Raw genomic sequence first — 72089 nt, forward strand, 5'->3', positions numbered from 1 at the left:
AAAAAAAATATGGATCTAAACTAATCAACCCCTCCACCATTCCGAAACTAAACTACCAGCTTAATTTAATTCGGATCAAATTTAGAAAAGCATAAGACTGCAACTGTAAATAAATTACAATGAGTTATTAGCATGTTCTGTTGCCATAATTTCTAGCTACAGTATTATGTAACCAGTATCTGGAATACTTTACAATTGACAGCTACTACATACCTTTCGATATTACTATGTATGAGAATAGTCATGTCTTCCTTTTTAATTAGTCTGAATACCAACAAAGGACAAGAGAAGAATTGTTTAGAAATGCTAGAGAGAGAGAGAGAGAGAGAGAGAGAGAGAGAGAGAGAAATCACACACCAAAATTAATAAATGAGAAAAAACAGAGCATTTAAGAAAAAGAAGAACAATCTGCCAAGGAAAAAAATAAAATAAAGGCAATGAACCAAATACATAAAATCAATTTTGTAGTGGTGTGGGTTGTTTATGTGTTGTTTATGGTTGAAGTTAGGCTTTAACCATATGTGCACTTTATTATAGTTCAAATTTTCGTGACCTCAGTGACAAAATCGTAGCCTTACGTATGAACACTTTATTATTAAGCGCTAAAGGGGAACATTGTTATCATCGGTGTGCACATTTCACTGTAAGACACACAACAAATTCAACACATGCAACTTCTACATACTTCTTTTGGATATAACAATGAAAATGAAACATTGAACAATTAAATCGTTAAATGATTGCGAATACAACGAAAGAAATTAGTTATACAATAAACATTGGTGTTTTCTCAAGTCGACTGTAAAATGTCTTAACTCTTAATATCCAAAAATATAACTAGCAAACCTCAGTTTATTAACAAAGCACTTCACTTTCCACACATATTTTTACAGCTTGTTTTCTGTGTACATAACTTAATAATAAGTTAACAACAGTACCTGTTTATTTTGAGCGAATACAAGACTGATCACATAACATAGATCTGGAAGGTAGAAGCCTGAACTGAAGGCAAATTAAATATAGTGCTAGTTTTAACATCTACTCTCGTGTAATGGAAATCATCTTTGTCGTTGATCACTGAGGTGTAAGACCATGGGAAGAGAGCTTTTTTCAAATGATTGTATTGTAGCGTGCACGGGGGAAGGCAGTAGCAGGGTTGGAAGGTGACGTAATCACACACGAAGACATAAGCCCGATATGCGCTCCTTACAATGGAGCCGGCTCTTTTGTACAGCGGTATCAGTGCTATGTTTTAGTGCGAGAGGTCCCGGTTTCTCGCCTGCCTGTGTGTGGATTGCCTCGCCTGTGTGATATGCCTGCCTGCATTAACCGAGATCGCTACAGTATGTTTGAAAACAATGGAAAGAGACAGAGAGAACAGAATGAAAAGCGAATGAAAAAAGTTATTAACCGATAAATTAAATCTTGAAATCGTTTTCGTGCCAGAACGTAATAAATAATTTTGTTTTGTTTTTTGTTTCTGTTCCATGAAAAATGTCTTTTTTTTTCTGTTTATTGTTCCGATTCCCATTCCATTCCGAATCTCTGCTTGTTACGCATACAAATGTTGACTAATAATCCATGTGAATTCACACTTATATCTAAATTTGCCAACACAAGGCATGACTTTGCTGGTGTTGCTACTTGTCATCGGTTTTACACTGTAGATTTCCCCATAGATTTAGGAATTAGTTTCTTTCCTCTCTTGTGCCTGTAAATTCAGTATCTGAAACCACTGCACTGGCTGGCCATTTTATCCGACATATTCTACAAATCTGATGTTAATTATTGTTTTCTAAAACAACAAATCACAGAAGATTAGATAACAGATCTTTAATTTAGATATTCAGTTACACAAGAGAATGATCCCTGTATGTTTCTTAAAGCGGCAACAAAAAAGTCAACACTCTAGAGATCCTGAATTGATACCTGACCAGACCATTAATCGTATAATAGTTCTGACAGGCACAGCTAGGTCTCGTAAAAACAATTTCTTCCACAAATGCCTTAAGCATTTCAGAGCCCATTGGAGGCTGTACTTAAACACTCATATCTACATGTCATACAACCTATTTAAAGAAAAAAAAAACACGATTACCTTTACCAGACCTCTTCAAAAGAATATGTTTGCAATTAATTTCTTTAAAACATATTTTAAAGAACATGCCTGGGAGGGACAGTGAACTGCAGGAGCAAGTTTTAATGTTTTGATTTACAATTTCCCTCAGTCCTGTCCATCAACTGATGGCTAAGACAGTTCAAACAAATACGACTGCACCTAATTTTGGAACAAAACACTATTACTGGGGAAAGCAATTAATTTCCTTTTGGCAGTTGTCTTTGGTGGGTATTTGGTTTAACCAGGATTGCCATTCTCATAACAGTAAAAGTGATACCACTCCTCAGATTAATACCAGGGCAATTTCAGCTGTGAACCTGCACAGGCATGCAGTGATTGAAATTATAATTATATATATATAGAGAGAGAGAGAGAGAGAGAGAGAGAGAGAGAGAGAGAGAGAGAGAGAGAGAGAGAGAGAGAGAGAGAAAAAGTAATTGTTTTCTCAAACAAATAATTATAGGACACATCTTTTGTTGCAAAAGTTTTGCTTTTGTGGATGAGGAAAAAAAAAGTTACAAGAAATAGATGTCTACAATTATTTATTTCAGCAATTTTATTGCAAAACTCAAAAAATGCTAAAAGTATTCATACCCTGATAAGGAAAATGAAGTTAATACCTAGTTGAGGCACCTTTAGCAATAATAACCTCTTTTAAATTATTAGGATATTTGTCAATGAGCTTTTGGCATGATTCTTTAGTGATTTTTGACCATTCTTCAATGCAAAAGTGTTCCAGTTCATTCAAATTCTAAGGACTTCTCTTGTGCACAGCCTTCAACTCATACCAAAGATTCTTAATTTGATTTAGATCGGGACTTTGACTAGTCTATTCCAGAAACTTGATTTTATTCTTTTTTAATGATTCTGAAGTAGATTTTGATGTGTGCTTTGGATTGTTGTCATGTTGGAACGTCCAGTTGCGCTTTAAACAAAGTTTTGTAGCGGATGGTTTCAAATGATTGGCCAATATCTTTTGGTATGCTATGGAATCCATTTTACCATGTATTGGAACTACATTTCCTGTGCCATTGGAGGATAAACAGCCCCATAAAAGGATATTACCACTTCCATGCTTGACAGTAGGTATGGTGTTCTTTTCTTTGTACGCCTCACCAGACTTTCTCCAAACGTAACGACTATCAGCGTGACCAAATAATCTTGATTTTTGTTTCATCACTCCATAAAACCTTTGACCAGAACTCATATCCATCATTCAAATGCTATTTTGCAAACTTTAAGCGATTGTGATGTTTTCCTAAGAGTGGCTTTTATCTTGGCCTGCGACCATTGAGACCTTCACCATGCAATACTCGACCTATGGTTGAAATGGAAACCGCAGTCCCACTTGCAGCCAATTCACTATGAATATCTTTGGCAGTCAATCACGGATTGTTATTAACCTTCCTCACAATTCTTCTACTTGTTCTTGGTGAAAGAACCTTCTTTCTTCCAGACCGAGGGAGTGTTGTGACAGTACCATCAGTCTTGTACTTCTTGACAATAGAAACAATAGTTGAAATTGGGATACTCAAATGCTTGGAAATCTTCTTGTATCCTTCTCCAGCTTTATGGCAATAAATAACATTTTGCCTAAGGTCTTCAGATAGCTCTTTACTTTTTCCCATATTGACTTATTGGTAATGACAGCAATCGTCCTAACCCTTTTATACTCTGTAAAAAAGCCAGCATTTTCTAGACTTTTCTAGAATTAGGTTCTGCATTATCATATTGAAATGTGTAGCACCTGGTAGACAATACTATCATAGCATCAAAGGGAATACTTTTGAATTAGCATTTTTGGAGTTTTGCAAATGAATTGCTGAAATAAATAATTGTAGAGATCTTTTTCTTGTAACTTTTCTTCCTCATCCACAAAAAGCAAAACTTTTGCTACAAAAATGCAGAAAATCAGACAGGGGGCAAATACTTTTTCACTGCACTGTGTATATATATATATATATATATATATATATATATATATATATATATACACACACACTTAAGAAAAGAGATGAATCATCTACTTTCTTGGATAGATCACAGGATAGGTCAGAACAACAAAACATACCTATATTTCAATGAATACACAAGCATCCAAAATAAAAACATGAACACACACATGCAGAACAACTTTGCTTTATTTAGCAAGCTGCAGTTTTTCCATTGTTTCCTCTTCTGAGATCTAAAGTGAATCATCAAAGCCATGTCATTTTAATACAATCTGGTATAACACTGTTGTTTTTGGACACAAAATGGTTGGTAAAGGGCAATAACTACATCTAAAAGATAGAAAGGTGTTCATATTCCATACAAAACAAATATATCTATATACCAATACCCTGCATGTAATAGAAGCAAGAATGGTCCTTTATCATCTTTAGTTCCACCTCTCAAAAAAACAGACAAGCATTTTTGAGTAGCTACTGCTGGAATTACTGTAGCACCCTAACAAATTCCACATTGAATTCCTTCAGCTAAAAAGACTTGCTTAGTGGACTGACAAAGCTGAAAAATGTTTCTGATACAGATTTGAATACTTCTGTCTTACGACAGAAATTAAATCCTGATACAGTGCCATTTTAAAACACAGCATTAAAAGTATGTTGCATATTAGCAGCTAAACTTTTCAGATGTGTTCAGCTACTGTATACCAGTAATTGAAGGTAACTGACAGAACTATTGATTATGGCTACTCAAAGTCACAGGACCTGTAAGGTCGAGGTCAAATTAACACGCAGGGTTTCTGTAACACTGCAAACTGAAAGTCACTACCTTAAATGGCTTCTGAGATACAAGGCTTTTACACTTTGCTGACACTGGCTTGTAAAATGGCAGAACAGGGATCATTTTCATGTACAACATTTATGATATAGTTTTGTATTGGTAAATTGGAAGCATTCAGAATGATCCATAATCATTAGTAACCAAGTTGATTAAGACCATCTGCTCTGCAATGAATCAAACATCACAGCTACCCAAATAAGACCTTGTAAAATAAACAATCATTATTAAGATGCCTTGACATGTATAGTTTATCTAAATGTTTATTTAGCCTTGTAAAATATACAGAAAAATAGGTCTTATTTAAATAGCTGTAAATTAGTTATCTTTTTCTTATTCACTCAGTACTATAAGATAACTGAACATACAGGGTGTGGAATACAATAACTCTTTTCTAATATGTGCGTGTAATTCATTAAGAATAATTTAACAATACAGTTGATGCTTCTAAATGTTGACCTTATACCCATTGTTTCTTCATGTCTGCCACAGATTAAAATCTTAAATCAAAAGCAAAGAACGCAATATTACATTTGTATCTTTGTTCTTACTTATTATTTAAAGTTTATATAATGTACTGTACAGGATCTTTCATAATTCAGGAATCATAGGCAATATTATGTTATGCAGATGAGGATGTTCCCTGTTAAATGGGGCATGGGGCTGCAACACCCCATTGACTATCTGCACCACACATCAAAGTGAACTATATTCATTAAATACACAAACATAAAATATAAGCCCTGAAATTAGGATCTCTTCAAGAACTATCCATCTGCAATCTTCAATTCTGCCTGCAGCGATACAAGTAATTCTCTATAACAAATCCATTTAATGAAATATCAGGTCTACCTTCCAGCATTAACATTAAACTGTTTGGTTGTTTCATGAATAATTTCAAGCATCTAATTATTGTAGGGGTTTGACAGAACAGAATTTTATTACATGACATAAAGCTAATGATAATCTTCATGCAAGTAAATCGTGCACTGGACAAGAAAGACAAAACTAACAGTATAGGGGGGGGGGGGGGCAACAGTGGTTTTGAGGGCTAAATTAGACTTGATTTAATGGTGTCAAATGTTAACTTTGTCCTTTAGAGGTCAACTTTATGAAGTGCTGGTGATTTAACCAACAGTGTCACCTACCCCCTTGTATCATAGTTTTATATTTGTAAAATAGGTCACTTTTTTAAATGTTTTTTTTAAATGCAGCATTTTTTCCATACTCCTTTACTCCCTCATTGTATATCTGCCTTAACTGCAGTGAAATGTTGCCTACAGGGAGATACTGATTTTAGCAGCTGCAAGATTCCTGAAGATAGTGTTCCTCCTGGTTCAGCAGCCAGCCTGGCCCGGACAGCTGAAAATTACTTTATATAAAAAGTTTACCCTTTTGGCAATGCTGATGTGCGACAAATCAGAGCAATTCTATATGCACTTCGTTTTGATTCCATGAAGACAACCATGATGGTAATATTCCCATGTGTACTCTTTACTGCATGCATTCAATGTGTCACCTTGACTTAAAAAAAAAAAAAGATATACAACTTTAGAAGAACTTAGATGTGATTCAATATGCATTTTTTGCTTTATGCAAACATGCAATTCATTTTTAATACAACTTGAAAAATGTAATATAATTTAAATGTTAAATTATGTAATAATAATAATAATAATAATAATAATAATAATAATAATAATAATAATAACAATAATAATAATGGCTACTAGTGAAGAGACATTTAGAAACTAGCTGGGCTCAAATAAGTGCTTTTTTTATAATTATTAAGGAAATCAGGTATGGCATTCATTACCATGGTATTTATTATGTTACATAAAAACACATTTCCTGTAAACAACAATGTTTGAATATGTTCAGCGCAAAGCCTCTGAAAATCTCACTTCATGCTACCGCAGTAGAAATTGCATTCATTACAGTGGAGCACAGTGGCCTCTAGTGGGCTTATAGTTAACTGCATTTTGTTTTGAATTGCATTACATTTCTAGGTGGAAATAAAAAGGTTTTAAAAGGTATACGATTGTGAAATGTTGATGTATTGTTTCCAGGAAAAACATCAATTCATGCTTTTCTACTGTATACTGGCAACATAAAAATGGCACGTCCAAACGATTTATCAGAGTTTCTACTGGTTTAGATCATTTTGTTTTCCCACATAAATCATAGGGTATAGGGTTACGTGACAGCATTTAAAAAAAAAAAAAAACTAAAATACTCTGCATTTCCTACATAACATTTTAGTATACAGGGGCGGTGCTTGAGATGTTTGGTTTTACCCCTTGCGCTCAGTTCTCCATGTGTTTCAAAAATTGGTGCGTTGTCTTCACAGTAATATATCGCCTTCACATTAGATGTCTGCACTCATCAAAAAAAGCAAATTAAAGCAATTACTTTTATATATTTGTATTATTTTTTTGAGGTTAAAGAAGCATAAAAATATCAAACGAACATGTTTCGACCATCCTCAGTGTTTCTCATATTACACTGCCAGCTGTATTCTATTTAATCAATTCATCAATTTTTTCATTGTCAACAATAGGCTAATACTAGTAAATTATTTCATCATATAATCAGCACACATACCTTAACAAGAATAAATTACTGATTATATTATTTTTAAATAACTAATTACAACTGCAATATAAAGTTAAAAATAGGAAACTAGTTACAAATTTCACAAGAACATTAAGTATTTCAATCACCATAGGTTACAAAAGATAAACATATATACAAAATCTGTCTGTTGTTGTAAATATACATTAATTAATTTTCAAATCAAGACAGAAGCAGTATTCAATTTCATAATTCCTCAATAATTTATACATTAAAAATAATATATATTCAATTGTACAACTATTTTAAGAGTGTCTGAATTAGTCAAATATACATTATAACAACAATTGACAGAAAGTGATACATATCCATGTGGAAAGGGTAAGACTTCAAGACAACTCAAAATTCAACTAGGTGAACACAAAAGTTCCATCACCAGTAGCTAGACACTTTCAAGAGTTTAAACATAATGTACAAGCATTGAAATGCATTAATATGGAGAAGGTCAAAATGGGAAGAGTGATGATATTAATGAAAATATATTGAGACGTGAGGCTTTCTGTACTTACACACTTAATAGCATTGCACCTTTTGATATGAATGAGGAATTGGATTGAATCCCTTTTTTGACACAGTATGATAATGATGTGAGATCCTTAGTGCATTCCATTAAAGAATAATGTGATTTCTGGTAACCATTCCTTTCCACATGGATATGGATCACTTTCTGTCAATTGTTAATTTGCTTTTCTTGATGAGTGCGGACATCTAATGAGAAGGTGATGCTTGAAACCCAAAATGATACAACGTGAATGTAAACAACAAGAGGAATACATTCATAAAGATACTTCTGATATTTAATGGATACTAAGTTGATCTTTCAAATTTTAAAGCTAGTAAAAAGACTACTGCCTGTGGAAATCGACTGTAGTTTCTGTACCAGTAATATTTGTAAACATTGGTTAAGGTAAAAGTTAGAGCAATGCAATACAATATAACATTTTTGTTTTATAACAATGATTACTAGAAAGCGTGACCCTTTTTAAAGATTTCCTACCAACGGAATTTGAGACTTATTTTTAAACCTTTTAAATTTTCAATTCCCAAAATGCGGTTTGTGGTTTTTTTTTTTTATTGACTGAAGCACTGCCTTCCTGTCTTTCCTTCTCACACACAGTATTTGAAAGACTGAATGTGGCAGTAAACCACACTGATTCCCCAAGGTAAGGTTTTGTTGTATTTGAAATGTTTTCTTTTTGTTTGGCAATCAAAACCTGGTTGTTTGCATAAGGAGATTGAGAGTGTTGGTACACACAGGAAACTTGGTAGAGAGCTCAAAAGCTAGGAATTAAAAGTTTCTTTTTTCATAATCTATTTAATAAAGGACGTGGATGAATCATATATAAAATAACTGGAGAGGCAAACAGGACAAAAATGTCAAATGTATGACTAAAGTATCAAACTTTACTTGTTTTAGACCATAAATAAAAAAAATAAAAAAAATGAAGTTGCCTTTCATCAAAATGATGTTTTTTATAAAGACCAATCACAGACCTGTCCCAGCTTACATTTCTGGTTCTTATATTTTGTAGAACTGCAGTGAACACATAGATCTGGGATTCAAACTGCCTCAAACAAGCCCTTTGGAGCGCAAGTTTGAGATTTTGACACGGTTTATATTCAGAAAGTTTCAGATGCTTTTAAACTTGTTGCCATGGTAACCAGCTTGCAGCATTCTTTTTCATTAAGGAGTAGTACCGTTAGAAAATGTTCAACATCCCACGGGGATGCCATTTAGTGTTGACTTATCCAAGGTATCGCGTTAACCACGGGTGCAATGAGCCATGGCATTAATATGCGTTTAAGTAACAGAACTCACACGTTTACAGTATTACAGTATTTACAAGTTCATTTTTAGTTCAATGTCCTAATGAAAATAGTTGAAAGAACTGCAGTGAATGAATAAATTACAGTACACAGTACTGTACAAACTCGGTACAACTTGTGTAGTTCAATTGAAATAAGAATTAATAAAATAACTACAGTGTTATTTTTACAATCTAACCACAAACTGTTGACTATACTTTTAGGTATTGGCTTGTACTGTCTAATTTAACAGCCTAAATAGCAAAATCAATAATAAACTGCTTACAGTTTCACACAGAAATCAAGCATTGTCGATTGTTTTGCATGCAAAAACACACGCTTTCAAAATTCTGCTGACAAGCTTGTTATCCCGAATAACCTGAGTTTTAAAGTCAATTGAAAGAGAACTAATTTTTCGCTTCTCTCTCATTGTGAACTGAAACTGTAACCAGCTGCACTTGGTAATTGCAAATGAATGGATGAATGATTAGTTTCCAGTCAGAGGTCAGTCACGTGAAACAAGAGTGTCATGTAGAGTTCAGTCACGTGAAACGACAGTGTCAAGTTATCCACTAGTGTTTTTAATAGTTTTTATTCCTTTGGTACCAGTAATAAGTGTAGAGTTACAAGTAAAGCGTGGTGTCAAATTAAAAAAAGAGGCAGGATGCATATATTTTATATGGCGAAAATCCGGGACCAATTAAGAGAAGGTGTCGAATTAAGAGAAGGTGTCGAGTTATCCACCAGTCGAGTTAACTGAAGCAAATGTATTTCACAAAATTCTCCACTAATTAATAGTGTATTGTGTATTGTGTGGTGTTGTATACAGCATTGTTGTAAATAAATCTGTCAAATGATTCTGCATTCTTGTTATCAACTGCAGAAGTTCTTCTATGGCAGTCATATAGAGCGATGTTGCTTTGCCTAATGTTAAAAGGCAGTCTTGACTTTTTTCTTTCATCAGTCTCCTGTCGATGAGTTTAGATAAGACATTTCCAAATACAGAATTTGGCTCATAACCGGCAGCACTGAGACAATGAGGTATATCCCTCCAAAGAAGAAAAGTTTGAATGATTTGTTGTGGAACAAACTGTATACCTTTGTACAATGACTTCAGTGTGCCATTGTTATTTTCGAAATTGAAAGAAAGATGTTGCCCTTGGGAGCTTTATTTGCAATAATGTTTGGCATCTAATTGCCTGATCTGCCTTTTGACGTACCATGTCTGCATGCAATTTTGTGGGTCTAACAACAAACTGACAAACTGCCTGGTGACACCTAATAGAACTGAATGCATATAATCTGTGACAAATCCAGATATTATATTAAACATTAGCATTAAAAAAGTGTGCTTACTCCTTTCATACCTGATTGGAGAGCCTCAACAGCGTTGTTCTTGAACTGTTCCGCTGTTCTTGGAACTTGTAATTCCTCTTTGTAAGGGTATGTGCGTACATAACCTCTTCCCTTTTCTATTACTTCACCTGGATGCAAGCACCAATCACATGCATATTCTCCATTCAATTGTTTTGCGTTACGCAGTCATGGCCTGGCAACAGCATCAGGGGAACACACAAGACAAAAAACCTTGGACTGATGAGAGTTACCAAAATTATCTTGCCATTGTATGGGAGTGCTAGCAAGATCACAGCACTCCTCAACAAACGGCTTCAAAAACGTGTCCATACGTGGCTTTTGCAAACCAAACCACAAAGCTGCAATCGTTATATTTTCTTTTTTTTTGGTTTGGTGTCAATTTGTTCACTGTGAACTGAAGAGGCCATATGGAGTAATTAGAGGACTTAGAAATATGCACACCATCACAGTTCCACATTAAGGTTAAATCTTCCTTACCCAAATTGTGTTTTTTCACAAATGTGTTATACGTTTTACCATCTCCAATATCGTGAACATAACCACCCAGCCGTCTTGCACTTCATATTCACTGCTATGCTCTGCATCACAGAAATCGTTGTCACCATCACACATCTTCATCAGAATTGCAGTTTTCTGTCTCCTGATTGCAAGTACAGTAATCAGAAGTAAAAAGAGCATGACAACATTAAAATGATACGTACCATATCGTAGTTAGCATTCCCTTCCAACTCCAATTATATAACATCGTTGTTGTCAGTTCTGTCCTGCCTTTTGACAGTGTTTGCGTTGGCACTGTGTGACCTTCATGAATCCGTTTCTTATACGGTCTGCATAGCTGTTGAACAGGTTGCATAATTTAGAAAATGTAATCAAATTATTATCCAGGGGAGGGGAAAAAACAACAACAACTATTTTATCAAAATACCAGTAAGTAGTTCAGACGTTAACGATAATGTTTAAAATATTTCTCAAAGCAACAGTTACCTAGATACCGCACGAGACCACCATGCACGAGAAACTTTGGTGGTCTTTCGCGTTCTCTTCTCTGACAGTTGTTAGACTTTTTCAGTTGCCATACAAATAAGTCCTGTTTGTGCTGTGTGATTTTTTCGAAGACAACGCCATTGAAGTTTGTCCTGTTGAATGGGTGGAAGATCTGGACATTGATCAATTTGATCCTGATACAGAAGTCTTGGTTAACTGGAAGAACGGGGGAAAAAAAAAAAAAGTCCACTATCCGGCTCAGATTCTTGCAATTATGGTAAGTTTGTTTAAACTAATAAAACTCAAACTTTCCTCTAACGGATGTATTCATTTCTATAATAATAATAATAATAATAATAATAATAATAATAATAATAATAATAATAATAATAATAATAATAATAACAACAACAACAATATTGTTAGGCAAGACATTTAGTTTAATACAATTACAGTAAATTACAATGTGTTTCTAATCCTCTGTACTCATCCATGACATATCCCTTTTTTTAACACACTTGTTTTGAGTCTTCAGACACTTATCTATAACCATAAATACGAAACATGTTTCAGTGAAAACATAAAACATGTCAGTGAAAGTGGTTTACAGATTGCGTTCCAAAGCTGTTCTTCAAAAAATCAGTTTTGGGAAAACTACTGCTAAAATAGACTGTGAAATTCATTTTAGATGGTTGTATCTAAATAAAACACATGTCTCTGTCAGCAAGTACTGTATTACTTTGTAATCGGATTACAAGAGCTTAACTAGTTGGAATGCCTAGAAAACAGACAATGTGCCTTTGGCCTCTATAAATCAAAGTTTTTGAATGTTTTACAATTACATGTTTCAGTTACAATTACACTTTTAAGTAAACATCTACATGCTTTCTGTTAAACTATTTCAGTAACCTAGTTTTGTAGCATTATGGTACATGATCTCTGTTTTTTTCCATTTGTAAATATAACGCATATTAATCTAAAATGTAAACAGTAAAACCTAGCTTACTTGAGCCACATTTTATATTCGTAACTATAAATTATATGTAACAACAATTGGCCTGAATTAAATTTACTATTCAAAAATTGTGACTATATAGACTAATAAAATATTGATGTTGTAAAAATCTGGTGTCGGGGTTTATATGTAAGAGGACAACTGGCTAATGGCCTTTTCCCATACAGCAAAATTCCTAATTAGCACTTATTTTCTAATTTAATAACCCTTCTGAATGAACAGGGTATCATTGCTCACAGTAACCTCTGGTACTCTAACAGAGCCATTAGGTATAACTAAATGTGAAAGAGCTATATTGGTGGGCTACCGGCTAATAATAGCAGCAAGAATGACCCATTGGTTAATTGCAGAAAAACAGGAGGTACATCCTACTATTGTGTAAATATGTTGCATTTCCTACGTTGAGATGACTGGTCAGAAAAGGATGCCCTTTTTTGTCGATGTATTATAAGTGCTATATATAAATTAATTCAGGTAACCTTTTATTTAGGCTATAACTACCATTGCATAAGGGATAAAATGACTGTATACCATTGTGAGGTCTGTAAATACTGGCCACATGGAAGGCTGTGTGTTTGTTTTTTACATTGGGGGAATATAAATAAAAACATGGCAAATGTACTGAGATTGTCTGTAATCATACTGGGACCCACATGGATTGGTTTTAGTGCGAATCAGGTTGGATGTTTCACTTGTCTGCTAACAAACTAAACCATATATCAATTTGACAGTACATGAAAGGGCTCTAGCTCTTCTTTTTCACAAAAAAGAAGAAAAAATCCATCACAAGGGAGGCTTACTGGCATCAGAACAATGAAGTAAAATCAGATATTCTTACTACCAGAGTTCTAGTGCTTGGAGACTCAAGTCTGTTAAAACTTGAAGTAACTGCCAGCTCATTTGTTTGTTAACTTTAATCAACGTGCTTTATCACTTCTGTATCGCCATTGTTCATGGAAACTTCTGGTCCTGACCTGTAACACAATGTTGGAACAATCACACCTATCAGATACAATTAATTGCAACAAATACATTCAAATTAAACACTTGTATTTCCTTCACTGGCAAAATACCAAACAACATGAAAGCAATGTTAAAAATGTTATCTGCATGCATTATTTATAGGAGTCTTGTAACAGTAAACGCTTTGAAACATGGAAAAACTAGATACTTTGTTCACTAATACTTTTCCTTCTTGCTTTAGAAACAGCCTGAGAGTTCAGCAAATAATTCCAGGTTATCTTTAATAAGTCCACCTCAAGATGGGTATATGGGCAAGTCAACTGACCTGTATATGGGCCTGCAGTGATGGACTTGCTTTTGAATGTAGTTGTACAATAACTTGTATGCAAAAATATGTCTGTGAAATGTACTAATGCAGTTAATGACGTAATGTGGTCTGTGTTTATTTATATGTTAGTTATTGAAGGGTGCCTCAAACTGTCAAGGGCCCTATTAACAAAATTACAGTATTTAGCCTGTTTTAAGGAAGGTTTTGTGTCTAAAAAGCCATAATGATTAATATTTAAAAATACTTGCTCTGCTCTCTTAAGTTCAAGTCTCCTGTAAAAACTCAATTCTGTGGCCTTTGGGTTCAGCGGACTGCCTTACTGAATGGCATACACTGTCTAGCATGTTTGATCAAACACAAGCTGACAGATTAATATACATGGTTTGATGTTTAAATGAAATATTCTGTACTCTCATATTCCTTTAGTATTGAACTCGTTTAAATGAGTCCAACAGATGAACACTGCACCCAGAGAGTGCAATGGATCATTAAATGAAGGCCCCAGTCATGTAATATTCACTAAAGATGGCAATGCCTGTTGACAGCATGGAGGGTTGAAGCAACACTCAGAATAAATGCTTCTTAGATTTAAAAGAGCAAAAGGATGCATTTATCTAAAACAAAGTGGCAACAGATGTGTGTCTGCTAAAAATGATGTACCTGCTTGCTGGGCATTGACATTTTAAATACAGTAAGATGTAGTTTATGGTTGTGCAGGAAAGGGCCTTTTGAGATCTTGAGACAGAGCTGATAGCTAAAAGACGAGAAATTAACTTTTCATGTTATAATGTGCACTCTCTAGGTGTTGTTCCTTACAGAGTGGATAGTCAAAGTTGTCTAGTATCCAATCAGGGTTATTTCAAATTAAATGTACTGTAACACACCATCTTTATCTCAAAGCATGACATAAACCTGCTACTTCTATATCATATGATAACTTTGTCATATTTATCCATTTTAAATCATTAGTGGTTGGACAGGCTGATGAAGGGAGATAAAGATGTTAAAGAACAAAAGCTAACAAAAAATAATCCAGGACATTTTACATTTCACATTTTCCTATATAAAAGTGTATTTCGTTTTTCTTAATGTGTTTTTCTTTTTTCAGATTTACTGAGTGCCCCTTACAGTACAGCACTCCTGTCTACTTGGGGTCAAATGAAGGAACACAAAGGAACCAACCTCTAACGCTAGGGCAAAACACGCTTTCCCTGAAAATAATTAATGTTGTTGAACTATATCAAAATACTGCAATTATGTATTGTTCAATTAATGTAAATGCTTCTAAATACTGAATTAACAAATGGTGCTATTGCAACAAAGAACAACTTTTTCTTCATCAAGATCACAGCAATGGCAATCACTAGGCTGTTGTTGTTTTCTCAAAGGGAATGTCAGCTGCTCCTGATTTGCTAGCAGCTTTATTACCACGTTTTCTTCATCAAGAAAAAAGGTCAGGCCCAAAGAGAGTGAAAAGAAGCAGGCATTGTAAAAGCACTGATTGGTTTCCATGCGAGCCAAAGTGCGAAGCAGCTTCACGCTAAGAGGACTCGGTGGATAAGCATTGAAGTACCAGGAACGAGAGATCAGTAAATTGAGTTCATTAGCAGCTTTGAAAGAACACGAACACGAACACACACACACACACACACACACACACACACACACACACACACACACACACAAAACCAAAGGTATCAGTTTATTTTTTATTGTTTTTACCTGAGCAGAGCTGCTTGCAATATTTTTTATATATATTTTAATTCTCCACTTGCCTTCATTCTGTAATCACTACAGTGCACACAATTTTTTTCGCTATCCAATATAAAAGACCCTCACAATTCTCTGTCTATATATATATTTTTTTCTTAGCAGACACCCTTATCCAGGGCAACTTATAATTGTTACAAGATATTACATTATTTTTATATACAATTACCCATTTATACAGTTGGGTTTTTACTGGAGCAATCTAGGTAAAGTACCTTGCTCAAAGGTACAACAGCAGTGTCCCCAAACTGGGATTGAACCCACAACCCTCCGGTCAAGAGTCCAGAGCCCTAACCACTATTCCACACTGCTGGCCCACATATATATGTCAAAATTAGGGCTGCCAATCAATTACAATTTTTGATCGGTTAATTTATGGGCATTAGTTTACAATATTATAGTGGATGTCTGGCATAGTAATACTAAAAAATCAATAGAATCTGAAAAAAATAAGCCCAATGGGAATGTGGTCTTTTTAAAAGCATTTTTATTTTAGTAAATGTAACACATTTTCACAGAACAACTGTTCTTTCTTTAGGGCCATTGTCGGTCAAATAGCTGAGCTGTATTTTCATTGTCTTAATCTACCATTACAGCTGCGTACTTGGCTTCCTGTACTTCTGCTTTTATTTGTTCTGAATCTTGTTAGAGGTACCCGAGAATACTGTGGCTCTTGACAAGCGATTGCTTAACATGCTGTCAAAAATCAGAGGAAGTAATTCCACATAATTAATCTATTTGAGGAATGGGTGCCTTCATCCTGCCCTTTGAATGCCAGTTCTTGCTTGCCAAGGTAAACAACAGAATCAATCAAGTGTTTAAGAACCTCACAATCTTTTCTTACTTGCTTGTTGTGATGTATTGTATCCCCATGCTTCTGCTCATTCAGTTGAACATCAATCCAGGTCTGTCCAAAAGGTTTGAGTGCAACAGTGGCTCACAAGTTACTTTGGGAACGCTCATGTTTTTGTGCTGATTTCGTTATACATCCTAGATTGCTGTAGCCAGTGCTGTTCCATATCGCCTTTTCTGTACTGAACAAAAGACAGTTTCAGCAGTATAATTGTTTTAATTGACAGCTATCGGTAATCCACCAATTTTAATAACTTTACAGGACTATGCTCTATTATCAATACTTAAAATATCTGAATCTGCAGTAACTGAAGTACATGTTAACTACAGTTTTCTTTTTTTATAACTACATTTTCTATTGAATTGCTGATAGGAGTAATACTGTAACCACATAAAAAATATATATTGTATTTTCCATTAAGTATTTTACTAAAGCAAACAAGGGAAGCAAATAAATATTGCAAATAGTTTATTTTGAACTTCAAACTGAGTAAAAAGTAAATCAATCATAGCTTGTTTACAGTAACTACGGTTTCCATAGTTTGGCTTCATTGTTTAATTTGGACCGAACAACTGCATAAGTGTCAATGGAATTGTACATCTGCCGATTTGTCACAGTTACTTCGATCAACTTAAGTTGCAGAGAATTTGAGCACTATGAGTGTTTTATTGCATTTCCTGTTAATTTGTGCAGATCAGCTGGAAAGATCTTGAATTAGTGGAAAACACAGATTAACAGTAGGGGAGCAATTCCTTAAAACGTGAACAAATGCCCCACTAATACAATTAGAAATAAAATATTCAAATGTAGCTGTTGAGTTTTGTTTTTTGCTGTGACAGAACTGGTTTGATTCCTATCTTTCAGCAACTTTCTTAAAAAAAAAATGAATATACATGAACTGTGACTAAAAGAATGCCAGGTGGTGTGTCTGGTTTGATAACCAGTATACAAGATTTTTACTAGAACTAATAAATAAATTGTGACTGACTACATTAAAACCTTTCAACTTACAGCAAATTGCTGACACTATTGCTGGATTGAGCTGAGGTTTTGGATCCAGTGTTTTAAAGGAGTTCGCTTGCTTTCTGGTAATGGAAGATTTAGCCATTATTTCTCTGGAAAATAGTGCAATCATCAGTTCTTGTGTCATTTTCTTTGTGTCCCTTGTAAGCCTTGTAATTATTGCACTGGTTAGACTCCAGACCCTTTTTCTGGTTCGACCTATGTAGAAAGTAAAAATCAAAAGATTAGAAAAAACTAGACTAAAAAAAAAAAACACTTGTTGGTAGATGGAATGCTGTAGCATCTTTAAGACTAATAGTTTATGGTGGCGCAACCTACATCTGCTACAGTAGATTGTCAGCCTTACATTTTCTTAGAGAAGCAAAGTCATACCAAGTAGTAGCATTTTTACCATTGCATTTGGATCACTGTGGTTTTTTACTTTGTGTACATCGTGTGGGGGTTGTACATCCTTGGTTGAGGGCAGCAGGGACTTGCCATCTGTTGAAAACGGCATGGGCTTTCCATATTTGGACCCTAAATCCCCCCCCCCCCCAAAAAAAAAAAACCCACATAAAACATTACACTTTTAAAAGTCTAGATTCGGTGTTTCGCTGTGGAGAAATAGTATATGGACATAAGGGGGAAATCATTTTCAAGGTAACAGACAATATGTTTCCAGGTATTAATTTTGAAATTACTAATACATCACAGGGCATGTTTTAAGCTTTAAGTTGAAAAATTAAAAAGTACTATCACAAGCTACTCAATTGTGTTTTATTTAGCAAAAAAGCATGTAAAACAAAAGGATTTTATTATCTTATCATAGTGCACAATCAACTGGAGTTAACAAATTAATATGTTTTAATCATACTTACTTTGCTCTGAAGTACACCTTTGGGTGGGATTTAACATTTTTATTAATTCACCCTTTCAAGGAGGGATGGACGTTCTGTATAACAAGCAAAAATACACATATGGTTATTAATTGATAACACCAATTATTCATTACATTTACCTTACACACAGACTTGATATAATTGATATGCTTACCATCAATAAGGGATAGGGTAGTCCTCAGTATTCGGTTTTCCCTCTTAGAAATTAGAGTATGAGTATGCACTTGCTTTACATAAGAACATAAGAAAGTTTACAAACGAGAGGAGGCCATTCAGCCCATCTTGCTCGTTTGGTTGTTAGTAGCTTATTGATCCCAGAATCTCATCAAGCAGCTTCCAAAAAAGTATTTTCTGCCTCTGACCTCTTCCTAGTTCTTTTTTCCTTTATTTTCCTTTATTAGTACAGTACACATTCTTCTTAGCTTGTTCTACCAGTACTGCCCATTCTAGAAACAAGAGTGTTACTTACAGAGACTAATTTACACCATAACAAAAACTGATTTTTGAAATGTACAAAATGATACATTTTTGTTCTGCTGTGGAGGACTTTGTACGTAACATTTTTGTACATTTCATTATATAAATCATATAAATATATTAAGCAGTTATATATATATATATATATATATATATATATATATATATATATATATAGAATATATAGTAGAATTCACTTATTATACAGTGCACTAACAAAATACTACTTTATTTTAACAAATTATTGTATTTTAATGAAATATTTTTTTATTGCCTGCAAACAGTAGAGCTGCTAAGTAGAACAATACACTTAATGGTGTGCTCAGTTCCACTCTGAGAGCAGCTCTGACCACTGCAGAGCACATTTAATCAGTGATCAGAGTGAGTGGAACAATTCTTACTCGGCCGTATCAAGGAGTGACGTCACCACGCAGCACCGTTCCCCCATTCAATCCCACAATGCACACTGTGTTTACATTTGTGACGTAATAGTGTTATAGGTCTATTCGAAAGAGCTGTTGGCAGTGGGCAGCTCGAGCATGTACTTTTTAAACTGACGATTTCAGTCGTTATTGGGCCTAAATAGTAGTACAACAACCCCCCTATAACAAAAAATAAATAAACAGCCTGCTTTTACAGTGTAAATCATTATTGTCTGGGCTGTTAATACAATATTTATTTTCATAACTCACAAATCATATTTTTTTTGTATGATTGTGTTAAGCGGAGCAAGCAATTTACTGTAGCACATGCAAACCTTAAATGAAAACGTTCTGTCATGTACATTACTACTTAAATCTATCATGTCCTTGAAATAAAATAGTACCATTCAGATCACATAACTCAATATATTTTCTATAACAGTACACCTGTTTCTGGACCTTGATTTCCACCGTTAGCTAGAAAAATGTCAACGCATTATTATCCTATTGAAGATATTGAGAAACTTCTTTATTTTAGTAAATACACATGTTGCTGTTTAATACTGGTAGCCATTTCACAACAAGGGGCATCTAGAAAAGGTAGAGAAAATGGAGAGGGTTTAAAAAAAAAGATCCACTTGTTCATATTGTAGCAAATTATACATATTAAAAAAAAAGTGTAACATATACTGTACATACTTTTCTTAATGGTGGTCGTATATCCTCTTCCATTTCTCCCAGTCTAGAAGATAACACAGAACGAACAACATTACCTAAATGTTAGTGTCTACATTACTGCGAAACACTCATTATAATAAACACATACCTCCCATACATTGCAGCAATTTCACACCGCTAGTGCAACAGTGTAAAATCCACTGGACCTGTATAGATTTGACCAAGGGCGATTCTGCCATAAGGCTTGGCAGGGGCTTAAGCTACCCCTTTTTTTGTTTTTTAAGCCCATTGCACGGATTATGTAGGTAGCTGGCAAATCCCCTTGAGCAAGGTACTTTACCTACAGTGCCGTGAAAAAGCATTTGCCCCCTGTCTGCATTTTTGCATATTTTTGACATTGAATGTTGTCAGATCTTCAACCAAAACCTAATATTAGATAAAAGGGACCCTGAGTGAACAAATAACATAAAAATTTGATACATATTTTATTTATTTATTAAAGAAAGCTATGCAACACCCAATGCCCCCCGTGTGAAAAAGTAATCGCCCCCTTAGACTCAATAACTGGTTACGGCACCTTTAGCAACAATAACTGCAACCAAACGCTTCCTGTAGTTATTGATTAGTCTCTCACAGCGCCGTGGAGGAATTTTGGCCCACTCCTCCATGCAGAACTCAGTGACATTTGTGGGTTTTCGAGCATGAACTGCTTGTTTCAGGTCCTGCCCCAACATCTCAATGGGGTTTAGGTCTGGACTTTGACTAGGCCATTCCAAAACTTTTAATTTCTTGTTCTTCAACCATTCTGATGTAGACTTGCTTGTGTGTTTTGGATCATTGTCTTGCTGCATGACCCAGCTGCGCTTCAGCTTCAGCTCTGATACAGAGCAGAATTCATGGTTCCTTCAATGATGGCAAGGCGTCCAGTTCCTGATGCAGCAAAGCATCCCCAAACCATGACACTACCACCACCATGTTTGACAGTTGGTATGAGGTTCTTACTTTGGAATGCAGTGTTTGGTTTTCGCCAGACATAACAGGGCCCATGTCGGCCAAAAAGTTCCACTTTTGACTCATCTGTCCATTGAACATCTGTTCCAGAACTCTTGAGGATCAACCAGGTGCTTTTTGGCAAACTTGAAATAAGCATTCATGTTCTTCTTAGTGAGCAATGGTTTCCGCCTTGCTACTCTGCCATGAATCCCATTTTGCCTAGTGTCTTTCTGATGGTGGAGTCATGAACACTGACCTTTTTTTGTTTCGCAGGGGGCCCCAAAAATACTATAACCTGAAAGGACTGTGTTTTTTTAAATAAGTAGGCTTCAATTTAGATGCACTGTAATTGTTTTTGCTGGTACAGCACTATATTTATCAGAAGTGTTATAATTCAAAACAATATGATTCTGAAAATATCACTTGCCAAAAGAGATGACAGGGGCTGTAATACAGTACATATGGTACTTTTAAATCTGGTACATATTGTAGCATTATGTAAAATTCCCTATTGACAACCCATATATAATTTTATTCTTAATACAAGGACGGTAAAATGCGACAGAGGTGTGTGTATCTGGGTAACGGATATCCGAGTGCCGACTGTATATAGATGGCTTACGGTTTATTTTCTTTTTAACCAAAAAAAGATTGCAAAGTGCACATTAAAAGAGTTGTATATAGTAAGCGGTGGCAAAATATCCCCCCGAAAGAGGGTTAATGACTAGTTTGACTAATTCACTATTATCTGCTGTATTAATGAATTGTGGTTTGTCACACTTGTACTTTGCTTGAACAAAAGTTATTGTATTTCTTGCTCTTATTGTATTACTTGTATTGTAACACTTAATGTATTTGCTTACGATTGTAAGTCGCCCTGGATAAGGGCGTCTGCTAAGAAATAAATAATAATAATAATAATAATAATAATAATAATAATAATAATAATAATAATAATAATAATAATAATAGTGGGGTTTAATTATTTGTTTACTACTTTTTTCAATCTATGTCAAACTAAGTTAGCACAGCACCTACACATGTTTTTTTGAAAAAGCAGCAGCAATATACAGAATGGTGAAGCCTCTCACCAGGGGTCCGTTTCCCGATAACTATAGAACTTGAGGTTTCAAGATCATGCTCACGATGGATCGCAGCTGAGTTCGATCGATCTTCATGTGCGTTTCCCGAAACACATTGTTAAACTGCATCTTAAAAATTACCCTAAAGTGCATCGTAGAAGGTACTGTCTCAGCAAAGGTGCTGAAAAGGATGAGGAGTCAATCAGAACTTAATCGATTTGTTAAATATGTTCTCCGTTATTGTAATAAGTGGTCTACAATTAAAACCTGTGTGGAGTGGAATCGACAGAACCAGTTACCACTTGGAATTAGTGTACCATCAATTGCCCCAATGACCTGTGGGATGTTTGCAACGGAATGGAATCCTCTGTGCGTGTCATGAACGTCTGCCTGTGTTCTTGGGAACAAGCGCTGTCATTACTGCTTGGACGCACCGTGATACAGATGCTTTGGAGAAAACTACCTGTGGCATAGTACCGCAATGAACACAGCAATTGCACAGCTGGAGTTAGTGCATAATTGCGCTCAGTGCTCCTCCTCAAATCAGGTGTGAGTAACTCCAGTAAAGTTAGGATTTCATTCCGTGGAAGCCGGTATCTTCTAATGATTTCTCTGTCACTAAGTATATCTAACAGGCTTAAATTTGTTCTTATGTTGGCATTAATTCTTAATAATCTACTGCGCGGGTGGCGTCTGCGACGATTAAGTTCCACAATTCTGTGAATCGCAATCCATACTGCCAGATACAGCAAGAGGGAATGATCTCGCAATGCATTTATGTACTTTCACGACGCACTTATCTCCTTACGTTTACCCCAGATCACTCGTAGACCTACGATGTTGTTCACAGACTACTTAACTAATGACAGTATTTGGGAAACGCTGATTTGACACGTTGCTCTTACGATGGTGTTACGATGTTCGTATGGCTTAAGTTGCTTTTGTGAAACGGCCCCCTGAACCGGAAACACCAAATTGCTCGCCTGATTCAGGTTTTTTTCAAGAGCTCGAACAATTTCCAACAATTTTCAACATTTGTTTACGTGCCAGTTTGTAGTGATGAGGTGCGCTCGTGGAAATCAGAATACAAAACGAGTCAATAGTTCTGGAAAGATTTATTAAACCAATCAGGGTGCCTCTAGACACAATCACGATGACAAGTCACTTTTAAAAAAGACTGAATAACCCATTTTAATTTAAGTTTGATGATGATGAAGAATTATCAGGTTACAAAACAGTACTGTATCCTTTGTGAACGAATTGCTATCAGTGCCAAGGTGTTCTTTTAAGTAAATTTCCTGTTCCTTTAGCCAGAGCATTTACAATGGGAAAAATCCGTTTCTCCACAAGGGTGTTCCCTTTGGAGAAGTGTTCTCTTAGGAGGTGTTCCTATATGCGGAGACTACTTATTAAATAAACGTGGAAAAAATACCTTGTTAATCAGATTATTCTACCTTTTATTACAACTGTGGTACCATTCAGTAGAGCGAAAATTGTAAAGGGGCATGAGCCTAAAACTCCAGACAGAAAGGGTACAGCTGTATAAAGGGTTGTAAACCAATGCTTTAATGCACGTCAAACAGATTTACATAGGTACACATACAATGTCAACAGGATGAATTACCTTTGTTATATCTGAGGAATATTTATTGGAAATTGCACCAATGTCAGTGAATGAGAGTTTTGACTTCAGAACTACTCTGCAAAATAAATTGCATCAGGAAATAAATAGTATTTTAAAATGCAAACTTGGAAAGGCACAATCTTGTCTACTAAACTATGTTATATCTCATGAGGAATCCAGCATTTCATGGAGTGATTGCAATATACTGTACTTTAACAACACTACTGTTCACAACACGCAGTTTGCAAAAACAAATGCTCTTTTACTTTGTGTTTGTAACACAGGAGTTAATTTGAATAAGCTACAGCTGGATTTGTAAAGCATTTTACAGCTGGTTTGCAGTAACCACTCATTTCACTATGTAACACAATTTTTGTTCCTGGGTAGTAAGTGTTATTTCCTAATTGCTTATGCCTCAAAAGTATAGAAAATGGCTATTATTCCCCACAAACTTTGCTTTTGTGACCAGGACAGTGATATTTTGAAATTTACCTATTTCCAATGAGAAAACAGGCGAATTTGTGTCTTTTCGTTCACATAAAGTCAGAAAAAAACAACATATGAATCCAAATTAACATGTATTTATACTAAAGTAATACAAAAATGACTACAAAAGATTTAGAAGTGAGTAGTTTTTTGAGATTTACGATTATACTGTAAATGACTTTCACGAATCAGCCCCCAAATGTAGTCTCCCATCATGTTCTCGTTATACTGTCCTTGGTAGCTGCGTTCAAAGTCCAGTATATCCTGGTGGAAGCGCTCGCCTTGCTCCTCCGAGTACGCTCCCATGTTCTCCTTGAATTTATCAAGATGAGCATCAAGGATATGGACTTTGAGGGACATCCTACAGCCCATTGTGCCGTAGTTCTTCACCAGAGTCTCAACCTGCTCCACACATAGTTTTCGGCCTTGTGATTGCCCAGGAAGCCCCGAACCACTGCGACAAAGCTGTTCCAAGCCGCTTTCTCCTTACTAGTGAGCTTCTTGGGGAATTCATTGCACTCCAGGATCTTCTTTATCTGTGGTCCGACGAAGACACCGGCTTTGACCTTTGCCTCAGACAGCTTAGGGAAGAAGTCTTGAAGGTACTTGAAGGCTGCCGACTCCTTATCTAGAGCTCTGACAAATTGTTTCATAAGGCCCAATTTGATGTGCAGTGGTGGCATCAGCACCTTCCAGGGGTCCACCAGTGGCTCCCACTTGACGTTGTTCCTCCCCACAGAGAACTCGGTCCGCTGTGGCCAGTCCCGCCTGTGGTAGTGCGCCTTGGTGTCCCTGCTGTCCCAAAGGCAAAGATAGCAGGGAAACTTGGTAAAACCGCCTTGGAGACCCATCAGGAATGCCACCATTTTGAAGTCTCCTATGACCTCCCAGCCGTACTCATCATACTTCAAGGCATCCAGCAAGGTATTGATGCTGTTGTAATCCTCTTTGAGGTGCACCGAGTGAGCCAGGGGAAGAGATGGGTCCTTGTTACCATTATGGAGCAGCACGGCTTTGAGGCTCCTGGATGAGCTGTCAATGAAGAGGCGCCACTCATTCTGGTTACAGGCAATTCCGATTGCCTCGAACAGACTGGTCACATTGTGGCAGAAGCAGAGCCCATCTTGATGGGTGAAGAAGGTGGAAAAAGGTTGGTGATGCTTCCTCTGATCTGCGACTTGCACACTTTCATCCAACAAGTTCCACTGCTTGAGCCTAGACGTCAAAAGCTCAGCATTGGACTTGGTGAGACCAAGATCTCTAATCAAGTCGTTGAGGTCTTTTTGGTTGGGGTAGTATGGGTTTCTCTCCTCAGCTCCACCTCTGAAATTGTCATCTGGATCTACAACGTCTTCCTCGCTCTCTGACTTGCTGCTCTCTTCTAAAGACGGCAGCTCTCTCTACAGAGGAGTGGGTACGGGGAGCTCATGGCAGTGTGGCACCGGGGTGATGGATGAAGGAAGGTCCGGATACGTGATAGCAGGTGCATTCTTGCCAGTCCGACGTTTGGAAGGGTCCACCATGCAGAAGTAGCAGTTGCTTGAGTGGTCAGTGGGTTCCCGCCAAATTCTTGGGATAGCGAACTTCATGGCTCTCTTTTCCCCTCTGTACCATCCTACAAAAATACATTTATTTCACCCATGACTAATGTGTAAGAGATTCTCGCAACATTTTTCATATATGATATATTTTTTCAATAACATTGAAAATTGTAAAACATTTTAAAATTTAAAAACTTTTACAATTTTAAAAATTTTAACAAATTTTATAACATAAAATTCTGAGCAACAATTGTCCATCTTACCTTCCAGAGTTTTTTTGCAGTGCTCGCAGGTGAAATGAGGTGCCCAGGGTTTGTCTTGAAATTGATCCATCTTGGAGGTACGACCGAATGATGAAGTAAATTAGAAGCAGAAGAAACTGCGAGTTCTGAGGAGACTGAAGAAGGCTGAGATCTGAGATGCAGATGAGATACCTTGACGTTGAAAAGAAGGGGCAGATAGGGGACTCTGCTTGACCGCTGAATGAAGTGACCACGCTGAAATGGATCCGTCGTGGAGGTACACAACTGAATGATGGAGTAAATTAAAAGTAGAAGAAACTGTGGATTCTGAGCTCCTGAGAAGACCGAAGAGGGCTCAGATGCAGATGATCTCCATAGGTAAATCCTTGTATGGGGCAAAGTGGCGTTTCCGAAGAGTAGAATGAGCAAACAGAGAATGTTCATTGATGTAGACAGGCGGGAAGGTGAGGCAGAAGGGAAGGCTCTTAAGAATCCCACAGAGGGTCAGGCGAACTGCTGGTATGGAGAAAATGGGGGAGAGAGAGAATCCCTACCGTGGACGATGAAAGCCAAGATCTGGTTTTGTTTGAAGGAATAGGATGAATCCGATTCTGGGCACAGAAGGCTGAAAACACTGACCAAGCTGTAGAATATGAAGCTCTCGAAGAAGGGCGAGGGCTGCACACATGAAATGTGGAGCAGATTGAAGGAGGTTACTGAGAGTAGGATTCAGTCAAATAGCAGCTGATGAAGCTGGGGAGTCTGGAGGGCGGGGGGGCGGGGGGGGGGGCAGCAGACGGGACCACCTGACGGAACTTGGATACCGAAAGTAGAGGCCGAAGGGGAGCTGGAACTGAGGGTTGAGGTAGCGGCTGGAACTGAACGAACATGTGTAAATCAACTGCTGGGGAAGCTCAGTACCCTTTGTGCTCTATTTTCTGGAAACAAGGGATGAGATGAGATGTCGACCATCCTATGTGTTAGTTAATACGGGATCGATCAGCGGTCTGCTACTATCCTGTCTACTTGAAATGGAAAAGGTGAACTCACATTCAGAGATTGGGTTTCACAATTCCAGTCATTCTCCTAGTAGTGGAACTCCTTAACTCATAATCAAGACAGATTTCCAGTCTCATACCACGTCTCTCACCATGCATTAATGCCGTAATATTTAAGCGGATGTGAGGACATATGAATAGATTGCTGAGAAGGTCAAGCACCTCGTATTTGATTAGATGAGGATTAGCGTTAGCCTTGATTGCGGAATGCTGCCGCGATCTGCATATTGGAGGAAAGCAGGAGCGTTGGAAGCTCTGGAGAAGTGCAGTTACAGATTTAAACTGTAAACTAAAGCAACTTTGCATGCTATAATAGTGAGTAGATCTGAAGAGGGAGCAGAGATCTGCTGCAGTGAGGAGCAATTAACAGTAGAGGACGGGATCTGCTGAACGGTGCAGAGATCTGAAGAAGTAACGATGAAGTGCTGTCAATAATGAGCAGTGGTCTGCCTGAGAGAGAAAGAGAGAGAGAGAGAGAGAGAGAGAGAGAGAGAGAGAGAGAGAGAGAGATCTGCTGAAGCAGTGATCTGTAATAGTGAACGGTGGACTGCCATCGATAGTGTGGTGGTCTGCTGTGGAGCGCAGAGATCTGCTGAATGCGGTGGATATTGGTCTTTGAGTGAAAGTGATATAGATGAAGCCAGAGATGAAGAATGCGTTGTTCTGAGGCTGTTGCAAAATTTATTGATTTGGTCAGGAGCAGTCTGAGTGTATTGTCTAACCGCAGGGTAGGAGGACACTTGACTGAAATGATGATAGTTGTAGGACATGGTTTCCGTTTCGAACTGGCAGCTCACATTGTTGAAATGGTAACTTGAAGGCTGAATAATGTGCCTTGGTGAAATTTGTTGGTTTGAAGGAGAGGAGCCAGATGAGGAAGCACGAATCCGGGAACAGGAAGAGGTCGCTGGGATGGAAGCCTGGTGCAGGGAAGCTGGAAGTTAATGTGACGGTAGATTCGGAGCATCTCAGAAAGCCGATAAGTGTGTGGCTTCATGACCATGCCCTCAATGGGGCAGGGCGGGGGCGGGGGCGGGGGCAGGTAGAGTTGAAATTGAAGAATGTCAGTTGATATAGATAGACAAAGGATGAGGCAGGAGGGGAACTCCCGAGAATCCATCAGAGTGATAACTGTGAGAATAGATAGAAAAGCTGTAGTGTCCGAGCTTCGCAGCGATACCAAACTGGTTTAATATATAGAGAGCGAGAACTTGTGGTATTATACTGCCATCCAGAGGTTATGATTGGAATTACATCATTGACTTGAGTGAAGCAGGGTAGAATCTATGAAGTTATTACGATTAAAATCCTTGTCTATGTAGAACAACATTTTCTTATTCCTTTAGATTTGAATAATAAATATTCTAGACATGTTTTAGGACAGTTAGTCATGAATATAAATAAGAACGCAGTATTTAGATGTCATGGTTCAGCGCGTTGAATTCGTCTCCGCCAGTTGTGAAAGCGCAGCAACAGGAAGCCGGAAGATTGCAGTACTGAGGCACAGAACACGCAGAGCCTGATGAAGCTGCCTGGTCACCATGGCAACTTACCACTCCCCGCAGTCACTCAATGAGGGTGTTGCCGTGGTAACCATGGTCTGTGAGGCGCCGGTGGAAAAGTTACAGTACAATACAATAGTGTCATTGGAGCATGTTGTGACCAGTCAAATCACGTGCCGCCACTGGTTGAAATGGAGTTTATAATGGGCTGGATACGTCTTTAAAAAGGTTGAACGTAGCTGATGGAGGTCCAGAGCAGGATCTTCTGATGGAACGGTAATTGTGCTGGCTCTGTGGGATCGGGGGTGCTGGCTCTGTGAGAGCAGGGGAGGGGCATCTGATTGCTGGCGAGGAGTAAAGAGAGATTACGCAAACAAAGCTTCGTGGTGGAAATTAAATAGAGCTAAAATAAGGCAATCGCAGACAACGGAAATGTCAATGTCTTGTCGAAGGAGCTCGAAAGTTTAGCGGAGGACCAGACTTTCTGATAAAGTTGCAGACAAGTTGAGTAATGAAGCTGCGCTTTGTTTGGACGGCTCTGATGCTGAGGTGGAGACTAGATGGAACAGGAAAGAGTAACGTTGGAGCTCTTGAAGCCGAAAAGAGAAGCTGAATGAAAAGAAAGATCACCTGAGCAGGTAGAAAAATGATTGATAATATCTTGGCAGCGATGTGCAGAGAAATGACCTGCAGTGAGCGAGGCAACGAAGTTTAGATATTAGCGGTGAAGCACGAAACAACGGTGTCTGAGCGTTTGCTACTAAAACGAAACACTAGACAGAGAAGGTGCAGGTGATCAGGGCTTAATTAGAAAATAGATGCTAATTAACAGGAAATTAGAAAATTTCGCCCCCTGAACCACGCAAGCAAACATGTGTTTGATGCATTTCCCAGTGATTCCTGGGTGCTGTAAAATGCTGTATATCATACAGCTTTGGCTTATCCCCTAAATCAACCCCCTAAGTTCACCATCATTGATAGGGCAGAGTTTAAAAAAATATTCTTTAATATATCCTGTACATTAAATACACTGTATATCTCTCAAATTATATCTACTAGCTATGATTTTTAACAATGTTCGTGACATGTGAACACATGATAAATGTTAAACTTCAAAGATAAATACACTAAAACAAGAATGAATAAGATTTACACTTTGTCTGAAAGTGGCATAGCACGGCATTGTGCTTTACAAATAATACACTGATCTTTCTTTCCTAAAAATATAAAATAGACTTAACTGACATTTTTTTAAAACTGTATATTGTACAGTACATTTGTTGGTGTTGTACCGCAGATTTGTAAATCTTCACATTTTCTTAATACATAAATACAGTATATTACAAAGCTGGTTATGTGCAATTATTACCACTAGAGGGCACAACAGGGACACCAGTTATTGAACTTTAATCCTGCACAGTATTTTGAGAAGCTGCATTTTTAAGAATTGTGATTAATCAGGTGATTGATACATAATGCAACATTTCAATGATACAGAATATATTTAAGAAAACAATTTTACAATGCAAAGCTACAGCTTACTGAATTTGGGCCATACACACAAAGCTTAACCTTATGAGGCATTTTAGCACTGTTTTTCTGATCTATAACATCTTATGTCTCCATCATTTGAACACTGACCAAGTCAATGTATACAGTCCCACAAAGACAGACAGTAATAATGAACTATCATCTTCAAATAAATGAAAAAAACAAGATTTTAAAAAGCATTTTATATATTTTGCAAGTTTATATTTATATATTTAAATGTATCAAGGATGGAAATAAGACACACCTGCGCTTGTTACCTATACACTGTGGCTAATAAAGCTTGTATTAAAAGATGGAATGGGTGAATCTGCTATCCTTGTGTGTGTATGTGTGTATATATATATATATATATATATATATATATATATATATATATATATATATATATATATATTAGTTAAATAGTTCACATTCGATTTTAATTATAAACCCCTTTTCTAAAACCACATTATAATTGGCTTACACATATCTAAAACTTTAAACAAACTATAACACTGATAAAGATGTTAGCCAAAATGATGGTCAGCTTAACTACCAATCACATATGTCCATGTTAACACTTAACACCTTGAATTCCTCCTCACTTATATTATTGCAACCTATGTCCATGGAAGGTTTCACATTTTTGTGAGCATTTCCCAAGATACAGCCTTAGATGAAGCCAGGTGTTACTACTGAGAAAAAGTAGGTCAGCATGACGTTCACAGAATGTGCAGAACAACAGAATCATAAAACACAGCTCTGTATCAGATCTGAATCAAATGGTTGTTTCTGTATAACCTGTATAACAAAGTCAGTACAGTACATCACACAGTCAATAATGCAGAATGCTAATAGAAAAACAGTAGTGTGTTTACATAGTTACTAAATTATGTCAAAAGAAAAGCTGCTCAATTTATACCAACCCCAGCCACACTAATGTTAAATATGTTTTTATTCATAATAGGGAACAGAAGTCATGTAGACAGATTAGGTAGATTGGAGGATACCTCAATTTCTCATTCTCTAAATGACAATAACAGCTAGCCACTACATAACACTGCTCTTCTCATACTGCCAATGTTACATTTCACAAAAAAACAAAACTGTTGCAGCTACTGATTTATGAGCTAATCAGCAAGACTGGCTTTATTCCTGTCAGTTGAAATATACCAATACATTACAAACACATTACTACTTTCTGTTGCTCTAAAGGTAGACATTCCTAGAAAAATAGGTCACCAGCTGCCTAAACAAGTTCAGCCAACTCGTACTGCAAAAATGATAAATAACTTAAGAAAAAAGCCAATGGAATCAGCATTTATTTTTTTCAATGTAGCCACAGATGATTTGTTGATTATAAAAGTGAAGTATTTCCTCATGTAGAAGTCAAGTTATGACATTATTTAATCATACTTCAGTCTCAGGAGGACACTCCCCAAACACAACACTATGTTTAAATAGAAATAAAACACCTATGATAAAAATGTAGCGATTCTGGAAAGTTTGATTGAATGCCACCATAGAGGAAAATAACGCAGGGGCAGTATAATTTACTGAATCTCCCTCTAGGTGTTTTGGCATGCATTAGGCTACCTGGCCTATTTTTTGTGCCCCCTCACTTTCGAATAAGTGTCATCACGAAATTCATTTATATTAAACAAACTTATCAGTTGTGACTGGAAGTAAAACCCCAAACAATTACCTTTTATTATAAAATAAAATTGTTATATATTGTTACCTTTCTGGAAACAAATCTCGCAAACGATATGCCCACAGTTTGTAATTTCAAATCTACGGTTTGCACTAGGCTGATGAAAAAAGGCGCAACCAATTGAATAAAAGTCAAAACAATGCCCCTTTTCAGACAACTACTCCTGAATGTTACTTGCCAAATCCTCTATCCTCTGTGCCACTGTATTGCTCGCTAGACTGACATTTAGAAACTCTTGTTATATCCACTATTTTGCAGACACACTCCTTTATAGAATCCCCTTCAGTGAAAGGTTTTCCATGCTGTGTAATCAGTTGTTCCACTTTATAGCTAGCTTGAGTAGCTTTCTCTTGAGTTTCAGAAACTTGAAAAAATAAACGTTGCTGTGCCGACAAATTTGCCTCCAACTCCTTTGCCTTTTGTAACCTCTCTGTTCCAGTGTACTTATACAACGCTTTGTGCTTTGTTTCATAGTGTCTTTTAACATTAAATTCCTTCATAACTGCGACTGCTTCTTGGCAAATTAAACAAATACATTTCCCTTTATGTTCTGTAAAAAAATTCACCCTTTCTCTTCTTTTTTACATCTGACATTGTGAGATCAACAAAAACAAGAATTAAGAAAAAACTATATAATTGTATGGAATAATAAAGGGCGCAATAAACCAATGACGGTCTGGCGTGGGGGGGTTCAGCAGGATGGTTGAGGAAGTTGGTCTGAGGGGAACTACTTCAGGATTATTCTTCCTTAAGTTTTAATTTTTTCTCTTTTTTTGTCTGTTAATTACTATTACGCCTTCTGTTAGGCTGTCTCCTGCGATTGCTCCATATGGTTTGGTTTTATGTATAGGAGTGCCACTTTTAATGGTTAAATTGCATTGCGCCGGGGGCCGGATGAAGACAACTTGCAGGCCGTGTTTGGCCCACGGGCCGTAGTTTGGACAGCCCTGAAGTAGACAAGCAACAGTGCTGGGATATGAATGAATGCGCTGGTGCGCCGGTTTATTGTAAAATAAATAAAAGGGTTGAACACAACATTTATCTTTTATTGTATCTACAGAAACAAAACAGCACAGTGGCCAAAACAGACAAAACAAACAGATACGGAACAAACAAGTATCGTGCTGGTGTGAAGCTAGCACAAGTAGCAATTGTTTATGATTTCTTTAGTTTCTCTTTCACTCGCATCTCGTTCCACCTCTGAACACACTAACCCCGTTCAGCCAAAGCTGCAAGTCTTTTATATTGTGGCATTTTAACCCCATCCAAGCTGTAAACAATAACAACAATAAAACGGCGTGTTTTAAAATAAACACAAAACAGTACATTTGAATAATAATAATACAACAAATACAAATACAAAACACAGTACCCCATCACAAGCAGTTATGTTCATTGGTTTATATTTGATACAAAGGGCCTGATTTTCAGAAGGAGCAAAGTGAAAAACAGGTCGCAACACACCTTTGCGACACCAGATAGGTGGCAAACTATTTTTAAAAGTCCTGTAAGTCAGTTGCACAACGGCATTTCAGCATGTGTGCTTTATGAAAATGCACTCGCATTACAGCTTGTTAAGCAACTGAAGTCCGTAATTAGTTCTATTTTCTAGATAGCGTCTTATTTTCAAAAATTTGCAAAGCACTGATGTGCCCACTTTATACACTAAAATACACTTGTTAATTAAGACATGACCCGTCTCGTGTCTTATTTAAACTGCGGCCGCTGATGGGCTTTTGAGCTGTGATCGACAATGGAGGATATTTGTGTTTTAGTTTGCCAACAAAAAAAATACAGGAATGGTTTATTGTTCTTTAACTTTTTACTGTACTGTAGGAAATTCATTAGGTGTTAACATAAAGGTCTCAACTTCAGGTTGTGCAAAAAGTAGAGTCAGAGACAGGAGAGAGTAAATTGAGAAGTTTAGTCAGTGATACTTGGGTAACGTGACAGTAAGTAACACAGTGTATTTAATAAAAACTCTTTTGTTTTTCTGTAAGGAGAAAATTACAAAGCATTTGCTATCTGCAGTGCAGTTATTTCTCACTGTTATACTAGTTTTTTTTCTATAAGGAAGTCTTTCATTTGCTTCATTTGCCAGATTCCCACTGTGATAAGCATAATGGACTGTACAATGGCCCACCAGAAAACATTGGCATTGGTATCCTGGCTTGTTTGTCGGAAAGTCTCTTCACGTTCCTGCGGAGAGGAAAGAACAGCCATTAAGTACATCAACTATACTGTATGAAAACCTGCAATCACTGGACTAGCAGAGAACTGCTATGTAAAACCTGGGGATGCCTTGCACAAAATGAAACCAGGTTAAAGAAGGGAGAAACATAAACCACTTTCTAAAATTATATAATGCCTACATTTAAATGTTGCAGTATTGAAATCAAATTGATGGAGCTAGAAGTTACAGTAAGGGCTGAAAACTACAGAGTAATTTGTATTACTTGGTGAATTTAGGTGGTTTTGGAAGGACAGACGAGATGGACAGATTCATTTGCTTTTTGTAAATACAGTACTGAATATTTTCTGATGGAAAATTATAGGCACCTTATCACATTTACTTAGATACATATCTTAAATATTCAGTGGTCTAGGAATATAAATAAATGAAACAAAAGGAAAGCAGTAGAATGTACTGTACAATAAAAAGCCCCTTTTAAATGCCTTGTAAAGGAGACTTACCCTCTGGTAGTTCTGCTGACTGTTGATGTGCTTTACCTGCTCAGTCAGGTGTATCATTGTGTACTTCACGTCTTTGACTGTGTCTTGAGCCTGAGCAGCTGACTCGTCTACAGGGTGTTCTCCCACTTGAATGTCCAAGTGAACTCGCTGAGCATAGAAAATATGCGGTTTAAAAAAACTGTACAGTATACTGTAAATACACTTGTTCAGGTAACTATAAAGTTTAGAACACTCAATATTACTGTATCGTGGACCTGGCAATCTTTATTTTATTTTATTTTTTTAAAGAATATTTATTTCTTAACTGCTGGAAACGTATTGTGCCACATCAGTCAACGTCTTTTCCTTTTTCTTGCTGCGTATAGTTTTTGCATAAAAAATAGTAGGTTGGTGCAAAAGAAACATTCACTTAATGTACAGTAAAACACATCGGCTGTTTAAAACTATTGTGTTTGTTAACTCACCAGTTTGTCCCCAGCAAAAACCGCAAGCCTGGGAGAGTTGGACTCTAAACAGACAAAGTGTTGGCCGGAAGATTCTGACGTAAATGTGAATTTGCCTTCCAGGTCATATTTTTTTGTCATCAAAATCTAAAACACATAAATAAAACCAGATTTCGTGCACATGAACTCCACTGTAAAATGTGCAAGCTTCCCACATTATCTAAGCAGCAAAACACGTGTAACATGCATACAGACAGGTGGACTGATGCCTCCATATAAAGCATCCACAGATCATGATATTCTCGATAATTCACTATATGTACGTGTTACATACAGACAAACACAGAGTCAGGACATTGAGCAAGTTTCATCACAATTGAATCAGCGATTCTATAGATTTTAGTAAAACATACTGTGACCTACTTGCAGAGTGGTAGGTACAGTATGGACGACACTACTTGCAGAGTGGTAGGTACCGTATGGACGACACTACTTGCAGAGTGGTAGGTACCGTATGGACGACACTATTTGCAGAGTGGTAGGTACCGTATGGACGACACTACTTGCAGAGTGGTAGGTACCGTATGGACGACACTATTTGCAGAGTGGTAGGTATCGTATGGATGACGCTGTACTTGTATCCATTTATCCATAGTGGGGGACAATAAAAAGTTTGTTAAAAAAAATTATACTTCAAAATAGGATCCCTTCATTACCTCACTATCTGGGTGTCGCACAGTCACTGTCATACCAAGGTTAGGAGCAGAGTTCTGAAAACCCTGTTTGCTGACATCCCAGAGCTCCATTTTAAAATACCCTGCAGAAAAGGATGTCTTTGTTAGTGAATGTTGATTTTATTGCTTGGACAAACACACAGGCAGTCATTCATAAAGCTCGCTTAGACTAAGATGGTGTTTTAAGATGGCATTATTTCAAAATTCAGTGTGACATATGGACCGAGAGTGACAGACAGACAAACAGTGTGCAGATTGGACAAGTGGTTCTTTGGATATATTCTAAAATGTTAATGCGACAGACATACAACTCCACTATACTCAAGATTATGATATATTCAATAATTTGAGCTAAAGAAGGTCCTTAGTAATTTTGTTTAAATTACTGGTGTACAACTTTTTTTAGGTATATACCAAACTGTAAAGTGTGACATACAGACATGAGTACATCATATACTTTATATTATAAGTTGTTGTATAAAACCTATAGATACTCATGCCCATCACCACTGTTATCCCCTGCATGGATATGGATCCCCATAGGTGATAATAATACATGTCTTCAGGAAACTGTTTTAGTTTAACAAAGTATTCTCTTAAATATATCTGCAGAATACATACAAAAACAGGCTGTTCATTATTATTATTTATGTATTTATTTTTTGCACATTGTATTTGTGATTGACGCCTTTAATGTTTAGCAGAATTAACTCACCTGTAACAATGGTGTCAGATGGAATGTCTTCTATTATACATTTCTCTTCTTTTTCCCCCATGTGAAAGAACATGGCAGATGACAAAGTGATATAAAAGCTCAATATAAATCCAATGCTTTTTTTAATGCTCATTTTTTTAATGTAAAAAATGTACTTTGCTAACTATTGTGAACAAGACAGTAAGTAGACGTGACCAATATACTGTATAGTCTCGACCAATCAGGAGCAGAAACTGGGTTTTGTATGGATGAGTTGTTGCTGCAGAGAAGCATGTTGATATGATATGAGAAATCAACACCTGGCAAAATGCTACGTGTCCAACTGAGGCGGTGAGGTGTTTTTTTTTGTTGTTTTTTTTTTAGGAGAGGAAGGTGGAGATGTTATTTGCATTTCAAAGGAATACTTCATACCCGCTGAATTTTTTTTCCATCTGTTTGATATCCCAGGAAATGTTCATAATCATTTTATCTTGCTGTTTCTTATGTTTAAAAGTCACCAGCATGTTTTACCTTTTCATCCCTCAACCATCCCATGACGTGGGAAAATGTATAAATCAGGCATACAGTAGGTAGAGTACATAGACATGCTTATTTCTGTGAATACACTCTTTCAACCCTTTCAGAGTGTAAATGCGTTCCGCTGTTTTACCTTTGTTAACATCTATAAAAGAAGGAAAATACTTCTCAGCGTATCAGTTACTTCTCTTGCAGATATTATTTACTAGAATAGATCTATTTACATATATTTTTATACACAATCAACTTGTATCATCATTGCAGAGTATCAAGCTGCTAATAAAGGTGAATGCATTTAAAAGAAAACATGGATACCTCTTTCGCTAAATAGAAAACAAAGCTGTTGTTTGTTAACTTACTCTAGTAAAATCACCTGTGTAATATATATATATATATATATATATATATATATATATATATATATATATATATATATATATATGGGGTGCCATGTGTAAAAAAAAAAAGCGTTAATATTTTAACATGTCTTTTTTTTCCAGATTTAACGTAAATCTTGTATTTTTTCCCCAGATTTATAAATGTTGTGAAAATAAATCAATATTTTTTAAATATGTACATTCAGATATAATTTATAAATCTAGTTACAAGATTTAACATTTAGCTAAATATTTAACTAAATCTTAAATCTCTTAACTAGTTAACATTTAGCTAAATATTTAACTGGCCAGCTAAATCTGGAGTTTGTATGCAAATGAGCTCCATCTGCTTCATGTTTTCACACGATTTGATTGGCTCTTGTAATGCTGAAATTTGCATATTTATCAATTAGCATAACAAGAGCAAATCAAATTACGTGAAAGCACAAACCGGGCTGAGCTCCTTTGCATACAAACTCCAGATTTAGCTGGCCAGTTAAATATTTAGCTAAATGTTAAATCTAGTGAGATTTAAGATTTATTTAAATATTTAGCTAAATGTTAAATCTTGTTAAGAAATCTTGTAACTAGATTTATAAATTATATCTGAATGTACACATTTAAAGAAATGTATTTATTTTCACAACATTTATAAATCTGGGGAAAAAGTACAAGATTTACATTAAATCTGGAAAAAAGTATAAAATATTAACACTATATATATATATATATATATATATATATATATATATATATATATATATATATATATAATTATACCTGTAACTGATCAGATCCATAACTATTAAACTATTATTTTTCAATGTATTTAGTTTCATTTAGTATTTCTAAATACCTGTAACTGTACAAACACACACTTTCTACAAATTCAAGCAGATACTGGCATGCCCAACAATCCTACAACAATCCTAATTATTTAGCATGTAGTATTTTGAAGCTTAAATCATAAATTGTCATGGATACAAAATTAAACTTGTGGTAACTACTGATTTTTGCAATACAAAATCCTGTACGGAAGGATTCACAGGCCCTGATTAGCCAGAATCTTGGACTTCCTTACCGAAGGTAACATTACTGCAGGTAGTGACACCAGGCAATGGAAAAATAAAGGCAAATTATCTTACCTAGAGCACCTAGCAAGTACAAGGGAAGTCGAACCCCGGCAGCATGGCACATATACTCAACGAGTTTTCTTAGTGTGTCACTTGTGAAATCCTCTGGAATCCCCTGAAAAACTGAAATTTTAAAATTGTATGCTGAAGAAGGTGGAGCAGTCACTGGTCACCCTGTGTTAAAGATACTGCTTACTACTACTTCAACAGTTTGATTGTGCCTTGTACATTTTTTTACTTGCTGCTCCTTTCAGAAGTATGCTGTGATCTCTGGAATCTGTCTCTCCTGGCTGTCCTCTTACCTGTCTGGACACATGCAGTCTGTTTTCTATGATGGAAGCAGTGCTGACGCAAACCCAGTCACTTGCGGTGTCCCTCAAGGGTCTGTTCTTGGGCCTCTTCAACATCTACATGCTTCCCTTGGGTCACCTCATCCGCCAACATAACCTCATGTTTCACTCCTATGCAGATGACACCCAGCTGTACCTGAAACTAGACCCTGGATGTCCCTCTGCCATGGTCCGACTCTCAGCTTGCATTCAAGACATCGAGGCCAGGATGTCTGCCAAATTTCTTCAGCTCAACACTAACAAATCTGAAATTCTTCTAGTAGGATCGGAAACTCAACTCAAGAATCTCAATATTGCTGCCTTGAACCTCGGAAACTGTCTGATGCTGCCTTCCCCCACTATACAAAGCCTTGGTGTACTTCTCTCCTTTTGATGCCCAGATATCCTCTGTAGTCAAATCCTACTTCTACCACCTCCGAAACATCTCCCTCCCAGATGCAGAGATACTCTGTCATGCATTCATTTCCTCTTGACTGGACTACTGCAACACTCTCTATGGTGGTTTTCCGTCACGCGTCATAAACAGAATGCCGCTGCTAGGATCCTTACCAGATGTAAAAAACATGATCACATTACCCTCTGTCTTGCCCAGCTGCACTGGCTACCTGTAAAGTTCATGATTACTTTCAAAATTCTCCTTCTTGCCTACAAGGACCTTCATCACACAGGTCCAGAGTATCTCTCCAACCTGCTGACCCGCTATGTCCCTTCATGCAAGCTGAGGTCTTCTGACTCTGGCTTGCTTGTTATACCAAAGCAAAAGTGCACCACATTCAGAGAGCGCTTTTTTAGCTTCATGGCCCCAACTCTTTGGAACTCTCTCCCAGCTTTAGTGCGTGTAGCACCCACAGTCGCTCGCTTCAAATCAGCTCTCAAGACCCACTTGTTCTCTTTTGCTTTCAATGCTCTTTAAGCCTGATATATGTAATTAGCTGTTGTTTAAATTGCTATTTCAGGTTTTTCACTCCATCATATTCATACGATTCTGTATGGCACATGCATCCACAATGTTTAGAATTCACACCCTAGGCTTGTATTTAATGTATTATGCCTGTATTTAATGTATTTGCATTGTTTTTACTGTTTGTATTTAATGTACTATGCCCTGTATTTCACTGTATTTAATATATTATGCATTGTTCCTCACTATCTTGTAAAGTGCTTTATAATCCACTGTGAAAGGTACTATATAAAAAAAAAATATTGATTGATTGACGTACCACTTTCTAACACTACACCTGTATCAAACTAACTCACCATTACCAATGTTTCTTCATGACGTGTAGAAAGTACCTCATAATTCCAATGGACCTCCTGATTAAAAAAAACCAAAAAACTAATTTAATCATTTTATTTATTTGTCAAATTAAAAAAAGTTGATTTTTAGTACTTTTTAATAAAAAAAAATTCTAAAATGTGTTGCAGAAGTAAACGTCATGACTCCACTGAGCTTACTAACATTCTATACCTAATTGCACTTAGAATTACTGTTTGTTTTATTTCGGACTACACATAACAACCAAAAATATACAAAACAAATAAAAACAAAGCATTAATATCATACTGTTATCATATATGCATGCATTGCACAATAACTCAAAGCAAATTAAATATCTACTTGCTGAAACGGTTTTTATTTTAGCCAACGAGGTGTTCACTTGCTCCCTAGCAACAAGCTTCTGTTTGGAATGGGATTCTTTCAATGCAGCAGGTTTGTGCATTTGAGAAAGGAGAGGAAAACTCATGAAATTAATTGGAGACTTAAGTTGATGAGAAGCAATTACCCTTTGCAGTACGAATTAAAATGGTGTGCTGCTTTTTATACGAAAAACGACAAAAAGCCGGTAGATGATTTATACTGGACCCTGATGCACCTGATAAAACGAGGGCATGGTTGTACAGTATTTTTTATTAGCCTATTTGTTTTTCTATGGGTATCTCGCTATATTGTGGCCCTCGATATATAGGGCATTTATATTTGACCCCGACACCCACGATATATCAAGTGGGTGGTGTATAATTAACAATTGATAGATAATTAAAAAGCATTAATACTTCACTGTATCGGGGTCTTGACCATAGAGTCAAAGCACTGATGTATAGATCTGTGTTAAAGATTGGAATGCTGTAGCCATACATTTGATATTGTTTTCATTAAAAGGTTTTATTACAAGTTACAGCGTACAACCTGTAAATGTCAGAAAGGCTGGCATAAAAATGGGAACTTTAATGCTGTACCTTCTCATCTCATAATACTCTATATGCATATTAATTGTAGAGCTCGGATGAGTATTCAAAGGATCATTGAAATGTAGTAGTGGCAAACCTAATTTATGTAATTTAGTATAACAAAAAGATGTCCTAAAATGAACCTTCAAGCCTTATGAGCCTCCTATATGATGTATTAACAAAAGTCTAAAATAAATAAAACCTATCTTACTGTATAGAAGAGTGTTTTGATAACTTTATAGGGCACAGGGTTTAATTTATTTTCTGAAAGATCTACTGTATAGTAGCGCTGTATTGCAGTGTATGTGTGTGCCTATATCTATTGTATGTGACTCAGATGGATATAAATTAAATAATAAGAGGCCTGCAGCAGCGCTGAGAGGCTGTGATTGAGGCCTGCTCTACCTGCATCTACACCAGCAGCAGCGCTGAGAGGCTGTGACTGAGGCCTGCTCTACCTGCATCTACACCAGCAGCAGCGCTGAGAGGCTGTGATTGAGGCCTGCTCTACCTGCATCTACACCAGCAGCAGCGCTGAGAGGCTGTGACTGAGGCCTGCTCTACCTGCATCTACACCAGCAGCAGCACTGAGAGGCTGTGATTGAGGCCTGCTCTACCTGCATCTACACCAGCAGCAGCACTGAGAGGCTGTGATTGAGGCCTGCTCTACCTGCATCTACACCAGCAGCAGCGCTGAGAGGCTGTGATTGAGGCCTGCTCTACCTGCATCTACACCAGCAGCAGCACTGAGAGGCTGTGACTGAGGCCTGCTCTACCTGCATCTACACCAGCAGCAGCACTGAGAGGCTGTGATTGAGGCCTGCTCTACCTGCATCTACACCAGCAGCAGCACTGAGAGGCTGTGATTGAGGCCTGCTCTACCTGTATCTACACCAGCAGCAGCACTGAGAGGCTGTGACTGAGGCCTGCTCTACCTGCATCTACACCAGCAGCAGCACTGAGAGGCTGTGACTGAGGCCTGCTCTACCTGCATCTACACCAACAGCAGCACTGAGAGGCTGTGATTGAGGCATGCTCTACCTGCATCTACACCAGCAGCAGCACTGAGAGGCTGTGATTGAGGCCTGCTCTATACCTTCATCTTACTATAGAAAGGCTCAATGTTTGAAGTCTGTATTTACAGCGGATAGAGCACTCCAGCAGGAAGATTTAGTGATTTGGTGACTGGTAGCAGTACTTGTTCAGTCTCTAGTTCCAGTGGGAAAACCAGGTTGGATTTTTCCAGGACATGCACTACTATAGGTAGGTATTCAGCAACAGTACAGATAAGTTGTGGTGTGGACCTTTGTTGTTGTTCTAGTCTATCCTTAGTGTGGATCTGACAAAATGTGCAATGAGGTGTGTTAGTTGTGAAATGTTTACTGTTGTAAATTCAGAGGACTATGAAGAAAACTATAGTTGTGAACAATGGCAGTTTATCTTGGTATTAAAAAATTGGATTGCTGAACTTGAAAAACAGGTTGCAACCAATAATAAAAACCAATATAAACCAATATAAGAAATTAATTGACAAAATTTTTGATGACTGTATTAATAATTCATGGTTAGTCTTGGATTCAGGAAAAGATTAATTAGGACATTCAACACCAGCTTGTTGAAGACAACTGGGTAACAGTTAAAAAAAATAAAAGCTCTAGAAGGAGGGTTAGTTGGACAGACAGTGAACCATCAGAATCAGTAACATAATAGATTTCAAGCATTGTGTAATACTGGCAATGATTTGAACAACAGAGATCAAAGTTGTGATAATGCAGGTTAGTGTTATGAAAATATTCTGGCTGAGTCATACAAACTTTAAAATAAAGTTATGATTGTGGGAGATTCTATATTATGCTTTGTTGATCATACTTTCTGTAGAAAAGACCAGATGAACTGGTTCCTAGTTTGTCCAAGACATTGAGGAAAGAGTGAACTCACTATTGGGAGGCTATAAAAGAACACTGGTAGTGGTAGTACATGTAGGGATCAATGATATTCATGATAGACAGACTGAAGTATTGAAGAATACATTTACACAATTAACTTGTAAACTGAAGGAAAAACACTTTATGGCAATAAATAAGTATGGTGTGCACAGGAAACTATTGGTTTTATTAATAATTGGGACTTATTTTGGGGGGGCCATACTGTTACAGGAGAGACGGATTACATTTAAAGTATGGGGCAGGAGTGTTTGTAGCCAATGTTGAAAACTACCTGACCAGTTATTTAAACTAGTGATGAATGGGGTTGGGAATATTTCTGTGATTTGAGGCTTCTCCTTCAAATTATACTTTTTTTCAGAAAGCACACCCAGTGGGGGATGGGGGGCTTTGCTACTGTTTTTTTCCTGCCGATTACAATTGTAAACAAGAAAGTGTTTCATTGAATCCTTATCTTTTATGTGTAATAGTTATCTACCTGTTTTTATTGGAGCCCAAATCCAACCAGTATTTTCTGTTGGAATTTGCTGATTTCCTGTTGTGGCAGGATGGCGCGTCCCTGTGCGTATTTTGTGCTTTATGTTGTCTGTTATATGTATTATTGTAGTGGTGCATGGAGTGTGGGTTATGTAGCACAATCACTTCACGTGCAGATTAAAATGGGTATTTGTATGGGGGCATGGGGAGTGCACAATTAGTTCAAGTGCAGACTGTCCCGAGATTCAATTGAGTGATTGATTAGCAATCGAGTCTTGGCACAGCTGCATAAAAGAGTTGGGTGTACAGCGGGGTTGGGTGTACAGCGAGGAGGTAAACCACACAAAGATAATTGCTACTCGTGCTGAAATATCTCAGCACGATACTTGTTTGTTTAGTGTTCGCTGTGTTTTGTTTGTCTGTCTGTTTGTTTTGGCCGACGTGCTGTTTTGTTTTGTTTGTTCTGTTTTGTTTAAGTCTTTTATTTACAATAAACTGGCACAACAGTGCATTTCACTCCCCAGTCCTGTCTGTCTACTTCCTGGCTTGACGTCACCACCAGCCAGCCTGTTCACACCAGCTAAACGTATTGCCCTTTTCTGATAAGCAGATATGCTGCTTCAGTCAATATTTTAGTCAAGGTTAAAGACTTACTTTTATAGTCTAGCCTTTTTAACCTATTTGACTTGCTTATTTTTGTAATTTTGTGTTTTATCTCTCATTTTTATTCATTTTCTGTTTTCAGCTGTTTATTTAAATGTTTTATATTATTATTATTATTATTATTATTATTATTATTATTATTATTATTATTATTATTATTATTATTATTATTATTATTATGTATTGTTTTGTAATTTTTACTATTTTTTGATACCACAGACTTTCTTCTGTTTTAGCAGCGCTTTGAGATACTTTGAAATGAAAGGCAATATATTATTAAATAAAATTGAAATTGAAAAATTGTTAAGCACATGCAAAAGAAGAGCGGTGTATGCCACATTGTGAGAATGTGTCTGAATGCCCATTTTCATGACCTGAATAATATAAGTAGTGTAGCTTGTTTCAAGGGGTTTCCACCCCCTTGATCCACTTGGACTGGAATGACCCAATGCATAGAAAGGAGTTAACTACAATGACATCTTCTGTTCTAGGAAAATAATAATTGCATAACCTGAAATAGGCATGTAAACATTTGCAGCTGTATTTTTTACGGAGTTACGGAGGGTCAAAATGGGGGGATTAACATTCACTGCTCCCCTGTCGTCATTACATAACCTACTTACAACAAATACTTTATAAGTTGCACACCACATGGAACAGATTATTATCTCATGTGTAAAGACTTCAGTTTCTCACAAAACTGACACCAGTCTTCTTATGCAGTAAGTGGGCTGTGGCTTGTTAAAGACAAAGGATCCTCCAGTGGCTGAAGCACCCCTGGTATCATTCTTTAGTGATTCCTGAGCCAGTTTACATATTTGGACATTATGTTTTTATATATATTATTTTTATTGTTTTGTTTTTTAAACCGTGATGTCCACCCGGTCACTAATCTTGGGTTGGCTTTGAAACTAGTCTGAAAAAACAATGCCCTGATTTATTTCAGCAAAGAATGTTCTATTTATCACAATACTGCTTTCTCACAACAAACCTTGAACACTAAACTCAAACATCACATTTGCATGGAAATGTACAGGCATTTCCTAATTTTCACTTTTCTCTTTCAGATTTGTATTGCCTTGTTTTCAGATTTGGTCTCCATGTCAACCAAACCCTAGTTGCTCTATGCTGTTCATAACAGGGTTTCTAGCTTTGTACTTTGATATAGGATATATATATATTTATTATAATGGGACAGTAAAATAGGGGCAGCTTCCGGTTACATTCCTCTTGACAATAAAAAGAATAAATAAATGAATACATTTCTTATTTGTCCGATCATCCTTCAAAGTCTTCATTTTATATCACTTAAATGACTCTCAGACTCTGGTAGCTTTTTATGGCTTACCTAAAGACCCATTTGTTTGATTTGTCATATAATGTTGCTTTATTTGAATAATACTACAACTTTTAAAAAATGTGTGACGATCTCCTATACAAGTACAATGTTGTTTGTCCAATAATGCAATGTAGAAGATATGTGTATTTTGAGGGTGGCTATGCAGTAGGTATATTAGTGTCCTTTGAGGTATTTCAACATACTTGTGAGTGAATCTATTTCATTGCCTATAGGGATCAGATTGGAATGGGGCAGGTCTTTAGGCAGGCTCATGATATGGTTTCCCTTCAGCTTCGTGATGGTGACTCTTGCGATGGGAGGCAAATGCTTCAGTCGGGGATAGTAGAAGGAGTTTGCTGGGTGGCTTGGAAATGAAGAGGTTATCTACGGACAGAAGGAAAAAAAAATATTAATTTTGTCACAATCATTAACCCATTGGTACCGGAGTGGTGCTTTCTGGTGGTCATGATAGATACTGGTCAATGTGCAGCTGCTAAGGGAAGAGCTGCTTGCATTGGCAGACGCCATTATGCTGCTCGGAGATCGTTCTGCTTCCCTGTGATTGTTGCTAAACATCACATGACCACTAAGGGTGCATACATTGCTGCAGACTAGTTGACTAAATATACAGAACAGTCAAAATACAAAACAGAAGGCTTATATGGAAGAATAAAGTATTCAATTGAATGTGATTGCCAAATACGCTTCCTTTAAAGTAAATATTGATAGTAATGAAAGTTTACACATTTTTTGCTTGCCTTTGTTTTGTGCATGTTTAAACTTTTCACAGATTTATTGTTTAGTCTATTTTTGACCATTTTGAACATTTAATTAATTACATAACTCCCTAGCATCCATCCACCCAAGTTTTCTTACTGCAAACTTTTTGTTTTAAAAACTTTTTTTTGTTGACGTAATTGCTTTGTGTACAGACTTGAAGAGCAGAGCTCTGTAAGACAGCATCCAGTGACAAGAAATACAAGCACTGACAAATCATAATGTATATGTTGTGTAATTGTAAGGTCATTAATATGGCGATTATTAGCTAGACATGCTAGTAGATTTTAATGGCAAAAAAAGTGCTGCAATTTATTAACTTATATATAGTCTACACAAATTGTTTATTGTTTTGTGTGAATGTTTTCTTTTAAAAGAAATCACTATTTGTGATTTAACAAAACCATATACACACTTGTCTACATATATTAAAAAAAAGAGCATTATACCTTATTTTCGAAAACAATGCGAAGAATCAAGTTGTTACCTATTCTACTCTTGATATGGATGATCTGCTTATACATTTACTAGGGAAAAATAAATCCATGTATAGTGTTTGCTAAGTGGGTTCAAGCCCAATCTATGTCATTCACACCATTTGTATCTATCTCCTTGTAAACTCAGTTGTGAACAGAGTTTTAGTAAAATTGTGGCCGTGCCATCTTGTGTACATATGTCTCCTAAATAAACATTGCTCTGTGCTTGCACGGCATTGAATTTTTTTTTGACACCTTTCATTTTATCATTGCAATCTAAACCCCAAAGCTATTGTAAACAAGGTTTCCTGATTTCTTTCAGTGCAGGAGCTTGAGAAAGAGTTCCAAAATATATTTTTGAGGCAGCATGTTTGAGCATATCCTGTACAACATACAAATCTTGGTTTTGCATGTACAGTATTAAAAGCTTATTTGCATGACACTATCTGTTTGCACATGTTTGTTTGTAGCCTCACCTCATTTGTTTCTTTTTTGCTTGTGTAACTGTTGGGTAAAAAGTACTGGACACAGTGACTTGTTGAAGAGTGGGTAGTGTTTGGCTTGGAGCTATGAGTATTATGATGAATATAAATAATTTAGCCCTGGGATACTGTGTATAATAGATTATGAACAGATTACCTGAGTAACTGTGTCCTGTGGGATAGTTGCGAAGTCTGGAGATGAAAAGGTGAAGCCACTGTCCGTGCCTGCGTCATACGGGTAAAGGTCCAGGGACAGCTGTTCTTTCCAGCGATCCCCGTCACACAGGTTCAGACTGTCCACACCTACAAACCAGTCCGGGCTGGGCACGATCCTCACAATGAAGGAGAGCTGGGAAACGCAAGGAGAAGCTCAGGGTCAGTCAAGGGTGTTCTGCACAGTGCACTGATTCAAAAGCATATCCTTAACTATTGTATTCAATAGATTTGATACTGTTTATTAGATTTACTATGATAGAATTCGGGTTACATATTATTTTCAAATGAAGTAAACATGAGTATGAGTAATATTAGGGAGTAATATGATCCCAGACAGTAGAGCCCTCTACTTCTGTCTTATTGCTTAAATAACAGTCTTATTCGCAAACAAGATGTAATACATCCAACACAAGTTAATTACAGTGTTTAAATAACTCATACAGTTTAAGAATTGAACTTTTACTTTATCTAAAGCTGGTATTAGCATTTCAAACAGATCAAATATGGATATCAAATATTGAAGTTGGGTTTATTCAAACTTATATTAGATGTAGAGGATGGACTCTCTGCATTAGAGACACTTGCACATTCATTTCTCTGTTGTCTTTCTATTTTATAGTTACTACAGAACATTACTGTATGTACAGTTCTATGAGTCATTTGTGCTGTAGTAATATACAGTTAGGGTCATATTCAGAAACAACACCTGAGTGTCAATGCTCACTTAAGTGTTTTCTCAATGTGAAAGTAAAAACCAATAACCTTTTGAGCACTCGTTTGTTAGGTCTAATGGGCAGAGTCTTCTATATTTGAGACACTTACATGCTTATCTTCTCTTCTGTGGGAACTACCCTCACTTTTATTGAAGTACTCACAGGGTCTCTCATGAGGTTAGCTCGGTCATGTGCAGCTTTGGCCCTAGACCGCTAGTGTACAGGATGAATAACATCACCTCAGAAATGGATACATTTATTGGTAGGTTCAAATTGATTTTCTGTTAGTCTTTAATGCCAATGTCTTTGTATTCTCTATAAATTCCACAATTAATGCAAAGCTTCTGATGACATTCAGGCTTTGAGGTTCTTTGGGGATGTGAAACCTTGCAAATGGGCCTTGCTCCCACCTTTTAGCACTGCTGACCAGCCTACCATTCTGTCAAATCACTGCAACTGTACATATTGGAATGTTATTATAATTGTGTGTCTGAAGCTCTCTGAACAGATCCAGACATTCTTCAGTCACATGCAAAAACAGGATATTACCATCTGTTGAACATTAAGAGAATTAAGCTCCAAAAAGTGCTATTTTAATGGGGTATTTTCTTGTATTGTCAGGGTTTACAGCTGGTTTAAAGCATTTTATGACCCAAATTTACTTGAATATAATAAATATTGTGCATTTTGATACCCTTCAAAAAAGTGGAATAAAGAACTTTCATGGTAGATGTGTCTTTACTGTATGCAGCTGATTTTTATTTGTACAGTGCTCAGCTGTTCAAGTCTATAAAGGAGTCCTGGCAGCATAAAATGATTTATTAATACAAAGAGACAGCATAACTCAAGTAACCTTGGAAATCATACAGTGCAACTTTAAATGTGGATTATAAACAGTGTCAAAGAGTAAGCATAGCTGATAGCTTCCAGCAGCTCACAAGTGAATCGGTTGAAAATTTGTGCTATTTTATGCAGTGTGTGTGTTTATCTTTTTTATGTTGTGTGAACAGATTTGCTTTAATTTTGCTGGTCCACAGACGCTATGCCCCAAGGTAGTGTTATTTGCTTGTGACTTCTATTTTGCAGGCATTGACTGCCTCTGAATCAAGTCTGTTGTGAAAACTCTTCTTTGCAAAGTGTTTGACTTGCGACTATCTAAACAGATGTGCTGTTGAATACACTGTCTCGTTTTAGTGAGACGGGGAACATTTGTTTTGGATTAAAGACTGATGTGAGAGATCCCAGCTGCTTTTCAAATTACTGTGAAGTTCCACCGGCAAAAATAAATGACCTAGCAATGCTATTTAACTTGGGGAGTGCAGAACTTTGAGGTAAAGGCTTGTGTGTTAGTGTTTTCCTTTTTCTATCTTCAAGCTTGAAAACACTTAAATTAATGGATTTTGGCTTCACACTGCATTTTTTTGTGTTTGGAATACATTTGCTATGATGTCATATTTTAGATATGCTAGTCTCTGTTACATGCCAGTTGATAGGAAAAAGGAAAATGTGAAGCGATTTTAACATTCCCTTTCCATGGAATTAACTAAAAGAAGACTCGCACTGCTTTAGCCATGAATTTGCCATTTGATACATCTATTTCTCTGTCATTCTGGGATACAGTATTGTTTGCCAAAATGCACACATATCTTGAAAAATACCTCTTTAATAATTACAGGATTTTGGTTCACTCCGAGGACACACGGTATCATGGTTTGTCTATTAAACCAGTCAGCGTGTCAGGTGGCATTATGTCAGCACATTCTACTTAAGTCAGTCAGTCATAACTCACAGTTCTGATCACAACCATGAATTACAGCCTTTTCTAATGTTACACAAGCTAACCATAAATACTATTCATGTTCTTCAATTAAATTATCACCTTAGTAATTCGACCCTCATATCTCCTCAACAAAAGTGTGGTATAATATAGCCACTACATACCATTGTATTAATACCATTATTACAGGCATACAATTTCCAGGGTGAACCTGGAGATTAAACTGTTTAAAAACAACACATTATTTTTAAAATACAGATTGTGAATTACTATACTGGGGTATTACAATATTCTTTGACCCCAATTGAATCTGGGTTGTAAGCCAGGGGACGTTTACAAGAGGAGAAACATAATGCAACAAATCAGTGGTTCCGTATATATAGCATACTGTAGTATTCCACCTGCAGATCTCCCAAAGGGACCAAGTGGGTTGTTTTCAGCCACCCTCATGAGGGTGGTCCAGTGGTTAAAGACACAGCCTTGTAACCCGGAGGTCCCCCGGTTCAAATCCCACCTCAGCCACACAGGTGGGACCAATCACAGGCGGGACCAATCACAGGGGAGACACAGAACATGCCCCCGCAAGCAGGCTAGGGTCACACAGCAATGGAGTGGGTTAAACAACGGCGGGAAATACAGAGGGGGAAGGGAACACAATTACAAACAACAAAAACGACATAAGACACACACAGCACGTAAACACACATACACAGCAGAAGTACAGTACAACACAAATACACAGATAGTTACACTGCCCCCACCTTAGTCTCATTTTGTCCCCAAAAAGTCTGCAGGGAGCAATGCAACTCATAGCCGAAATTGGCCACCTCTTCCCTTAAAACACAGCCCCTCTCCCCTCATGTCCAGATTTTCCTCTCCGGATCCTTGTAGGTGGGTTAGCGGGCTGCGCTGTGTTGGAGGCAGTCTCCTCTCCTCTGCTAGGCTGGGTCTTCGGTCAGGGGAGCCTGTTTAATCCCTCTGGTAACCCCTGGGCTTCTGTAAGAGGGTGCCCATTTAACCCCCTTCTTACCCCCAAAACCTGAGTGACTTTTGCCCCGTCGGGGCTCCTTTACAAGTGGTGGCGCTGTGCACTCCAGCAGGGACAATGCCGGCAGTAGCAACACTGGCAGTGGCGCGGGACTCTCCGGTGCTTGTAGTGGGCAGCTCGACAGCGGTGTCATGGGACCATCAGATGGCGGCTCTGTGCAGTCAGACGACGGCGCTGTGCAGTCAGGCGGGGGCTCTGTGCAGGCAGGAACCCTTGAAAGGGCTGGCACTTGCAGCGGCTCCTCTCTCCGTTGCAGTCGGGCCGGCAGCACCACCCTCTCGTGTTTGTCTTCGGGGATGGCTGCCCCTCTTCCACTTTTGCTTTTGGGCAGGCAGCTCTTCTCCCTCTTGATGGGGACAGCGCCCCACTTTGTGCCTGAACTCTCCACAGACAAGGCACCAACCTCAGTCCTCTAGGTCCTCGAAGAGGTCCTCCCATCTGCAATCCCACCGGATCCGGGAAGGGTAGGGGCTTCAGCCTTACTCCACTGCTCCGTCTCATTCTCCAGCACACGGGCTTCGCTCCCTGGCGCCCAGGTGGGCAGCACCTCCCTCACCGACGCTGGAAACGGCACCCTCCTCCTCTTTTGCTTTGGGGCAGGCGGTACCTCCTCTTCCTTTATAAAGGGGCAGCGTACCTCCTTGTGCCCAAACTCCCCGCAGGCAAGGCACCAGCCTTGATCCTCACGGCCACCGAGAGGTCTTCCAGGTTGCCATCCCACCGGGTCTGGGATGGGTCAGGGTTGCAGCGGATCCACTGATCCATCTCTCCTAACTGCTCCTGCTTGACGCTGTAGGTTTTGTTCTTGATCCCACTTCCTGACACCAATGTATCGTTTCACAGGGCAGCCAGAAAACAGGAGAGACAGACACGCTTGTTCTTAGTTCCAAAAGCTTTATTCAGTCTCTTTCTCCACACACACACACACGCAGAGTCCGCAGCTCTCAGTCAACTTCTCAGGAACCATGGCAACCACAACACAACAACAAGGCGTCGCAGCATCTCTTATAACCACAACCCCGCCCCTTTATTCAAAGTTTACGCATCCCATTGGTCCTCAGCCGCACACGTTAGGCCAATGGGAACACTGTGAACACACAGTGACCCACAGTGAATCACAGGGGAGACACAGACCATGCACTGCATGACTGATACAACGGGACAGGGACAGTCACAGGGGAGACACAGCAACAGACGCAGGCTAGGGTCACACAGCAACAGAGAGAGTTAAACAACGGCAGGAAATACAGAGGGGGAAGGGAACACAATTAAAAACAACGAGAACGACATAAGTCACACACACAGCACGTAAACACACATACACAGCAGAGGTACAGTACAACACAAATGCACAGATCATTACAATCTTAACAAGTACAGTGGACGGACGGATATTCAATGCTCGAATTCTCAACACTTGTGCAATTTTGTATTTCATGTCACAAATGCCGCATTACCATGTGTACCTCTGTTCACATGGACCGATGTTGAACTTATTAGATTGACGACCATATTCATAAAAAAAACACTTGAGTGTTAGTGTCCTAAGTTACTGTTTTTTTTTTTTTTTACATTTCACATTTCTAAATATGGCGCCTAGTTGTTTATTGCAACGGCATAAATTAGTAATTCTTTAAGTATAGGTGTAACTTACTAATGAGTGTCTTGCAAAAACCTCAAAGTCGACTGAATTTTGGCCAGTCCCACTGATGACCGCTGGGGCAGAGAAAATCCCATAGACACTCTGAATCTTCTCTGCAGCCGACTCCACCTCTTTCATTAACGTCCAGGCTTCTCCTTTCTCAGCAAACTCTCTCACTCCGGTACTGGCATATTCGTTCCTTTGCCATATGTGGTAGTCAGAACTATGAGTCACAGCTGTTGAGAGATTTCTGTTTTTCAGTTACTTTAGTACTTCATTTTTCATGGAGCTGTTAGATATATTCTCCAATGTGATTTAAGTTCAGGGAGTATTGCAAGTAGTATATGGTTTTATTCTCCACCGATTCCCTAATTTTAAATACAGATTTAAGATGATTCTTGTGTTGGCTTTCTTTCTCACAAACCGAGCCAAACCACCATCTTTTTTTTATTCCACCTAAACAAAAACATACTAACTTAAATCATATACCTGCACCTGCCTTTTAATATAAGCTAGTAAGACCAGAACAGTGTGTACTTTATTATATACTCCCTGCTTGCTGTTCCTTAGGTTTTGAGGTTTTTTAGCTAGCACTTTGTTACTGGGTATTTCTCTTTCCTGTACTGGGGTCACCCATGTAAGGTACTTCTGTGTGACCTAGAGCTTTCCAGTATCTAAGGTAAACTTAAATAATACTTTGAATTTATAATTACAGACAAACTGTTGATAGGTACCTAGAAAATATAGAAAGCAAATGCCCTTACATTTTTTCTTTGTACTTTAAACAGGGAATGCTAGACCTATGAATACATATATTCTGCATGGAAGTCAGTGACTGCTCAGTTAAACAGTGCCTGTGCTGGAGTTAGCATAATGCAGCAGTCCAGCATTGTAACAAATGTATCCTTATATGGCCTTATTATAAAATGTAACTACAGCAATAAATTATTGAGTGAATTAATACTTTACTTTTTTTAACATGTTATATGTGGCACTTCAAAAGTGTCATGAAACCATGCTTTATAAAGGATCAGTGTGCCCCCTGGGCATGTGACTTGTAAATACACATACCCTGCTACATTTCTGTTCATGTTTTCAGCTGCTTGTTTTACCTACTGTTTTTTTGTTGTTTGTTAGTTTGTTTTTATGGAAATTGACCTACCTATGATTTGTGACCACTGTGCCGGGGGTCTAAAGAGAGGATATTGCTTTGGAAAGGCAGTCTGACTCCACTTCCCTGTGAAGGCAAGTCTGTACTTTGCATGGCCTCCCACTGTGCAGACAGGATCCACATCTACAGGCAGAGTGCTAGCACAGCCCAGCACTGCGAGGAGGACAAGCCAGGATACTTGACTTTGTTTACAAACAGACATCAGCTTTTCCATGATTAACCAGACTGTGGATGGAAAGCCACAATTAACTTTAGGATGCATGACAGCCCCTATTAAATTCATATGGTGGGGATGTGGGAGGGGGCGTTTGGGTTGACTTTTACCACAACAGTCTTAATTATTACATTATTATGAATAATAAGGAAAGAATTTAAGTCAGGCTGGCAGATAACTGAAAGCAACATTTTAACACTAAATCACACTGTAAATGTCTTAACATGAACGTATAATGTACAAACAGATTAACTAGACATAAAAATAATGACCCATTTACTCTATAAAACATCTTTCTCAACATGTTTTACATAGACATCCTATATAAATATCCTATATAAATGTACATGCACAATGTATTTGCAATGTTTCCATGCAAAATTAACTGACAGATTTACACTCTAAAGGCAAAATGTCATATGCATTACAAAAACATTTTTGTATTCAAAGAGATTTTTTTGTTTGTTTGTTTTACATTTACAAATGCATGCCTGTGAAAGAAACTAAATAAATTAGTTTGGATGAATAGAAAAAAAATGCATTTCTAATACTAAATTATTCTAAAATGAATCCAGAAATGACAGAATACTAGCATACACTGCAAACACAATCCATCATGAATGATTTCAATTTCATGCAGGAACATTTCCAAACTTTTAAAGAATTAAGTAAATTAATGCAGATATATGCATAGTAATTTATAACACTGCCTTTCAATGACACATCATCAAGAAATGAACAGCTGTTTCTTACACTGCATGTATATGCATTACAGCTTTATGTTCATATTTATAATTGAAGCTTTCTGCAAATGAAATGTAAACACATGTAATTTAGTCCTAATAGTTATATTAAGTAAAAAAAAAAATGTATTTTAAAAAAGTAAGGTAGTGTATGATAAAAGCAAGTTGACAAAAAACAAAATCATTGTACTTACTTAATGAGCCTGAAAATGTTACCGAGAAGCAGGCAGGAGATGGGAGCACCTGTAGCTCTGCTGGCAGAACACAAATACTGCAGGAGAGGACACTTAGAGTCTGCTATTTATGCCTTTTCAGAGTCCCTCAAGTCAAACAATTATTCTGTACACGCTGTCGTAATCATTTCTCTGTGTTCATGCTTGTGCCATAACAGCTTTTTCCACTTTAGCATTCCATTTTAATTAATGATGCATTATAATTTTTTCCGAGGTGCATCTTGATTTGTTTATTTTTAGTATTCAGATTCTACCCCAAAACATTCAGTAACCAGTATTGTTTATTGATTCCTGCCCTAATGGATTTATTTGTAATGATGATAATCAGAATATTCTGTGAATGAATCAATGAAATGCATTTTTATGTAAACCCCCCTGTGGAAGGGTGAGGAATTCACTGACACAGGAGACAGAAATTTGTAGTGCTAAACACCACTAGGGTGCACTATTTATTATGTACCGGCAGGTGGCACTATAGGTCCGCCATTTCCAGATACCAGCAATGGTAACTAAGAACGACCAACTAGACACTCGCAGGTGCCTAAACAAATAATAATAAAAAAGGTACAAAGAATTAGACACTTTTAATCAAAACTACAAAATAAAGTTGCAGCGTTTCCCCGACCGTCGCTAGCCATATAGCCCGGGTCTCCGTTCTACACTCTACTGTTCCCTCGGCCCATTCTCATACACTGTTGGGGTCTGCCCGCTCTCTATATTTTTATTTTCTTCTCTTTGGTTTTTCTTTTGTTTTCTTTCTCCGTCCGCTCACAGTCTTTTAGAGCAGTGCTTCCACTAGCTTGTTGTCGGTCTAGAGGGGCCAATCTGAAGGAACAACAGAGTGTTATTTTATAGGTCCAGCAATCCCCCAAGGCCCGCCTCTCAGCCACTCAGAGAAAGGAAAAGCCAACACACCCTCTTCCCCACCTCCCCGTGTCATTGCCATGACTGACAGGCGGATCTTACGAGGCTGCTGCTCTCTTCCTGCAGCACTATGCATACGTCAGACAGTCCGCACAGATCTCCCCTGTTACACCCCCTGATAACCCATCTGCACCTCTACCATTTAGAAAATTCCAGCCACTTCACTTGATCTATTGTTGTGTGAGATGGGTGGAGCTTTGGTGTATTATGGTAGAGCACCACCTGTCCAAAGAAAAAAACTATGGGTGGCCCATCAAGAATATTTACATTTACTGTATCATGCTTTTTTTAAATTTTTTTTAACAGTGTAATACATGTAGCAAAGACTTCTTCGGTAACAACTGTTATGTCTTGTCATCTGTATGGATGTGCCATTTTGTAGCAGGCATAGATGCACAATCCTATTTTACCACCTTGTGTATCCCATTGGGCTCTTTGCAACTTCGTCTCTGCCTTTTCTGAAGTCTATGGTATGACCAGATTGTAATGTGTAGTGATAAGTAAACGACAGCACACAACCTACTACATAACTGTAAAGTAACAGTAAAGTGTGCACAGCCACAGTGGCACACACAGCTATGGCCAAAAGTTTAGCAGCACCCTATATAATTAACAAATTTTGCTTCATAAAGTCAAAAGAGACCTGCTGAATAATGTTATGTTAGAAGACAAAGAAAAACATGGCCTCTTTGTTTACCAAAGTGTGACAGGGTACACCCCGTCCCTGTGTGTATTTTGTATTATTTTGTATTATTATTATTTAAAATGTATTGTTTAGCATGTAAAAACACAATGTTTATTATTGTTGTTTTACAGCATAGATCGGGTTAAAATTCCCCATCCATGCTAAATTCGTGCAGAATGTGACTGTCTTCAGATGGATTAATTTATTACTAATTTGGAGACAGTCACATGTATAAACACCTGTAGCTTTGGCTGAACAAGGTTGGTGTGTTTAGAGGTGGAATGAAAGAGAAAGAGCTCTAGAAAGGTACATTTAAAATAACAATTGTTACACATACTGGCTTTACACCAGCATGCTGCTTGTTACTTTATTTACCTGTTTGTTTTGGCCCTTGTGCCGTTTTGTTTTGGGTTCAGTGTTTGCTTCTGTTTTGTTTCAATCTTTTATTTGTTTAATAAAACTTGTGCATCAGCGCTTCATACTCCAGTACGGTGTGTCTCTGCATTTCCTGGACTGACATCACCCACAAGCCATTCTGTCTTCACAAGGTTATGAAAATTAAACACCTGATAGTATATAGTGTGATAGCGTAAAACAAATTAAAAAGCTGAACTCTGTAAAACATTTTAATGGTTTAAATAATTGCCACATGATTTAGACCCACTGCTGTTTAGATCAAACTCACTTGAGATCAAATATTTTCTTTGGAAAAGAAAGAACTAGGTAACTTCTCGGGGAAATCGGCATTAAACATCTGGACCTACAGTAAATGTAAATGTGTTTCAGTAATGTTTCCTTGTCACACGGCTGGCTGAGTGATGACGTCAGACCCAGGAAAGGAAACACACACAGGGACGGTGAAATGATGAAGGCGCTTGCTTGCGCCGGTTTATTGTAAATAAAAAGGTTGAACAAAACAGAACACGGCACTTTAAGCCAAAATAAATAGACGAACAAAACGATAAAGCAGTAAACAGACAAACAAACACGGTGAGTGAAATACTACTTCTTCTTCTGATTATTATTATTATTATTATTATTATTATTATTATTATTATTATTATCTTTGTTTATTTTCCTTTCTCCTCTCCACACCCGTTCTCCACTCACCGAACACACAACCCCGAGTGAATGAAACGTGCATCTATATATACTGTTGTGCCGGGATTCAATTACTAATTAATTATTCACTTGAATCCCAGCACGTGAATTAATTATGTGCAACCTCGTGCTCACATATTAAATACTTTAAATGCACGTGAAGTGATGTGCAATCCTCGTGCTTAAATACAATTATACATTTTAAATAACTCGTGCTGCACACACCCATTTATATCCCGTGCAGCCAACTACAATACACCAACATTAACACACGCAACATACAACATATAACACACAAATGCACACAGGGGCGGGGCACATTGCCACATTCCTTTATAAGGTGTTTCTATAAATTAGCTATATTCTTAATAAGTGACCCAGCCAAATGTGCTTTTGAAAACTTGCATTCTTCAGTGCACATTTGTTAATGTTGCATGCATAGTAAGTGGGAAATTGTTACTACATTTTATTGGCCGCGTGCCCATATTAATATGCTTTTGGTGCATAAGGAAAACACAACATCTGTGATTGAGGAGCATAGTTGACAAGTTAATGTTGCTGGTATACACGCACAAATAATTTACAATGAAGCCAATGATGTGTCCATCTCAAATTACCTCAGTTAGGATACTGATACACCCTTTGACAGTAAAGTTTAAACCACGATTGATGTTATGTTCTTGAAATTGTTATGTTTTGTTAATTTCGTGTGCGACAAAGATAGAAAGAATCTAAGCTGTAAATCTCCCTCCCGACCAGAAAGGGTGCTGTGTAAGGTGGACTGTATGCTTCCCTGTAGATTGGTCGATTTGACGGTGGGCGAAAACCGGAAGTCGGCCATCTTGGCGGAAGCGCGTAGCGGCATGTACACGAAACAAACCCCTTGTGAAAAATTCAGTGGAAAAATTGTAAATCGGAAACTGAATTCAGTATTATTACTAATACTTCTTTCTCACTGAGCGATTTTCGCCGGTTTACAAACACTGTTGACATTTTTTGACTGTGTTTTTTATATGTAATTCAGTCAATATCTGGCAGAGGGCGCAAGAGACCAATAAAAGGTGTTACAGAAACCTAGTGTTACAATATTATGTGATCAGGTGTTTTGTAGGCTCAGTAATTCAAATTTAAAGTTGCAGAACATCCCTGGGGACCAGACAGCAGCAAATGTACCAGTACGTTCGGACTGCTCAAAGGGTTAAAGAACTTTTTGTTCTGTAACCCAGGTTAATATAATCAAACAAAAAGTTGATGATATATTCAATGGAGGGAAAATCCTATACAAGCCCAGAGCAAGACCCCATTCGATACCATTGAACTTGATCTTGCCAGCTGACGTGGTCCATGCCCTGAGGGTCTCTGAAAAACTGATTACTGTTTGGTCAAAGTCAGAAGTCTCTCCTTTTTGAAGACAGTTCTTATTTTTCATATATCCTTGTGACAGGATGAATGATGTGGTGCAAAAGACTGCCAATGTCCAAACGTATTCTCCCAAAACAAGTAATTTAATAATCCACACAAAAACAGAAATATCCACAAAAATAATCCAAACAGGAAAATAATACACCCTGATACCAGCGATGGTAATCAGGGCAAAACAAAACAAGGACCACGTTTCAAAAATAACAAACAAAAAGACACTCCTTAAACACACTCCTCCGTGCACGAAACTGTGCTCTCTCCAAAGGGGACTGTGGTGCGTGCGCTGTGCTGTGTTGTGCTGTGCGATCAGGGGAGTGCTCTGGGGTTAGTGCTGGCTTGGTAGCGACAGCCTCCCATCCTCCTGCTCCTCTACGAAAACACACAAACACGTAACAAAACAAACAAACATACACCAGCTCCGGCCGGTCAATTATTGTCTCAGCGCAAGGGGAGATACTGACGTAGCTGCTTCCCCTTTGTACTCAGAAAACTCCTCCCTGCAATCAACGCGTCGTCTGGTTTCTCCAATAGAGGGCTGCCCTGCAGCTGACTGCAATGGAATCGTCCTGAGTACTCGCAGCTACGCGCCCCTCCTAATATGGTTACCTTCCAGTTTCCACCTACCACCGAGGCAGATCTAGGAGGCAGCTTACCTTCCCCCTTGCACAGCGCCCTTTCTAATCGGGAGGGAGATTTACAGCATCAATCCTTTCTCTCTCTATCACAATCCTACACTACACTTCCATATACTGGAAGGTAAACATATATTTTAATTTATATCTCGTTTATATTGGATGCATTGCTATAAGGTAAATAAATTGTGTTTTAGTCTTAAGAGAGTGATGTAGTGATTGTTTTGGAACATAGCTGTGGGTGCTCTAGCTTTTTGCATGGCTAGCCTGAAGGAGCACGACGGATGAAATTGAAATGGTGGAAATGACAAATGACTGCTTCCTAACACAATTTGTCAAGGCACCGACTAGAGGGGTGGCATGCCTTGATTTAGTCTTTTCAAAAAACGAAGACAGAATAACTAAAACAGAGGTCAGAGAGCCATTGGCAAACTCAGACCACAACATGGTCTCATTTGAAGTGATTTTCAAAACCCAAAAAAGTAATGACTAAAGCTAAGGTTTACAATTTTAGAAAAGCAAACTATGAAGGTATGAAACAGAGACTAACAAAAGTAGATTGGAGCAAAATAGAGAAAACATCCACAGAAAAAGGACGGCTGTTTTTTAAAAAATGTGGTACTAGAGGTGCAAAACAATTACATTCCAAAAGTAGACAAATCTAAATCTAAAACAAAATGGCCAAAATGGTTTAATATATCAATTTTAAAAAATATTCAGCGAAAAAAGGCACTTTGCAGAGCGTTTAAAAGGGACCAAAAACAAAGTACACAGAAAGAGTACTTGGAACTGCAAACGCAAGTCAAAAATTAAGTTAGAAAGGCCAAGAGAGAGATAGAAATGAACATTGCTAAGGGGGCTAAAACCAATTACAAAATGTTTTTTTCCAATATTATAACAGCAAGAGAACATTCAACGAGGAGGTTAAATGTCTAAGAGATACAAATGGCAAAATCATAGATGAAGAAAAAAATAGCAAATATATTAAATTATTACTTTTCACAAGTTTTTACAAAGGAGGATACAGACAACATGCCCCACATGTCAACCTATTCATATCCAGTTTTAAATAACTTTAGCATAACAGAGGCAGAAGTGTTACAGGGACTAGGAGCGCTTAAAATAAACAAATCCCCTGGGCCGGATGAGATCCTCCCAATAGTACTCAAAGAAATGAAAGAAGTTATTTACAAACCGCTAACCAAGATCATGAAACAGTCTCTTGACACAGGGGTTGTACCGACAGACTGGAGAATTGCAAACGTAATACCGATCCACAAAAAGGGAGACAAAACCGAACCAGGTAACTACAGACCAATAAGCCTGACTTCTATTATATGTAAACTTATGGAAACTATAATAAGATTCAAAATGGAAAATTACCTATATGGTAACAATATCCTGGGAGACAGCCAGCATGGTTTTAGGAAAGGGAGATCGTGTCTAACTACCCTACTTGACTTTTTTGAGGATGCAACATTGAAAATGGATAACTGCAAAGCATACGACATGGTTTATTTAGATTTCAAGAAAGCTTTTGACAAATTCTCAAACTGAACGCAGTAGGGATTCAAGGAAATGCATGCACATGGATTAGGGAGTGGTTAACAGGTAGAAAACAGAAAGTACTGATTAGAGGAGAAACCTCAAAATGGAGCGAGGTAACCAGTGGTGTACCACAGGGATCAGTATTAGGTCCTCTGCTATTCCTAATCTACATTAATGATTTAGATTCTAGTAAGCAAACTTGTTAAATTTACAGATGACACAAAAATAGGAGGAGTGGCAAATGATCTAGACAGCATTCAGAATTGGGCAGACACATGGCAAATGACATTTAATAGAGAAAAGTGTAAGGTACTGCACGCAGGCAATAAAAATGTGCATTATAAATATCATATGAAAAGCCCTGCACATAATGAGAGGGGGCAGAGAAAGCCCTGCTGATTAAATGTATTGTGTTTATTATTATTTAAAAGGAAATGTATTGGTTGTTTATTGTAGAAGATGTGAATGTGTGTGTGTGTATTTAAAATAATGGTTGGTGTATTGTTTAAATTATGATTTGAATGCATTTTGTGTTGATTTAAAAAAAAAAAAAGACGACTTATTTTTGTTATTGTGTAGCAGCGTGCATGGGGTTAAAAGCCCATCCACGAAACTCATGCAGAATGTGACTATCTCCAGACTGATTAATTTATTGTTAACCCAGAGATGGTTCCATGTATAAAAACCCTGCAGCTTCTGTGTTCAAGGTGGGTGTTCGAGAGGAGGAACGTGAGAGAGAGAGAGAGAGAGAGAAAAAAAAACATTACAGAAACGAAACTGAAAGAGATAACAATTGCTGCACTTGCTGGAAGCACCAGCACGGTACGTGTTTAGTTGGTGTCAGTTTTGCGTTTGTCATTTGTTTAAAACTTTTATTTTGCTCTATGAGCAGTGTTTTTTGTACAACTTTTTCATTTATTTTTGTGTTTAATAAAAACAGCGCTGAAGTGCACTCCCCCCCCGCCCCCCGAGTACCTGCCTGTGTGTTCTTGGTCAGCTTCCGTAGCTTCCGTAGCTTCCGTCACCAGAGCCCAAGCCTGACATTTCGTGTTGGTGTCAGATTATCTGCAATCTGAACCAACCCTTTTTTCGCCAACACAGAAAGATCAGGTCCCAGGTCTGTGACATCATCTGCTTGTGCCACTAACAACGCCTCCTGTTGCAACCAGGGCTTCAAGAGGTTGACATGATAAATGTGCTTTCCTCTCCGTCACTCCGGCTGGCAGATCTCATAGTCCACCATCCCAATCTGGCGTGTAACCTCAAAAGGTCCTTGCCACTTAGCCAGAAGTTTCGACTCAGAACTAGGTAATAATAGAAGCACCTTATCTCCCGGCTGAAATGTGCGTAACCGAGCTCCTCTGTTGTACTGTCTGTGCTGAGCCTGTTGCAAATTGTCATGCGCCCACTTTCCAACAGAGTCAAGGTGTTTGCGCAGGTCCAACACATACCGGACAGTATTGGTCGAATTATCCTGCAGCTCCTCCCACATCTCTCTGACCAGATCAAGCACACCCCGTGGTCTCCGCCCATGCAACAACTTGCATGGTGAAAACCCCGTAGAACCCTGAGGTACCTCTCTGATCGCAAAGAGAAAGGGAGGAATCAGTTGGTCCCAGTAACGCACATCACTATTAATAAATCTGCGCAACATGTTCTTAAGGGTCTTATTAAAACACTCCACAAGACCATTGGTTTGCGGATGAAACACTGCTGTCCTAATGGTCTTAATTCCCAAAAGTTTACATGTTCCGCAGACTAGTCGACATAAAGTTGGTGCCTTGGTTGGTTAGTATTTCTTTGGGGATCCCGACTCGGGAAAAGACCTTCACAAGCTCGTTGGCAACAGATTTAGCAGAGGTGGAGCGGAAGGGAATGGCCTCGAGATAACGCATAGCGTAATCCAGAATGACCAATAGGTGTGTGTATCCTGCAGCACTCCTCTCCAGCGGTCCAACTATACCCATTCCAATACGTTCAAATGGAGCTTCCACTAAGGGCAATGGCACCAATGGAGCTTGTGGACAGCGCTAGGACTGGCCTTCTGACACTCCCCACAACTTTCGCAAAAACGTCTGACGTCACTATCCAGCCCCAGCCAGTAGAACAGTGACACAAGCCTCGCTTTAGTCTTATCCCTTCCCAAATGACCACACAGGGGAATAGCATGAGCCAACCACAACAAATCCTCCTTAAAGGGTTGAGGAATGAGCAACTGGTGCCCAGCACGTTGTCACATCCTTGCTCGAGTCGGAAGTCACAGGAACGAGCTAAAAAATCAGCTCCCATGGCTTCCAGCTCTAGGTCGGGTCGGTCCGGAGCGGAGGCATCCGAGCCAGACCCCTGCGCTGGCTCCGCGGCCTCCCACCCCAGGCTCTTCACCAGTCACCCCCACCTGAAACTTCTCGGACCCCCTCCATTGCCAGCCCTCATTCTTAGTGGCCCAGTGCTCCCATTTAGGGTTTAAATGTGTGACAATATCATTCTGGGTCACGAAAAGGGAGGATCTCTCCAATTACTTCCTCTTTCTTAGCCAATAGGGAGAACAGGGCTGTCAGGGCAGCTAACCAATCCTTGAGCTGCCCACAGTCCCGACCCAGAATTACTGGTACTGGCAATCGAGGACACAACCCTATCTGTACTCGCGTCGCCTGCTGGGCAATTTTTACATTTATACTAACCTTGAGATAAGAGCGTACATCCCCATGAATACATTTAATATGCACCCGTCCCAATATTTGTTTCTGCCCTGGTGAGATTAGGCTCTCCTGTATTAGCAGCAAGAAGCACTCCTCCCGAAACTTTCAGCAGTATCCCTCCGCCGTGGCCCCCACGCGATTAATCCTCTGCGCTCCTATGTCGGACCTGGTCCGACATTGCAATTTTCCCTTTCCGGTCCAATGTCGGACCCTGTCCGACATCATCATAAAGACGTAAAAAAACAGGTCTCTAGTCGCTTTTTCTCCGGAAAAAGCAGAGAAAACCATTCAATGGCCGAGTGAGACTGATAGGAGCCGAGAGAAGCCGAAAAAAGGGGCATATCTCATGAATACAGATACCGCATAGCAAAACACGGACATAAACAAACAAGATAGCTGCTTCTGCATCCAGCACTCAAAGAATATCACAGACATTTGCAGAGCTTTTTTTAGATGTTATAGTAATAAAATAATGACTTGGATCGCATTATTGAGGAGTTTGGTGATAAAACGAGTGATCAGGAGATGATTTATCGGTATGTACTATTATTAAGAGGTATGTGAAAAATATAGCGAACAAGGGGTGGGGCGAGGCTGGAGATGCAGTACTGAGTGTCCTGTTGATATGCAGTGCATTTTAAACTTGTTTTACTTTGAAAAAAATACTTTTAAACAGCGCGTCTAAAATAAACTGCGTGTGTGAAAATAAATTCGACCTGACGCGCCTGACACGCGCTGAATAAATGGACCACAAAGGGTTAAGGATGGCTGCTTTCAGCATGGGGTAATCCATCATGCGCTCAGGAGACAGCTTCCTCGCCGCTGCTTGCGCCTCCCCCATCAGCTGTGGCAAGAGGTAGCTAGCCCATTGTGCCTGGGCCCAACCTGCAGAAATCGCCTTTGCTTCAAACACCTCCAGTTAGGATTCAGGTCAATCCTCTGCGGTCATCTTGGTTGGTCTCTGCAAGCTGGGATCTGGTCCTGCTGGCCTAGCAGCCCCCTGTACCGCAGCAGTTACAGTCTGGCGTAGGAGATCCATCATGGCTGCAAACTGGGTGGCATCCATTTCTGCTCCTTTTCGGTGCGCTACTTTTTGTGGGCAGTGCCAGTGAATCCCACTCTAACACCACGTGTGGAAGGGTGAGGAATTCACTGACACAGGAGACAGAAATTTGTAGTGCTAATCACCACTAGGGTGCACTATTTATTATGTAATGGCAGGTGGCACTATAGGTCCGCCGTTCACAGATACCAGCAATGGTAACTATGAACGACCAAATAGACACTCGCAGGTGCCTAAGCAAATAATAATCAAAAACAGACGGTACAAAGATAAAAAGAAAATAAAACACTTTTAATCAAAACTACAAAATAAAGTTGCAGCGTTTCCCCGACCGTCGCTAGCCATATAGCCCGGGTCTCCGTTCTACACTCTACTGTTCCCTCGGCCTATTCTCATACACTGTTGGGGTCTGCCCGCTCTCTATATTTTTATTTTCTTCTCTTTGGTTTTTCTTTTGTTTTCTTTCTCCGTCCGCTCACGGTCTTTTAGAGCAGTGCTTCCACTAGCTGGTTGTCGGTCTAGAGGGGCCAATCTGAAGGAACAACAGAGCGTTATTTTATAGGTCCAGCAATCCCCCAAGGCCCGCCTCTCAGCCACTCAGAGAGAGGAAAAGCCAACACACCCTCTTCCCCACCTCCCCGTGTCATTGCCATGACTGACAGGCGGATCTTACGAGGCTGCTGCTCTCTTCCTGCAGCACTATGCATACTTCAGACAGTCAGCACAGATCTCCCCTGTTACACCCCCTGATAACCCATCTGCACCTCTACCATTTAGAAAATTCCAGCCACTTCACTTGATCTATTGTTGTGTGAGATGGGTGGAGCTTTGGTGTATTATGGTAGAGCACCACCTGTCCAAAGAAAAAACTATGGGTGGCCCATCAAGAATATTTACATTTACTGTATCATGCTTTTTTTATTTTTTTTAACAGTGTAATACATGTAGCAAAGACTTCTTCGGTAACAACTATTATGTCTTGTCATCTGTATGGATGTGCCATTTTGTAGCAGGCATAGATGCACAATCCTATTTTACCACCTTGTGTATCCCATTGGGCTCTTTGCAACTTCGTCTCTGCCTTTTCTGAAGTCTATGGTATGACCAGATTGAAATGTGTAGTGATAAGTAAACGACAGCACACAACCTACTACATAACTGTAAAGTAACAGTAAAGTGTGCACAGCCACAGTGGCACACACAGCTATGGCCAAAAGTTTAGCAGCACCCTATATAATTAACAAATTTTGCTTCATAAAGTCAAAAGAGACCTGCTGAATAATGTTATGTTAGAAGACAAAGAAAAACATGGCCTCTTTGTTTACCAAAGTGTGACAGGGTACACCCCGTCCCTGTGTGTATTTTGTATTATTTTGTATTATTATTATTTAAAATGTATTGTTTAGCGTGTAAAAACACAATGTTTATTATTGTTGTTTTACAGCATAGATCGGGTTAAAATTCCCCATCCATGCTAAATTCGTGCAGAATGTGACTGTCTTCAGATGGATTAATTTATTACTAATTTGGAGACAGTCACATGTATAAACACCTGTAGCTTTGGCTGAACGAGGTTGGTGTGTTTAGAGGTGGAATGAAAGAGAAAGAGCTCTAGAAAGGTACATTTAAAATAACAATTGTTACACATACTGGCTTTACACCAGCATGCTGCTTGTTACTTTATTTACCTGTTTGTTTTGGCCCTTGTGCCGTTTTGTTTTGGGTTCAGTGTTTTGCTTCTGTTTTGTTTCAATCTTTTATTTGTTTAATAAAACTTGTGCATCAGCGCTTCATACTCCAGTACTGTGTGTCTCTGCATTTCCTGGTCTGACATCATCCACAAGCCATTCTGTCTTCACAAGGTTATGAAAATTAAACACCTGATAGTATATAGTGTGATAGCGTAAAACAAATTAAAAAGCTGAACTCTGTAAAACATTTTAATAGTTTAAATAATTGCCACATGATTTAGACCCACTGCTGTTTAGATCAAACTCACTTGAGATCAAATATTTTCTTTGGAAAAGAAAGAACTTGGCTAGGTAACTTCTCGGGGAGATCGGCGTTAAACATCTGGACCTACAGTAAATGTAAATGTGTTTCAGTAATGTTTCCTTGTCACACGGCTGGCTGAGTGATGACGTCAGACCCAGGAAAGGAAACACACACAGGGACGGTGAAATGATGAAGGCGCTTGCTTGCGCCGGTTTTTGTAAATAAAAAGGTTGAACAAAACAGAACACGGCACTTGAAGCCAAAATAAATAGACGAACAAAACGATAAAGCAGTAAACAGACAAACAAACACGGTGAGTGAAATATTACTTCTTCTTCTTCTTCTTCTTCTTCTTCTTCTTCTTCTTCTTCTTCTTCTTCTTCTTCTTCTTCTTATTATTATTATTATTATTATCTTTGTTTATTTTCCTTTCTCCTCTCCACACCCGTTCTCCACTCACCGAACACACAACCCCGAGTGAATGAAACGTGCATCTATATATACTGTTGTGCCGGGATTCAATTACTAATTAATTATTCACTTGAATCCCAGCACGTGAATTAATTATGTGCAACCTCGTGCTCACATATTAAATACTTTAAATGCACGTGAAGTGATGTGCAATCCTCGTGCTTAAATACAATTATACATTTTAAATAACTCGTGCTGCACACACCCATTTATATCCTGTGCAGCCAACTACAATACACCAACATTAACACACGCAACATACAACATATAACACACAAATGCACACAGGGGCGGGGCACATTGCCACATTCCTTTATAAGGTGTTTCTATAAATTAGGAGCTATATTCTTAATAAGTGACCCAGCCAAATGTGCTTTTGAAAACTTGCATTCTTCAGTGCACATTTGTTAATGTTGCATGCATAGTAAGTGGGAAATTGTTACTACATTTTATTGGCCGCGTGCCCATATTAATAAGCTTTTGGTGCATAAGGAAAACACAACATCTGTGATTGAGGAGCATAGTTGACAAGTTAATATTGCTGGTATACACGCACAAATAATTTACAATGAAGCCAATGATGTGTCCATCTCAAATTACCTCAGTTAGGATACTGATACACCCTTTGACAGTAAAGTTTAAACCATGATTGATGTTATGTTCTTGAAATTGTAATGTTTTGTTAATTTCGTGTGCGACAAAGATAGAAAGAGTCTAAGCTGTAAATCTCCCTCCCGACCAGAAAGGGTGCTGTGTAAGGTGGACTGTATGCTTCCCTGTAGATTGGTCGATTTGACGGTGGGCGAAAACCGGAAGTCGGCCATCTTGGCGCGTAGCGGCACGTACACGAAACAAACCCCTTGTGAAAAATTCAGTGGAAAAATTGTAAATCGGAAACTGAATTCAGTATTATTACTAATACTTCTTTCTCACTGAGCGATTTTCGCCGGTTTACAAACACTGTTGACATTTTTTGACTGTGTTTTTTATATGTAATTCAGTCAATATCTGGCAGAGGGCGCAAGAGACCAATAAAAGGTGTTACAGAAACCTAGTGTTACAATATTATGTGATCAGGGGTTTTGTAGGTTCAGTAATTCAAATTTAAAGTTGCAGAACATCCCTGGGGATCAGACAGCAGCGAACGTACCAGTACGTTTGGACTGCTCAAAGGGTTAAAGAACTTTTTGTTCTGTAACCCAGGTTAATATAATCAAACAAAAAGTTGATGATATATTCAATGGAGGGAAAATCCTATACAAGCCCAGAGCAAGACCCCATTCGATACCATTGAACTTGATCTTGCCAGCTGACGTGGTCCATGCCCTGAGGGTCTCTGAAAAACTGATTACTGTTTGGTCAAAGTCAGAAGTCTCTCCTTTTTGAAGACAGTTCTTATTTTTCATATATCCTTGTGACAGGATGAATGATGTGGTGCAAAAGACTGCCAATGTCCAAACGTATTCTCCCAAAACAAGTAATTTAATAATCCACACAAAAACAGAAATATCCACAAAAATAATCCAAACAGGAAAATAATACACCCTGATACCAGCGATGGTAATCAGGGCAAAACAAAACAAGGTCCACGTTTCAAAAATAACAAACAAAAAGACACTCCTTAACCACACTCCTCCATGCACGAAACTGTGCTCTCTCCAAAGGGGACTGTGGTGCGTGCGCTGTGCTGTGTTGTGCTGTGCGATCAGGGGAGTGCTCTGGGGTTAGTGCTGGCTTGGTAGCGACAGCCTCCCGTCCTCCTGCTCCTCTAAGAAAACACACAAACACGTAACAAAACAAACAAACATACACCAGCTCCTGCCGGTCAATTATTGTCTCAGCGCAAGGGTAGATACTGACGTAGCTGCTTCCCCTTTGTACTCAGAAAACTCCTCCCTGCAATCAACGCGTCGTCTGGTTTCTCCAATAGAGGGCTGCCCCGCAGCTGACTGCAATGGAATCGTCCTGAGTACTTGCAGCTACGCGCCCCTCCTAATATGGTTACCTTCCGGTTTCCACCTACCACCGAGGCAGATCTAGGAGGCAGCTTACCTTCCCCCTTGCACAGCGCCCTTTCTAATCGGGAGGGAGATTTACAGCATCAATCCTTTCTCTCTCTATCACAATCCTACACTACACTTCCATATACTGGAAGGTAAACATATATTTTAATTTATATCTCGTTTATATTGGATGCATTGCTATAAGGTAAATAAATTGTGTTTTAGTCTTAAGAGAGTGATGTAGTGATTGTTTTGGAACATAGCTGTGGGTGCTCTAGCTTTTTGCATGGCTAGCCTGAAGGAGCACGACGGATGAAATTGAAATGGTGGAAATGACAAACAACTGCTTCCTAACGCAATTTGTCAAGGCACCTACTAGAGGGGTGGCATGCCTTGATTTAGTCTTTTCAAAAAATGAAGACAGAATAACTAAAACAGAGGTCAGAGAGCCATTGGCAAACTCAGACCACAACATGGTCTCATTTGAAGTGATTTTCAAAACCCAAAAAGTAATGACTAAAGCTAAGGTTTACAATTTTAGAAAAGCAAACTATGAAGGTATGAAACAGAGACTAACAAAAGTAGATTGGAGTAAAATAGAGAAAACATCCACAGAAAAAGGATGGCTGTTTTTTTAAAAATGTGGTACTAGAGGTGCAAAACAATTACATTCCAAAAGTAGACAAATCTAAATCTAAAACAAAATGGCCAAAATGGTTTAATATATCAATTTTAAAAAATATTCAGCGAAAAAAGGCACTTTGCAGAGCGTTTAAAAGGGACCAAAAACAAAGTACACAGAAAGAGTACTTGGAACTGCAAACGCAAGTCAAAAATTAAGTTAGAAAGGCCAAGAGAGAGATAGAAATGAACATTGCTAAGGGGGCTAAAACCAATTACAAATTTTTTTTTTCCAATATTATAACAGCAAGAGAACATTCAACGAGAAGGTTAAATGTCTAAGAGATACAAATGGCAAAATCATAGACGAAGAAAAAAATAGCAAATATATTAAATGATTACTTTTCACAAGTTTTTACAAAGGAGGATACAGACAACATGCCCCACATGTCGACCTGTTCCTATCCAGTTTTAAATAACTTTAGCATAACAGAGGCAGAAGTGTTACAGGGACTAGGAGCGCTTAAAATAAACAAATCCCCTGGGCCGGATGAGATCCTCCCAATAGTACTCAAAGAAATGAAAGAAGTTATTTACAAACCGCTAACCAAGATCATGCAACAGTCTCTTGACACAGGGGTTGTACCGACAGACTGGAGAATTGCAAACGTAATACCGATCCACAAAAAGGGAGACAAAACCGAACCAGGTAACTACAGACCAATAAGCCTGACTTCTATTATATGTAAACTTATGGAAACTATAATAAGATTCAAAATGGAAAATTACCTATATGGTAACAATATCCTGGGAGACAGCCAGCATGGTTTTAGGAAAGGGAGATCGTGTCTTACTAACCTACTTGACTTTTTTGAGGATGCAACATTGAAAATGGATAACTGCAAAGCATACGACATGGTTTATTTAGATTTCAAGAAAGCTTTTGACAAATTCTCAAACTGAACGCAGTAGGGATTCAAGGAAATGCATGCACATGGATTAGGGAGTGGTTAACAGGTAGAAAACAGAAAGTACTGATTAGAGGAGAAACCTCAAAATGGAGCGAGGTAACCAGTGGTGTACCACAGGGATCAGTATTAGGTCCTCTGCTATTCCTAATCTACATTAATGATTTAGATTCTAGTAAGCAAACTTGTTAAATTTACAGATGACACAAAAATAGGAGGAGTGGCAAATGATCTAGACAGCATTCAGAACTGGGCAGACACATGGCAAATGACATTTAATAGAGAAAAGTGTAAAGTACTGCACACAGGCAATAAAAATGTGCATTATAAATATCATATGGGAGATACTGAAATTGAAGAAGGAATCTATGAAAAAGACCTAGGAGTTTATGTTGACTCAGAAATGTCTTCATCTAGATAATGTGGTGAAGCTATGAAAAAGGCCAACAAGATGCTCTAATATATTGTGAAAAGTGTTGAATTTAAATCAAGGGAAGTAATGTTAAAACTTTACAATGGTTAAAACTTTACAGGAGATCACCTCCACAAGCAGCAGCTCGGCGGCCTGGTTTGCCTTGGCTGCAGGAGCCAGCCTATGCGCGGTCAGTCTGGCCACTGCTAGTGTGGGTATGGGAGGCTCTTCCACCGTGGCTGCCACACAGGTACCAAGTGCTGACCCTGTTCCTGGGCCAGAACATTAACCGGGACTTTTGGAACTTTAAGGGGGGAGGTAGCCGTTGGGGCCAGGTGTGCTGCACACAAGGGGGGGTGGGGGGGATATGTGGCAGGGCAGAGGAAAAGCCCTGCACATAATGAGAGGGGGCAGAGAAAGCCCTGCTGATTAAATGTATTGTGTTTATTATTATTTAAAAGGAAATGTATTGGTTGTTTATTGTAGAACATGTGAATGTGTGTGTGTGTATTTAAAATAATGGTTGGTGTATTGTTTAAATTATGATTTGAATGCAT

General features: G+C 38.2%; 2 protein-coding genes across 2 annotated transcripts; both read right to left on the reverse strand.

Annotated features, from left to right (window-relative positions):
* Nucleotides 1-33002: 33002 nt before the first annotated feature.
* si:ch211-255i20.3 (transmembrane emp24 domain-containing protein 11) lies at nucleotides 33003-36669 on the reverse strand. Its single transcript, XM_034013472.3, has 5 exons — nucleotides 36470-36669; nucleotides 35737-35837; nucleotides 35042-35167; nucleotides 34578-34724; nucleotides 33003-34082 (listed from the first exon to the last, which is right to left on the reverse strand). Exons 1-5 carry the CDS (start codon nucleotides 36600-36602, stop codon nucleotides 33933-33935), a joined length of 657 nt encoding a protein of 218 aa, XP_033869363.3. The 5' UTR covers nucleotides 36603-36669; the 3' UTR covers nucleotides 33003-33932.
* Nucleotides 36670-45095: 8426 nt separating this feature from the next.
* Nucleotides 45096-55010, reverse strand: LOC117408437 (spondin-2-like). Its single transcript, XM_034013426.3, has 5 exons — nucleotides 54950-55010; nucleotides 53790-54023; nucleotides 52640-52863; nucleotides 47389-47580; nucleotides 45096-45880 (listed from the first exon to the last, which is right to left on the reverse strand). Exons 2-5 carry the CDS (start codon nucleotides 54010-54012, stop codon nucleotides 45671-45673), a joined length of 849 nt encoding a protein of 282 aa, XP_033869317.1. The 5' UTR covers nucleotides 54013-54023; nucleotides 54950-55010; the 3' UTR covers nucleotides 45096-45670.
* Between the last annotated feature and the right edge of the window lie 17079 nt (nucleotides 55011-72089).

This window comes from Acipenser ruthenus, chromosome 2 (assembly GCF_902713425.1).
Source record: "Acipenser ruthenus chromosome 2, fAciRut3.2 maternal haplotype, whole genome shotgun sequence".
Lineage (NCBI taxonomy): Eukaryota > Metazoa > Chordata > Actinopteri > Acipenseriformes > Acipenseridae > Acipenser > Acipenser ruthenus.

Bases quoted from the DNA above. Each gene is read 5' to 3' on its own strand.
- si:ch211-255i20.3 (XM_034013472.3), bottom strand. From the start codon at position 36,602: ATGAGCATTAAAAAAAGCATTGGATTTATATTGAGCTTTTATATCACT. The intron at 35,838-36,469 runs GTGAGTTAATTC...CCTTTTCTGCAG, and splicing joins ATCTGACACCATTGTTACAG to GGTATTTTAAAATGGAGCTC. The intron at 34,725-35,041 runs GTGAGTTAACAA...TTCTATGCTCAG, and splicing joins TTTTTGCTGGGGACAAACTG to CGAGTTCACTTGGACATTCA.
- LOC117408437 (XM_034013426.3), bottom strand. From the start codon at position 54,012: ATGGAAAAGCTGATGTCTGTTTGTAAACAAAGTCAAGTATCCTGGCTT. The intron at 47,581-52,639 runs GTAAGTTACACC...TGCGTTTCCCAG, and splicing joins TTTTTGCAAGACACTCATTA to CTCTCCTTCATTGTGAGGAT. The intron at 45,881-47,388 runs GTAATCTGTTCA...TTCTGTCCGTAG, and splicing joins CACAGGACACAGTTACTCAG to ATAACCTCTTCATTTCCAAG.